Source organism: Nuphar pumila, chromosome 4 (assembly GCF_984573655.1).
Source record: "Nuphar pumila chromosome 4, dmNupPumi1.hap1.1, whole genome shotgun sequence".
NCBI classification, from domain to species: Eukaryota; Viridiplantae; Streptophyta; class Magnoliopsida; order Nymphaeales; family Nymphaeaceae; genus Nuphar; species Nuphar pumila.
The window spans coordinates 21605057-21677145 of record NC_143252.1 but is presented as its reverse complement, the minus strand read 5'-3'; the positions used below and the strand labels follow the sequence as shown (position 1 = coordinate 21677145).

General features: G+C 37.1%; 3 protein-coding genes across 3 annotated transcripts; 1 reads left to right on the top strand and 2 right to left on the bottom strand.

The window, feature by feature from the left end:
• Nucleotides 1-9006: 9006 nt before the first annotated feature.
• On the bottom strand, nucleotides 9007-10652 carry LOC149839614 (WRKY transcription factor 71-like). The gene is made up of 3 exons (XM_090004183.1): nucleotides 10163-10652; nucleotides 9610-9753; nucleotides 9007-9452 (listed from the first exon to the last, which is right to left on the bottom strand). Exons 1-3 carry the CDS (start codon nucleotides 10528-10530, stop codon nucleotides 9101-9103), a joined length of 864 nt encoding a protein of 287 aa, XP_089860309.1. The 5' UTR covers nucleotides 10531-10652; the 3' UTR covers nucleotides 9007-9100.
• A 14881-nt stretch (nucleotides 10653-25533) lies between these two features.
• On the top strand, nucleotides 25534-26469 carry LOC149839613 (uncharacterized). The gene has a single exon (XM_090004903.1). The coding sequence runs from the start codon at nucleotides 25534-25536 to the stop codon at nucleotides 26467-26469; it is 936 nt and encodes a 311-aa protein (XP_089861029.1).
• Nucleotides 26470-38821: 12352 nt separating this feature from the next.
• On the bottom strand, nucleotides 38822-69910 carry LOC149839612 (auxin response factor 3-like). The gene is made up of 11 exons (XM_090002676.1): nucleotides 69426-69910; nucleotides 69266-69322; nucleotides 68617-68787; nucleotides 68360-68444; nucleotides 68173-68263; nucleotides 67929-68093; nucleotides 46007-46126; nucleotides 45843-45918; nucleotides 40780-40927; nucleotides 39911-40683; nucleotides 38822-39135 (listed from the first exon to the last, which is right to left on the bottom strand). Exons 1-11 carry the CDS (start codon nucleotides 69771-69773, stop codon nucleotides 39082-39084), a joined length of 2088 nt encoding a protein of 695 aa, XP_089858802.1. The 5' UTR covers nucleotides 69774-69910; the 3' UTR covers nucleotides 38822-39081.
• Between the last annotated feature and the right edge of the window lie 2179 nt (nucleotides 69911-72089).

Genomic DNA, 72089 nt, shown 5'->3' with positions numbered 1-72089 from the left:
AATCTAAAACGTGTGTCTTCTTAGGTTATGAAACCAACTACAAAGGATATATGTGTTATGACCTAGTGTCTCAGAAAACTTTTGTTTCTAGACATATGTTTTTTGATGAGGGAGATTTTATGTATGCTAGGAGCAAAGAACCCCTCACATCAAAAGAGGTTACTAATTGGATCTAGACTCAAAATTCTAAATCATCTAGCAAGTCAGTTGAAACCATTAACCATAGCAAACCAATTAATCTCATTCAATTACCTAATCCATCAGAATATGGTCAACTGTGTAACTCTTTAGATGAAGTGGTCTTTCCTGAGGTGTCATTAGATGAACCGTCCATGCCAGACATGCCCCCCTTATAGCCTAATTCAGAGTTAGAAACCTCTTTGCTTTCAGAACATCCCATAGAAGAGAGATCTAGTGAAAACGTTTTGTCTTCCTCTTCTTGTGGATTGAATCTCAAAGTAGATCTCTCTAACCACACTTTATCTAGATCTCATCGTATGGTTACCAGGTCCCAAGATGGAACCCTGCAACCTAGACTTTTCTTTGGACCCAAACATCCTATTGCTCTCATAAGTGCAATCACCCAGGATGAAAATAAGCCCTACGACTTTGACCATGTTAATTATGATTCTATCTAGCATCAAGATATGAAAGAAGAGCTTAGAGCCTCACATCAAAATCAAACCTGGTTGGTTGCAAGTGGATCTACAAAATAAAAAACATGCTGATGGAACAATTGCTAGGTTCAAAGCCTAGATTATTGCAAAAGGATATAGTTAATAGAAAGGTGTTGATTTCTTTGAAACCTTTAGTCCGGTTATTAAACCCACATATGTGAGAATAGTTCCGTCAATTGCGGTTAGTTCAGGATGGCCAATTCATTGTTAACAATGTGTTTCTTCATATCATCATGCAAGAAGAAGTTTATATTGAACTTATAGATTAATTTCAATGATAACAAAGCTCTTTAATGAACTAATGGTTATATCTTAAGTGTGCAAAGATTTTAACTGACTTTATGTGCAGAAAACATTCACGTTCTAGTGCCAAAAATTCCTCCAAGAAGTGCAAAAAAGATCACACTTTGAAATGAGGTGTTTAAGAAAAATATAAAGAATTTATTGATTAAGTGTCAACCCCTGGAAAGCATATGTCGACCCGTGAATTGCCCAAAAATAAAGTTCAAAAGAATATCATGTTGAAAGGAAAAATATGTCGACCTGCATGAATGACATGTTGATTCTCGACAAACCGAATGCATGTCTGCTTGAGCTAAGCTCAAAGTGTCAACCTTTAAAGTGTTCACTCATGAAGAAATAAAAAGGTATCAACTCTCAGGATTAAAGCGTCAACCCTATAAATGTCGACATCCTTGAATAACTTGTTGACCTCCAGCAACGAATACTTGAATATCTACTAAGCACAGAAGTGTTGACATCCATGAAGCAAGTGTTGACCCCTCCAGCAATTAAAAAGTGAAATGTCGACCCCTGGATCTGAATGTTGACATCTGCTAAAGAAAAGAGCTTTGAACGAAATTGAAAATATGAATGAAGTGTCAACTCGGATGATGACATGTTGACACTTGGAGAATATATGTTGACACATGAAGTTAAATATCGACATATAAGAGCAGCATGTGATTTTAACGATCATAAATCCATTTAAAATTCTTGGTTTGTATACTCAATCACTCTCCCAACAGATTAATATCAAGTATTTATTGAAGAGGAAAAACTACTCCAATATTGTTAATCTATGTAAACAAATCAAATCATCAAGCTCTTCAAAATCAAAGTTCTTAAAAGTTCTAAAGCATTCCAACAAGCTGTCTTCATCGATTTTTTTGCTTAGCATTGAGATTATTTAGGGCTTTTCTGTATTAAGTTTCACTCATCCTTGCACATAACTATGTTCACATTTATATGGTGTAAAAGAATGATAGTATTCAACCATTTGTATTCATAACTCTTGTGTTGAGTTACAGTGAGTCAATAGAGCTCACAGTTGAGTTTTACAAGCAGTGTGAAACCGTTGTTATTTGTTTTTAGCACTGTGAAGCTAGAGGATTTTGTTTTCAGCACTATGAAGTTAGGGGTATAGTGGATTGAACAAGAGTGCCAAGATGACGTAGTCCGAGTTTGGCCGAACCTCTATAAATCTTGTGTTGTAGTTTGCTTATTTCTTTTATTTTCACATCACTTTTCTTAATTTACTTATATCCGTTTGTGTGAAAAGTGAAATAGTTTTAAAACCCAATTTACACCCCCTTTTATGTGTTTTTCCATATTGAGACTCAACAATTGGTATCAAAGCCTCACTTTTTCATTTAAGAACTTTATTGTTCGAAGAAGTAGATCCATATGGCAACTTCGTAGGAACTCCTCTTGGAGAAGGGGCTTCCTCTATCCGATTTCCTAGATTCGATAAAACAAATTATAACTATTGAAAAATTAGAATAAGTATTTTTATTCAATCCATCAAATATAAGGTATGGAAAGTGGTTTTGAAGGTCCATTCAAACTTGAAGAAGTTGATGAAAATAAGTGGACAAAATCTGACCATAAAAAGTTGACCTTAAATGCAAAATCTATTGATTTGCTATTTTATACGCTTGATGCTAATGAATTCAACCGTGTTTCAATTTGTAAGAGCATTAAGAAGATTTGGGACAAACTCAAGGTTACCCATGAGTGAACAACTCAAATAAAGCAAATGCAAAGCAAATATGGTGGTACACGACTATGAGCTCTTTAAGAAGAAGACGAAGAGTCCATCTTCGATATGTTTACAAGATTTACCAACATTATCAATGGGTTGAAAGCTCTTGGCAAAGAAAACCTAAGCCCGAAGATAGTGAGCAAGAGACTTCAGTCTCTTCCTAAGTCTTGAAGTCCGAAAGTAACCGCCATCGAGGAAGCTAAAGATCTCAACAAGCTATCTGATAATGCATAAATTCTGCATTTTATACATATATTTCTATGCATGATCCATCAAAAGAATGCATTAAAAGCTCATTCTTATCAATGTTTTTGAGAAACTGCTTTGAAATTCAAAATAAAGATAAAATCACATATTTAAATCATTCCCTGCATTTTTTTAGTGTTTTGATTAGTCTAGACTTTTTAGTTTATAGTTTAATTAGTTTAAGAATTCCAACTGATATTTTATTTTAATTAGAAGTGTCTTTTCTCTCTCTCTCTCTCTCTCTCTCTCTCTATATATATATATATATATATATATATATATATATATATATATATATATATATATATATAGAAGTGTGCTTATTTGAAATTTTTAAAAAATAACTACAGTTTTTCAGAAAATTGTGTGACCTAACTAAATTAGTATAAAAATCCTCTTTTCAGAAGAGTGGGGCGTCTCCCTCTTGAGAAAAATGTAGCCTCCGTCTCCTTCTTCCTCCTCTCTTCCTCTCCTTTTTCGTTCCCAACCGGTTCTCCCTATTTTCTTTCGCTTTCTCTCCCGTTCTCTTCTTGCTTCTAATCCCTTCTAGCATCGGTTTTTCTAGTTCCCATCATCAGAGGAATGTGCAACTTAGAGAAAAGATCACTTCTTTTTTTTTAACCACTCCGTTGAAAATGGATCACGAGTTCTTTGTTGATTTTGTTTTATTTTTATATTTTTGTTTTGCAAAAAAGCAGTTGTGCGTGCAGTAGGCCCTCAAAAGTACCCCTAAAGAGCCCTCAAAGGTCCCCTAAAGATCCCTAAAAGGCACCTCAAGAAAGCCCTTATCAAGTGAGCAAGAGATACAAGGGTTCAAGTAAAGCAGTGGAGATCAAGGGACTAGAGCTCAATCAAGAAGAATCTTTTTCTTTTCTTGTAGCTTTAGGATTATTTATTTATTTTTAATTTGGGTTTGTAATAAGGATATTTATTATTTTTGAGCCCTCTGCAAGAGGGTAACTCATTGTAATAGTTAATTACTTTTATTTATTTATTTTTAAGGCAATAAAGCTTGCAAATTGTGTGGAATACAAAGTTTATTCTCTCATTCTTCGAGTTCGACCTGGATCTCACCCTAGTGTGAGACAATTTTTATTATTTGGTGTTTGGCTTTAACAAAATATTTTTATAAAAAATATCTCTTTAAAAATCTATTTCATAAAACTTACACCATTATCCTTAGATGAATTGATGGGTTCATTTATTGCCTATGAAATATCTTCAAAAAGAAAATATAACGATATAGAAGTAAAGGAGAAAAAAACTTTTTCTTTAAAAGCAAAGTCATCAAATATGGATTCAAGTTTCGATAAAGAAAAAGCAAGTGAGAAAGAAGTGCTTTCCATGATGACAAAGAATTTTAGAAAATTCCTTAGATATCAACAGAGAGGTCAATCAAGTGGTAAGAGGTTCTCAAAGAAATCATCCCCTCTGAAGGATCAACCAAAAGATGAAATCATTTATTTTGAATGCAAGAAACCAGGACACATTAGAATTGATTGTCCCTTATTGAAGAAGAATATCCATAACAAAGAGAAAAAGAAAAACAAGAAGATTATGATAGCAACTTGGAGTGTTGAAAATGCCTCTTTATCCAATGAAAGCGAACATGAAGTTGCAAATGTTTGTTACATGGCTAATCAAGATGACCATGATGAGGTAATTAATGATGAATATTCTTCTTATTCTTATGATAAAATTTTAGAGGCATTTAAAAAATTGTTATTTTTTTTATAAAGTTTGAATTGAAAACAAAGGACGTAAGAAAAATGTTAAGTATTTAACCAAACACATTGCATGTTTGCAAAGTGAAAAAAGTTGTTTTACTAAATGAGAAAAAATTTATTTGTATTAAAAATGAATGTTTGCGATTGAAATAAATGCTTTGATAAATGAGAAAAATGATGTTTATAGTAAGAATGATTTGCTTGAGAAAAAAAATATTGATTTAAATAATTCTCTTTCTAAATTTGTTGGTGGTACCAAAATGCTAAATGCTATGTTTGGCTTATAAATGAAAGTTTTTAGAAAAGAAAGAATATGATATGTTTCAAAGATTACTTCTCCCAAGAGGCCTTTTGTCAAAGCTAAATTGTCAAGTACTCTATTTGCCACTTGCAATTTATGTGGCAAGAAGGGTCATGTATACAATGTTTGTTGGTTTAAAAAGAATAGACACAAGGTGTAGGCCAAGTAGATTCTCAAAGATCAACTAAGATTATAAACTAACTCAAAAAGATCCAAACAAATTTGGGTACCAAAAGCCTCTATATGAACTTATTCTTTTTGCAGGTATGTCTTGAAGCCAAGACTGATGATGATGCATGGATATTGGATAGTGGATGCTTAAGACATATGACAGGAGACAAATCATACTTTTTCTCTCTCATAATGCAAGATTGTGGATCCATTGTCTATGAAAATAATGTGAGAGAAAAAATCATTGGTATATGTACCATTGGTAATAAAACTTCTAAACTCATTGAAAATGTATTTTATGTAAAAGGGCTAAAACACAATCATCTTAGCATTAACCAACTATGTGATAAAAATCATAAAGTTAGTTTTGATGAATCTCATTGTCAAGTAATCAATATTAAAACTAATGTTGTTAAAGTTTTTAAAAATCTTGTTGACAATGTTTATTTTGTTAAATTAGATAAGTTGTGTGATTTTAACGTGTGTTTCATATCTAATGGCAAAGATGATTGTTGACTTTGGCATATAAAACTTAGTCATGCAAGCTCTAATGTTATTTTTAAAATTGTTAATCATGATCTTGTCAAAAGTTTGCCAAAATTATGTTTTGCTTTGGATAAGGTATGTAATGCTTATGCAAGAGGGCAGCATATAAGATCATCATTTAAATAAAAAAAGATGTTTTCACTTCAAGACCTTTGAAACTTTTACATTTAGATCTTTTCGGTCCTTGTAAGATAAACAGTCTTGGTGGAAAAAGGTTTGGTTTTGTTATTATAGATGATTTTTCATGTTTTATATTGTAAAAAGACTCTAAACCATGTATTCTCTTATAGTAAGAAAGAAAACCTCTCCTCTAATCATCTAAAGAGAGAGAAGCTCGTGAATGTAGGTCGCGCCGAACCACATAAAAATCAGTGTTCTTTGTGTGTGCAGACCTCTTCTATCATGAGAGTCTACCGTTTTTAGCTATTCTAGTTTTAACCGATGCAACCTATGGTGGTTTTGTGACACAGTCTCATCTTGAACTTTTTTAGAGAAGTCCGAGCTTGAACTTTGCTCAAGCATGCAAATCAACCATGTTCTTTCCTTTTTTCTTCCCACTACCCTGTCTGTTAAAGTTCAGTAGGAGATTCTGTCAGCCTACATCTAACGAGACGGGATCAGGTCAGAGAGCACTTCTGGATGCCATTGATTTCAAGATGCAGAAGTGCAAAGTCTGACCAAATCTCGTCTTAGCTACTTCATTTGGAGATTCATGACTTTTTGTGGTACACTTCGATTTATCTCATTAAAAAAAGAAGTATAAACTAGCAACCTCTATTGAAGGGCCATTGACTACTTCATTTTGGAATTCGTTGATTCATGCAGTAAGATATTGTGGTTGCCCACTTGCGGTGTCAAAGTTTTATTTACAAGTTCTGGGTTCCAATCAATTCCTGCACTTATGAATGATTAAGCACAGGTTCAACAACTTCCAACTCTTCAAAAAAAAAAAAAAACTTCCAACTTAATTAATGACTTAGTCAGTATATTGTGTTTAATATTCATTTCAAAAAAAAAAAGTAGTGTTTTAATATTGGACAGCCAATGAGTTGAATGAATCTGGTCCACTCATGTTCAATATATGTGTCTGTGAAGATCCATGCGCAATCAACTAACTTTTTTTTAATGTTCTTCGTGCCTGAAGACAAACAGCAGTCTCTCGACTAAAGGGACTCTTAAAGTTTGCGTCTGGCAAAGTTTGGCTTAGTCTCTCTCTCTCTCTCTCACACACACACACAGACACACACACACAGATTTAACAAAATCGGTAGTTAGTTTATTTTGTTTGAAGTTCAATGAGTTTTTGAGATTTGGTTCAGAAGTACGAGTCCACGTGTGAGTGAAACCTGGTTCAATTCCTAAGCCCAATAACCTTCATATATCAGAAAGGGTGATCATTCACACATGTATGGGTCCCACACATGTGGCTAGCTGCTACAACTGCAATTGGGCATGTCCTGAAAGAGCCAAGATTGTCAAATACTTGACCCATATCAATCGGTTTCGTTCACATATGCTGGCCTAATTTATTTGCATGTGGGCCAATTGAACCACATGCGTCTATCCATGCATGTAGAGAGCTAAAGAGTACTGACGAGTGCATGTTTCTACAATATAGAATTATATTCTTTAAAAAAAAATGCAATATAGATTTTATAAACTAGACGAAGCACTTCGCGCGCGCAGCTGATGACTGTATACTAAAATCTCATGTACACATGGCCCTGAACTGAAACGTAGCAGCATGAAAAATAACACACACACACACACAGATGTTATCGTTCTACTTATACACTATACAGGGATCGACTTTACAATGCCAATGCCAATGCCAATGCCAATGTTGGATAAATCCATTGAACTGCCCACCTAGCATGTTTGCCAACTGGGCCATACCTTCAATGTTTAGATTGCAATAACAAATTTTCATATATGAGGATGATGAGTTCCAAGTAGGGGTGCCAACGGGTCGGCTTCGGACCCAGGTAGAACCAGACTTGGACCAGATTTTCGGGTATGGTATCGGGTTCAAATCCAGGTCTAATCGGGTCTACTATAAGAGAAACCATACCTGGACCCTGTAAGAACTACATGAACCAGACCCGGTAAAATAATATTTTTTTATCATTTTTTACATTGAAAAATTACTGATCTTAATCAGAACTTGGGTTGGGCCCAGGTCTAGTATAAAATTTCACAAATTATACTCGAGTACATGTATTGATCAGACCTTCGGGTTCGGACCTGGGTCTTAATCGGGTCTTATTATTTGCCACCATACCAGGGTTTGGTCTGGGACGGTCCGGTAAACCCGACCCATTGACACCCTAATTGCAAGTCTTTTGGTCAAATCTAGCTCTAGATTGGGCTTTTGTATTAGATAAGGTGAGTCAAAGTTTTGCCTTTTTTAAGTTCATCCAAATGCCCGTACGCACTCAACGACTAGAACTTACTGTAGTTCACTTGGTATGATCAGTTTCAGGTCGTGTTTTCCTTTTTTATTTATGTGACTAATTTGTTTATAGCTAGCTTTATGGTGGCGATGTTACTTAGCAGATAATTAAATTGCTACAAATGCATCAAGTACCACAGAAATTAACTGTGGCCATTCATTAACAAATTGAATATTATTGTTACTACATTTACTTATATCAAACAAGAATAATAAGTAATTGTGTATATGACTTCATTAGTATTCAATAACTCTTTTTCCTCACCGACAAGTTTAATTGCTTGTTTGAAAAAGATACACTTCACTAGATCTTGAAAGCACGTAAACGTCTGCCCTTGTTTTCTGAAAAGGTGACCTTTTCATTAGGCCCTCTTATCTTCTAAAGAGAGTCCATTAGGAATTAATCTTATCTCACGTAAGCCGGTTAATCACCGGCATCGACCTTCCGAAGTCCAAATTAGAAGAATATATGATATGCATAACAGAAGGTCCTTCCCCAACAAGTGTGTTATTCACCTGGTGCAATCAGATTCAGCTCAGTGGAGCTTCTTCTTCTTCCTCCTCCTCTCTCTCTCTCTCTCTCCCTCTCACTCTCAAGTACAATTTTACATACTTTTTTTTTTCGTAAAGTTGGTACAGATACTTGAAAGCATGACGTATATAACATGAAGAACCCTATTTACGGGACCACAATGAAGCCAAACTGCTTTAGTCATGAATGCGATGCACTTCCCCAGAATATCAAAATTCAACTCTTTGCTTTCTCTTCGATGGTGAAATCGACATTGCCATTCCACGGATAGTAGTGATCAAGCAAACTCACGCTTTAGAAAGAAGAGAACTTTAAATTGAATAGATCATATTATAATTAATGCCATGAAGTCATACAGATTATGCGATAATTAATTGTGTATATACACAACAAATAAAGAGTGATTATTGGAGATGGAGGGAAGAGGGGACCATGTCTTGAAGAAGACCATGGTCATGCATCTGCATGTTCTGGCTAAACGCATGAGAGCTAGGGTTCCTCGTGAACAGGGAACTGAAATCATAGCAGGGGCCATTTTTCTCAAGGAGTTGCAGCCTTCCCCCTAGAGAGAAGTCATGATTAGCCGGTGCAAGAAGAGGGGGGCATGCTGCTCCGGCTCCATTCCTTCTTAGTACAGTTGGAATCTGATGGGTGTGCTGCCCTTCATATGTGGTGATAACAATGGTTGGATCCTTGAACGACCTCTCGACTCGCTTCTTCACTGGACACTTCTGGCTGGTGCACCTATAATAGTTCCTGAGAGAACAACTCAATCATGGTGACCATTATCATTGTGAAACTTGTCCTAGAATTCTAACAAAAAATATGGGAACCACATGAAAAGACATGCTAAGAAATGACAAAATGGATGTAGTACTGAAAGAAATTAAGGTTATGGTATGATGAAACAAACCTTGGATAAGGGCTATGCTTCACAGCTTTTTGGCCATACTTTCTCCATCTGTAGCCATCATCCAAGTGATCCATTTCGCTTTTGGTCATGAAAGCAAAGCGTGGCCCCCTTTCCTTTTTCTCTCCCTTCCTCTTTGGCTTCTTTCTGGCAAAACAAAAGTAAACCCGCTTCTGAGATAGGCTCATCACAAGGGCAGAAAATACAGTATGGGTGCATATTCTCACTACAATTTCAAAACATTAATCTCCAAGTCTTGTCAGGATAGTTGGGTGGAAACAGCAGCCTGACAGATTTCTGACTTCTAGGCTGCGTTTGCTTTTAAGGAGAGGTACTGTCTTCCTAGATTATCCCAGAATAATGCTAGATAAAGAGGAGGTACATGGGCTATCCTGGTTTATCCCGATAGAGACTAGTAAAGCTCATGAGAAAGCAAAATGCATTATTGTTGCATGTCTAGCCACCAGGACAATAACCAACCCAAAGTGAACTTTGAGTTCTGTAAATTAAGAACAAGAAACGATATATATGTATGCTTAACAGTTGAGAAACTTACATGATCTTCTTTGGCTCGCCTTCCTTAATCTTCTTTGCGCCTTGGCCTTTATTCACATCGGCTCCGGCGGCCTCCGTGGACGATGATGAATCCAAAGAATTGGTTGATGATGGAGCTACAATGGTCGATCCCATCACCGTCTTCTCATTGCCGGAGTTATTATTATTGAAAGGTTCCGGCCAGGAGTAAGGAAAGTCAAGAACGTCAGAGCTCAAGATCGAGCCGTCGTTGGCAGGGATCTCAGTCTGAAGGCACTCGGTGAAGCTCATGAATGGAGGAGGAGCTTCAAAACTGGCCGCAAGATCATGAATCTCCGCCGAGTCTCCGGCAAAGAAATCGTCGAAACCATCGGAAAACGGGAAACCCATCTCGGAATATTCTTCTTCTCTAGCGTGTTCTTCTGCAAGTTGGCGTTTCAGGTTATTGTGTGTGCACCTCCTTCTTCCACCATGAAAGCTGCAGAGAGAGAGAGAGAGAGAGAGAGAGAGAGAGAGAGAGAGAGGGTTTGGGGAGGGTGTTAAGAGAGGGGAGGACGTTATGGGGTGGGTGTTAGCGTCTTTGTATGTACGCAGACGAGCACTGCCGCGACCACCTGCTCCTGCTGACGCTGCAACCGTAGGAGGCTCCGTGGGTCAAAGTTCAACCCGAGCGTTACCGCCCGATACCTAACACGTGTCTCTCTGACAGACCAAGCGGTCGGTCTGCGGCAAGTGAGAACCAGACACGTCTGTAGGAGGAGGTGACACTTGATGACGTCAATACTCTCGCTCTGATTGGGTCAAATCCGGGTTTGGTTCGTGGAGGCATCCATCCCTAGAAGACACGGAATTCGGGTCTGGCTAATTGCGCTTTACGAAAATGATGAAATGTCCATCGAGTGTAACAGGTAATTTGCTATCATATGCCAGATCGGTTTAAAATTAAATTGTCTATGTGGATCTGATCCGGTGTCCAGTTGGCAAGGGTCTAACTTGGAACCGACTCTCACTCTCTCTCTCACTCTGACCTATATAGGCTAAGTACATCATTTGCAATGGATGTTTATCATCAGGAGATTCTAGATCATTACACTTGTAGCATAAACCACCATATACAACGATCCACAACTGTGCCCGTATCCTCCCTATTACATTGGGGACCAATCTGACTAGAACCAAACACTAGAACAGCCATGTTGGGCCTATTCAAATAGATTCTCATTTTGCCTTCTAAAAATGTACATGTAAAATTTCATGGGTCTTCATCAATCAGCAAGTCAAAAATGTGGAACTTAATTTGTTCTGTTGAGTGCGTATGTGGTTCAATCCAACTCACCTTAGACCCCATTGGGCTCTTAGGAGATTGCTTGAATCATTGACAGCCAAGTGATAAGGAATGATAACTTGCAAAAGCCTAAAACAGATCGTTCGATATATATATATATATAGGAGCGCAATGCTGCTGAGAGTCCATCGCAGGAATGATAAACGCTCAGTGAAATCTGATCAAAAAATGCTGTTTCAGTGTGAAATCGCACCTTTAGCACGGTTCTTGACCGCCGCCAAAGGTCACAGCAGAAAAAAGGGACCTTTAGTGGCGGTAAAAAACCTTAAAATGTTGATCGCACGCATATTTGATGATACGGGCTTATCATATATATAGTAGCATGTATTGTCAAACTCATTAGTTGTCTGTACACTACAGCGGTCCAGGACTGCCTCTAAAGGTCGGGTTTCAGACCAGATCTTTAGCGATGGTCCAGGACCATCAGTAAAAGTAAAAAAAAAAAAAACATACATGGATGGCTGGGGGCGTTCGACGTCGTTCAACGCCCAATGCATCTGATGATACATGTATATGTATAAACTTGGGCTATGAGAACTTAACCTGCTCTTGAATCTATGAAGAGAGATTTTTGAGACTTGCTTTTGTGATCACGCCCTTTTGAACAGGGTGAGGAAGCATGGGGCCCAAGGGTGGAGCCACATTGTGGGTAGGGTGGGCACATGCCCACTCTAACCTAGATAAACACCCCCCCCTCTCCCCGAAGGGTTAATTGGCCAGGGAGTGCAGGTTGGCAGTGCCCCGGGTCATGGTGGGCACCACTTGTGCCTGATCCAAATGGGTCAGGGTGACCCCAAGCTGAGCGTGGAGTACAAAGCCACCCTCTCTCTCTCTCTCTCTCTCTCTCTATATATATATATATATATATATATATATATATATATATATATATATATATATTCCTTTAACTCTCCCGACCCCCTCTTTTTTTCCTCTCTGTCTATCTCTATTCCTTTAGCATAATGTATGATGCTTATTAGGGTTTTATTTTTTTATTTAGGTTATTTTTTAAATAACATAACTGTTTAATTAGGGCTTTCAAGTTTTTGTATGTTTTTTAATTAGCATTAGGCATGTAATTAATGCTTGATTTAGTTAGAATATTATGATTTTTTTAATGAACATGAATCCATGAATTTTTTTTAGAGATTAGGGTATTGGTTTGCATTTTTCCAAATGATGCAAATGTTTAATTATAATTTTTGAGTTTTTTATTTTATTTTTTCTTTTTATATATCATTAAGCAAGATTCCATTAATGCATGCTTGATTTTGATGCCATAAATATTTAATTAAGTATTTTTGTCTCTCTTCTTTTCAATCAACATTAAATATGATTTTGTGAATGCATGCTTGATTTTGGTTAGAATTTTAAGGGTTTTATGTTTATTTTTCAATTAACATATCTATGAATCATGTTGTTAGGGTTTTGATTTGTTTTCTTACTGTGCATTTGTGCCCACCCTAGTTTAGATTCTTTACTCTGCCCCTAATGGGGCCTTGCTCTTAAAGGAGGGTTGACAACCACCATCAAGGGGTGAAGCAGAACATGAAACTATAAGTGTAATATTTGATATTTTTTGGTATTTTTTTGAATTTTTGTAAGTTCTAAATAATATTTTTTTTAAGGCATTATTTATGAATTTTGAGTTATGGTTGTGTTCGTATCAAAATTTTGAAGGGAACAATCTTTGTTTTGTCGAAAACGGAGTTGATTTGAGTTCAGAGCAAGCTGACAAGTTTTGGGGGTATTTTGGTCATTCTATGAGAATTTTGAGGGTATTTTGGACTTGAGGGATATTGTCATCCATTTTTGTGTTGACTAAATTAGTCAACTATGTGAGGGTCATAGTTGACCCATTTTTTGGCTGACCGATGGTATGGTTGTTACTTTGGAGGTTGACCAAGGTTAAGATAGGGTTCTTTTGGCCATGATTGCCTTTTGGGGGCATTTTTGTATTTTTGGGGACTGAGCATTTGCTCAGCCCTGCCAACTCTAGCAAGTTAGACCTGCCAGGGTTAACAAGACTTAGCCACCTAGTTGAGCCCCTTGAGGACTGGGTTAGAGCAACTAGGCTTGTGACCTAGTTAGCTTAATGGAAGGCTAACTAGGGCCCAAGAAGACCATTCTAGTTAGGATTCAAATTAGATCTCAACGGTTCCAATTCAGAACCTGACCCAAACCTAGTTTCTTTTCTTTTTAAGAGACCCAACGCCTCTCTCTCAACTCTTTCCACGAGTTGGTCTTCTACTTCTCTCTTTTTTCTCTCTGTCCCATTCAAAATCTCCCATACCATTATTATTCATTTCTCTTCCATTGGAGTTGTGCTTAAGTGAATCTTCTTCTCTTACCCATATTCTTCATGGAGCTGCGAAGATCGTGCAGTTGTGAAGGAACTGCTATTTGGGTGGAGTGTTGCCATGTGTTGAAGCTCAAGGAAGGATTGACCAAGGTAGGTTGGCCCTCCCCTTACATCTTCCATTTCCTTCTCCTCCTTCTCTTACTGCTTTCCCTCTTCTCATTCTTGTTTTACCCGATTTTGGGTGTCCTCAAGGTGGAGGACGTGTTGCAGCACCCTAGTGGCTGTAAGGGATAAGTGTCGTTAGTTTTTTATGAGGATTCTTTACATGTCAAATTTTATCGAGTAAAGGTAGGAGCTTGATCCCCCTGTCACGATAGTGGCATGCATAGGCACAAACTGTATATTCTATGTGCATGTTTGAATGCATGTGAGATCTGAAAGGTGCATCGTGTTAGTTGATTTTTGTAAATGCTTGAAATATATGTTATCTTCATAGAAATATGTTTTGGGAAATGAAGTCCCTAAGGGAGTGTTTCCGCTGAACATACAATTTAGTAATGTAGAATCGATGATGGTTCATGTTCATGCTGTTAAACTATGTATATTTTCATGATAGAATGTTGGCTTCATGATTTTTCAATGTTGTTATAGGGTTCTAGAGGAGATCTGTAAAAAAATCACATGTTTACTAGCAGGTTTTAGACTTCTAGTAAACACAGGAGTCAACCCTTGCTATACAGGAGTCGACCACTGCTTGTTACAATAGGTTTGATGTAGGCCCAAAGGTCGACCCTTAGTTTTGGAGGGTCGACACTCGAGGTGGAAATTTGCCCTAGTTCAAAGAAAGAGTCTACCCCTAATTTTGAAGGGTCGACACTCGGGGTGGCAGTTTGCCCCAGTTCAAAGAATTTGTTGACCCCTGATTTTGAAGGGTCAACCCTTTCTGGACCGAATAAGGCCTTGTATCAAAGGAGTCGACCCGTGTTCCGGAGGGTCGACCCCTGCTGCTATATTTGGTTTAAAGAAGTGCCGAGGGTTGACAAATGTTGTCTGAGGGTCGACCCAGACCCATGAGGGTCGACCCCTAGTTCCAGGAGTCGACTCTTGCTGAGTCTTGGGTTGATCCTAAAGTATTTGGGTGAATGAATTTTCATTATTTCAAACAATATTTCTCCCATGTTTTGACCAAGTTTTGATGAAATAAATCTTGGGTTTTCAATTGTAAATCTATGAACATATGTTTTTTAGAAAATCCCCAAAACCCACATTGTTGAAAATGAGTTTGGTGTTCTTGGAAGCAAGGATTTCTGAATACTTTGGAAATGCTTTTCTATACTATTGAAGGCTTTAAATCCACTTATATTTTGGAAATATTGTTTAAAATATAATATACTTTCAGATTTGTATGCTCTTTGAGACAACCTTTAAAGTTTTGGAAAGTTTGCATACTTATAAAGATTTTTTTTGAATCTAGGAAACTCACATATTTATGTATGCTTTTACTTTTGCATATTCTTTATGGTATAAATATGGATGTATCCTGAAAATGCATATGTATTTCATGTTAGAAGTAGGTTTCGATAAATTTTTGAGTGATTGCATTATAAAAAAAATTTGTTGAGAATATCGCCTGTTGTGGTGTTGTTTCGGAAGCTACTCATTGCTGTGAAGTACATGAGCGGACCTCTGTGATGCATGAGTCGACCCCTGTTAATTCACTGGGTGTTGAATAGACCTAAGGATCGACTCCGTTACTGTGAGTCAACTCTTGGTAGTCTTGAGGGTCTACCCCTGTTTGTAATAGAGTCGATCTTAAAATGATGTGAGTCGACTCTTTTTGGAACAAAATAGTTTCTTTTAAGGAAGAGTTGACCCCTGAGTTGATAGAGTCACTTGGCCTCTTCCCTAGAATCTCAAAGCCTTGAGGGGATTTCTTAGACTGATAGGGTATTATAGAAAGTTTGTCAGAAATTACGCCTATATCAATCAACCCTTGACTAGGCTCCTCAAGAAGGACATCTTCAACTGGGATGAGCCTGCTACCATGACCTTTGATGCCCTAAAAAAGGCTATGAGTACGACACCAGTGCTAGCCCTCCCCAATTTTCACGAAATCTTCATTATGGACACAAATGCTTTAGGAGGAGGTGTTAGGGCAATCCTATCCCAAGGTGGCCACCCATTGGCCTACTTCAACAAGGTCCTATCTGATCATAAGAAGGGTCTTTCAACATATGAGAATGGAGCTTTTGGCCATCATGATGGCCATTAGTAAGTGAAGGCCTTATCTCTTGGGCTGACATTTTGGGGTTCAGACTGGCCACAAGAGTTTAAATTTCATGCTAGAGTAGATGATCTCTACACCCATACATGATGGCCAAAAACTCAAATAGATTTCTAAATTATTGGGTTATGATTTTGAGATACAGTACCAGAAAGGCATGGAAAATCGAGTCGCATATGCTTGTCTCGTAGAGATGAATCTGGACTAGAAATATATATGGTCACTCTGGTCAAATTTTTCTTTTTTGGAGGACTTGATCCACGAGTACTCTAAGGACAAAGAATTGTCGGCACTCAGAGACCAGCTCAGAGTCCAGTCACAGGCCAATTATAAGGTCAACGAAGGTATTATACTAGATAAAGGCCAGATACTTCTATGTAATTTGTCCATACTGATTCTCTGACTTCTGGAGCATTTTAACAACCCCTTAACTGCTGGAGATGAAGGGTTCAAAAAGACTTATTTTTGGATTAGTAGACACTGATCCAACATTAAGAGGCGAATGAGGGAGTTTGTCTACTAATGTGACACTTGTCAACAGGTCAAATATGAAACAATCTCACCAATAGGATTATTACAACCCCTTCTGATTCCCATGTAGGTATGGAAAGAAATATCCATGAATTTCATTGATGGACTCCGTCCAACCAATAAACACTATGATTATGATGATAGTGGATCGACTCACAGAGTACAATCATTTTATAGTCTTGACTCAACCCTACAAGGCACAAACCGTGGCAAATGCCTTCGTACAACAAATATTCAAACTCCATGGAATGCCTCGGGTTACTGTTAGCGACCAAGACTTAGTGTTCTTGAGTACCTGCTAGACAAAGTTTTTTAAACTCTACGGCATCAAACTAGCTATGAGCACCTCCTACCATCCACAAACGGATGAAAAAGCAGAGGTCTTGAATAGATGTTTGGAGACATACATGCAGGCCTTTATAGGTGATAGACCCAGATAGTGGGTCTAAATTCTATGCTGAGAAAAGTGGTCATACAACATAGTTCTACACTCATCAATCAAAATTACCCCATTTGAATCCCTGTATGGACGGCATCCCCCATCCATAGTTTGGTATGCAGATGAAACTTTTAGAGTAGAGTTGGTTAAATTCGTTCTCCTAGAACGAGATTAGCTCATCAAGAGATTGTATCTGCAACTATAAACTGTTGAACATCGAATGAAACAACAACAAGACAAGAAAAGGCAAGACAAGGACTTTCAAGTAGAAGACTGGGTTCTACATAAATCCCCTCCTCACAGACAACTATCCCTGAGAAAGTCCAGGGTTCACAAACCTGCCCCAAGATTCTATGGACCATATCCAATTCTATAACGGATCGAGGAGGTTGCATACAAACTATAGCTCCCACCTGAGGCACAAATGCATCCAGTGTTCCATATTTCCCACCTCAAACCATAAATGGGAAACCCTGTAGAGGAGACAACTATCTTGCTAGATATGGAGAAGTTGGTCTATCCCATCCCTACATGAGTTCTAGAGAAAAGATGGTGTTGTATCAACGAAAGGATCACTACTGAGGTCCTGGTTTAGTGGAGTGACTTTGAGCTTGTAAAGGCCACCTGAGCGACTGAGGATCAACTGCTGGAGCGTTATCCATAGTTTTAGCCTTGAGGACAAGGCTGATTTGAAGAGGGTGGGATTGATAGCATCCCGACTCAGTTAGCTTAAGTAGGTTGTATCTTGACATCCCTATTAGATGAATGGGTCTGCAAATCCATATGGGTAAGTGAGAATTGGGTTAGGATAAGTAGTAGTACAATCATATGCAAATAAAAGAACGAAGACATGCTATTCAAAGAATGTGTAGGGACAGACAGTCTTAGATGCAATATCAGGTTTCTCAAGGGACATATCTATCTATTTATGGGATTAGCACCACCTAAGGGGCAAAATGAGAAGAATATGAAGGAAAATCCCCCTTTGATAGGGACGTCAAACTTGATTTTCTCCTTCTTGGGTTGTTTTCCTTTTTACTTTATTTTCTACTTTCATGTTGTTTTTCCCATTTAAGTATGGTGTTAAGTTGTTATTTAAGAGATAATCAGTAAATTATCTTTTGGCTTACCTTTTGTTGAGTTTGATCTCCTTCCGTAGAAGAAAACTTGGCTTCTTAGGACTCTTCCTAAGGATAACCCCCAACCCTCTCTCTCTAGTACACAAACCCTCTCCCCTCCATTATTGTCCCTTCAATTAGGCCTCAGATTCTCATGTGCAGTCCCAACCAACATAACCATTTTTCAATTCTGCCAAGGCTCAAAATCCAAATATAGTCGTCAGCAGTTTAGTTGGTTTTTTTTATATGAAAAAAAAAACAAAAAAAAAACTGCTTTTTCCTAATTCCTACTAATAATTGTCTTAAGGACATGTTTAACTGTGAGAATAAAGTTATCACTAAGAACAACTTAATCTGGTGGAAAAAGTCGCTGGGTCCTTGAAATATGGGAAGAAAAACCTCCCACCAATTAAAAAAGCAAATAGGTTTTCCTTCCTTATTTGATAGCGTGTGTGAGCCCACAAAAACTGAAAGCTTCCCCTTTGAGAAGAAACTTTCAGTGGCATCAAACACCCTCTAAAAGTTGACCGAGAAATTAAAAGTCCCAGACTCACTACCAATGGAATTACCAAGTCTATTTTTCGGGTGGATTTCAATTCCACAAACCCATGGACAAAAACACAATATTATTGGAATGGAAGGCCCCACTACTTAGATTGGTCAAACATTAAGAGGGCAGTGAGGGAGTTTGTCCACTAATGTGACACTTGTCAGTGGGTCAAATATGAGACAGTCTCACCAATAGGATTATTACAACCCCTTCCGATTCCCATGTAGGTATGAGAAGAAATATCAATGAATTTCATGGATGAACTCCCTCCAGCCAATGGACACTATGATTTTGATGATAGTGGACTGACTCACAAAGTACAATCATTTTATAGTCTTGGCTCAACCCTACATGGCCCAAATCGTGGCAAATGCCTTCACACAACAAATATTCAAACTCCATGGAATAGCTCGAGTCACTATTAGCGACCAAGACTCAGTGTTCTTGAGTACCTACTGGACAAAGTTTTTTAAACTCCAGGGTATCCAATTAGCCATGAGCACCTCCTACCATCCACAGACAGATGGACAAACAGAGGTCTTGAATAGATGTTTGAAGACATACATGTAGACATTTATAGGTGATAGACCCATATAGTGTGTCTGAATTCTACCCTAGGCAGAGTGGTCATACAACATAGGTCTACACTCATCAATCAAAATTACCCCATTTGAAGCCCTGAATGGACGACATCTCCCATCCATAGTCTAGTATTCAGACAAAACTGCTAGGACATTGGTTAAATTCGTTCTACTAGAACAAGATCAGCTCTTCAAGAGATTGCGCCTGCAACTATAAACTGTTGAACATCGAATAAAACAAAAACAAGACAAGAAAAGGCGAGACATGGAGTTCCAATTAAGAGACTGGGTTCTACTTAAATCCCCAGGGATCACAAACCTGCCCCAAGATTCTGTGGACCATATCCAATTCTATAACGAATCGAGGAAGTTGCATACAAACTATAGCTCCCACCTGAGGCACAGATACATCCAGTGTTTCATATTTCTCACCTCAAACCATATGTAGGAAACCCTCTAGAGGAGACAACTACCTTGACAAATATGAAGAACTTGGTCTAGCCCAGCCCTACATGAGTTCTAGAGAAAAGATAGTGTCGTATCAACAGAAGGATCACTACTGAAGTCTTGGTTCAATGGAGTGAGTTCGAGTTCGTAAAGGTCACCTGGGAGATTGAGGATCAACTTCTGAAATGTTATCCAAAGTTTTAGCCTTGAGGACAAAGCTGATTTGAAGAGGGTAGGATTGATAGCATCCCGACCCCGTTAGCTTAAGTAGGTTGTATCTTGACATCCCTATTAGATGAATGGGTTTGCAGATCCATATGGGTGTAAGTGAGAATATTGGGTTAGGATAAGGGGTAGTACATATGGAGGAAAAAAACCCTTTGATAGGGACATCCAAATGATTTTCTCCTCCTTGGGTTGTTTTCCTTTTTACTTTATTTTCTACTTTCATATTGTTTTTTCTATTTAGGTATGGTGTTAAGTTGTTATTTAAGAGCTAATTAGTAAATTATCTTTTGACTTACCTTTTGGTGAGGTTGATCTCCTTCCTTGGAAGAAAACTTGGTTTCTTAGGACTCTTCCTAAGGATAACCCGCAACCCTCTCTCTCTCTGGTACACAAACCCTCTCCCCTCCATTGTTGTCCCTTCAATCAGGCCTCCGATTCCCATGTGCAGTCCCAACCAACATAACAGTTTTTCATTTCTGCCAAGGCTCAAAATCCAAACATAGCCGTCAGCAGTTTAGTTGGTTTTTTTGTATGTGAAAAAAAACAAAAAAAAAACTGCCTTTTCCTAATTCTTACTAATAATTGTCTTAAGGACATGTTTAACTGTGAGGATAAAGTAATCACTAAGGACAACTTAATCTGGTGGAAAAAGTCACTGGGTCCTTGAAAAATGGGAAGAAAAACCTCCCACCAATTCAAAAAAGCAAACAGGTTTTCCTTCCCTATTTGATAGCGTGTGTGAGCCCACAAAAACTGAAAGCTTCCCCTTTGAGAAGAAACTTTCAGCAGCATCAAACACCCTCTAAAAGTTAACCGGGAAATTAAAAGTCCCAGGCTCACTACCAATGGAATTACCAAGTCTATCTTTCGGGTGGCTTTCAATTCCACGAACCCATGGACAAAAATGCAATATTATTGGAACGGAAGGCCCCACTACTTAGACTGTTTTTTTTTTTGTATGAACCAAGCATGCCTTTAATCCTGTTCCAAAGGTTAGAAGTACAAACTTGTACTGTATGCTCCAGGGATAGTAAAGTTTTAGGTATGGTTGTCAAGCTAATATGTGGGTGCGAGAACCCAAGAAGGAGGTACTCAACAAACGTCCTTATGTGTGAAGCAATGGAAATTAAAGCGAGTCTAGAGTACATTAAAAAGTAATCAATTTTTTATGTGTTCTGAGTCTGCTGGTGAGACCAGAATAGGAAGAAAAGAACTAGTAAGTATACACCTGAACACAACCAAGCTTGGTATATAGAAGAGACTTTATGGATATTGGGCTGAGAGACAGAGAGACGTGCATGAAATTATACATCAAATCAGTGGTGGTCGCTTCTTCACCCTTTACAGGAAATCTACGTTTTTTTATTGATGATGATGATGATGGAATCCTCATCTAGAACCGAGTCATTTAGTGGGCCTACATCCTTGGTTGAGGACACGATTTTAAAGGTAAAACGTCCTGAAAATCGAGTTTATAAGATTTTAAAAGGTTTTTCTACCTGTTTTAAGCTTATCAACTCGCCTTGGTGAAGAAGCTGGTTATACTCTTGGGTGGGCAGGGGGGAACCTCAAGGGTTTGACCAACCGGAGGCCAGTTACTGTGCAGTAGGTGATGGAGGGGGGTTTCCCATGAACTATCCAAGAAAATAAAATAAAAAACTCACCTTGGTGAAGCTTGAGATTTCAACATGTTCTGCCTGTGGTAGACGTTTCCACTGTCAAAGGTATAGGTTTGGCACTTCGGGTTGGCCTGGAGATGGTCCAGGATATTGGACAAAAAAAAAGAAAGAAAGAGGGGACAATTAATTAGGACCCACCAATGTCAGTCCAATCCAGGCCTTGATTGCCTTAGCTAATGGATAGGGATGGCTTAACTGATCATCCTCCCATCCACATCAACTAAAGGATTGATGATTACTTCAGTAGATGGACTTGACCTCGGTTCTTATACCTCAGTGTGACTGAATCTAGATCTGATCCAAATGTCATTGAATCTGACTCAATTGCCATTTGGATCAGACTAGCCCCGATCCCAAAAGCTAAAATAGACTTCCGATGTTAAGAGTTCAGATTCAAATCGGATGTGGCCAATACCATATTCGTCTAATCAGGCTAATTAAACAGATTCAAATTCGGACTCATAACTGGATGGTGAATCTCATGCCACATCCTCTTTTTTACATGTAAGCTGATTCCGATATTCGTCGAATTAAAAAAAAAAAAACTCTCGAATACTTTGGTTTACCGGATAAAATCTGATTCATTGACATATAAATGGACCCTACTAACTGTATTATTATTGTCCATGGTTAGGGGAAGCTTCTTGCTATATAGGGTTTGTTTCGAAAGTAGAAAATTCCTCGCTTTCTCGAAAGAAGAGAAAACTTTAGGAAACCGGCTTTCAAATTATGGAAAACTCAATTTCCTTAAGTGAAAAGTCTGTTTGGTTTTTTGAAATTTATTTTCTTTAGCTTCCTTGACGTTTCACTCTTCCTTCTTGTCACTTTCCACTTGCTTTCCTCTAACTTTCTATGTTTGTCATATTAAAAAACAATATAGTTTTATAACAAATTTACAAGTTGGTTTTGCATGATTTTTATATTTCTATTCATGTCATTTTTATTTGCTTTTGCTTGCTTTCTATGTGTTTTCCTTCTAATTTTCATGCACTTGAATAATCGCTTCACAACTGTAACCTGTTTCCCGTTTCATACAAATTTTTTGGCATATCACTTCTTGTATCCATTGCGTTTCCTGGTAACTATGGCATTGTCAGCACAAGATTGGAAAGGGCTACAAACGATAAGGATGGGCCCTTGTTCATCTTGGCCTAATTTGGTCCGAATCCGTTTGAGGACTCATGGGCTTCCATCAACCAAGAAAATGACATGCTCATGAAAGTCTAAACCCAAACAGTGTAAAGATAAAATGTTGGTCAAAATAAGAAGCTTTCCCATAATTCTTTGAGCCAAAAAATAAAATAGAAAAATAGAGGGGAGGGTTTGGCAATTTGGGGTATCGGGTCTTAATCTCATTCCAGCCAAGCAATTGCAACCACTCTGGAGGGGCCATTTAGATGACAGGGACCAAAATCTGGGTTTTAACCAACTCAGGTTTTGCTTTAATCCAGGTTTTTGGTAAAGCTAGTTTGTCAAAAACCAATTCTGTTGGACTGTTTGAGTGGCCAAAAACCTGGTTTTTAAGCTTTTGGTCACAGAAAACCCAAAAAAACAAAGAAAAAATAGCTTGCCATTTCACGGCCAACCACCGGTCGGAAAATGGCTGGCTGGTGTCTCCCTTGCTGGGCAAGACTGGCCAGACCATTTTCCTGCAGGTGGCTGGCCGAAAAATGGTAGGCCATCAATTAACTATATGGAAAAACCCCAAAAAAGAGGGAATGGATGGCCAGCCATTTTCTGGCCAATGGCTGGTTGGAAAAATGGTTCGCCATGTCAAAAACATTTAAAAAATAAAAAAATTATGGTTGGCCAAAAATTGGCCGGCCAGCGACCACCAATGGAGAAAACGAATCCAAAGAAACATATTTTTCGGGGGTGGTACTAGTCCGACTACTTTCTTGTTGGTGGCCGGCCAGAAAATGGCCGGACTCATATGAGGTGTATAGGGAGGTGAGGGAAGGGGAGAGAGAAAGAGAGAGAGTTGAAAGTTGAGAGGAGGGGGAGCCCCATAAACCACGTTGCAAACAGAGCTGCAAACAGATCGGATATATTAAGATATCGGATCCGAGTTCGACATGTTTTTTTTTTTCGGACATGGACCCTTTAAGTAAAATCTGAATGTAGATTTGGATCGGATTTGGATCTAATCAATAATATCACTTTCGGATTCGGGTTAGTTTTGGATCAACATTTTAATTCAGATTTGTAGGTGATCCGAACAAAAATCTGTCCCGAAAGCAGTTTTTACATGTAAGTAGCATGTTTTATTCTATTTTTTCAGATTCAGTACTACCACATGCATTTCATATATTCGATTCAATCTAACCTCTTTGGATCTTATTCAGATATACTGTTTGCATTTCGGATTCGGAATCCGCCTGAATCCTATCAACACCCCAAGTAGCAAACTTAGGGGGGTGCTTTTTTCAGGTACCCAAGTTTTAACCAGGTTTTGGTGTGTCACCAACACACCATCATCATCAAACAACGGACACGAACATAATGGGTGTTCTATTCGTTTTGTTTGTTAATTTCGTCCAATCCTGAACAAGCCATCAAACAAGCCCATAGTACTTTTAAGAGTTATTGAATAGGGTGGTTCTGATCCGGGTCTCTCTCCAACCAAAGATTCACATGTTTTGTCTGTAAGTTTTCTGAGATTAGACATGACTTTAAGCTGCACAATCCCTTCATTTTGAAACATATAGGGATCATAAGTTAGTGGATCCTACTCAATTCGGATAGGATCCCTGTGTGGGTGTGGATCCGGATCAACCTGGATCCAACCAAAGGCTGCGTCCTCCACTTGCATGGTTGTGAAAACCGAACAGGATCCAATTATAGAGGGCATGCTGGTCATTATGATGCACCTTGGGAGAGAATATCAGGGTTAATTACGTTTGACAGTTTGCCATAAACAAATACAGTAAGAATCCGTTGCAGAAATTCAAAGAGGCAAGGAAGGACTTGTAAACATTAAAACCGACCAGCGTTTTTTACTAGTTTTTCCTTTTCCTTTTCAGTCTTTAACCTTTTGGGAAATTTTCAAAATGGGGACTAACGTTTTGGTATAATTAAAAAATGCACATAGCTTTTAGAAATTTGCAAAAAGGGTCAACAACTTTGTTATATGAATCAAAAACAAAATTTTTTGAAATTAAACACAGTTGCTGCTACCCTATCTTGGGTTGGCAGAAAAATCTTACCGTTTTATCTTCAGGAATAAAAATATACAAAAATAAGGTGATCTTTTATTTGCCCCTCTATATTTTATTTTATTGCCTTCCATAAATGAGTTCATCTTTAAAAGAGAGACTTGAAGTAGAGAGAGAGAGAGAGAGAGAGAGAGAGAGCAATGAATATCAATTTTTAATTTTGCTGAAAACTAAGCGCCAATCAGGAAAAACAAATTACGCCCTATTGCACTTCTCTTATGTGAGTAGGCGACCACCCGCGACCACCTACCACATGCTTGCGTCATCATCATCGACAACATCATCTCTTCCACGGTTCCACCCATTATTTTTTTTGTATCACTACTTTATTCGTATCGTCTCTCTCTCTCTCTCTCTCTCTCTCTCTCTCTCTCTCTCTCTACAGTATTTCATCCTCGTCGCACCATGAGAGAGAAAACATTAAAAAAAACACCACCCACCAAAAAAAATCAGATGAGACTCTCAGGATTACTTGACCGACCTTCTCCCATTTGAACCATCCAAATTCTGAAACTTTCAAACCCCACAAAAGAAAACACTGAGAAAAAAAAAAAAAAAAAAACACTGAGCATTTGCAGTTACTGTCTTTTCCACTGAACTCCTTCCTCCACAATCAATCCCCACTTGAGAGAGAGAGAGAGAGATCTTTGTGTTTCCCATAGAAACCATCATCGATGAAGCTGTCGTCGAAGCCGATCCAGAGCCCCAGTCGGACGGAGAATAAGTACCCGCCGACGCCGTTGCTGATCAGGAGGCTGAGGCTGCATGGTGGCAGCCGAAGGGCTCGGTCCAGGCCCACCTTCTCCCTCCTCAGGAGGAGGGCCCCCAATTACGAGGCCACCACCACGCAGGAGCCCTCCTCCCCCAAGGTCACCTGCATCGGCCAGGTTCGCGTCAGGAAGAAGAAACCCTCCTCCTGCTCCTCCTCCGCCGCAGCCACCGCCACCACCACCCGCGGGAAGTTCCCGGTCTTCTGCCGCTGTTTCGCCGGAAGACCCACCGGAAAGTCAAATCCCGGGGTCCACGGGACCGTATGGCGCAGGTTCATGACGGCCATCCACGACGCCTCGCATAAACAGGCGAGAGAGGAGGACGACGACGAGAGGGAGAGGGTCGGCGCGGTCGTCCCCACAGAGAATGATGAATTAAAGACGAGAGAAGCGAAGGAGGATGGAGAAAGAAGTGGTGGAGGAGGAGAGGCGAGGGAGGTGGAGCCACCGAAGAACGCGCTGCTGCTGATGAGGTGCCGATCGGCGCCGTTGAGAGACTCGTCTCCGGCAAACCGCTTGTGGGAGTCTCCCGTCGTTAACCCGAAAGGCGAACAAGTGCAGAACGAGAAGGCGGGAATGAAGGGTGGTGGTGAGAGTGAGGAGAGGGAGAAAGAAAAAGGTGGGCTCGGCCGACGACCACCGCCGCCGATATTGGATGTGGGGAGGGCATCGACGGACGGCAGAAGGAAGCAAAGGGAGGGAGAGACGAACGAGGGCATTTCGGGGATGGGGAAAGATGGGGAGCGTGCGGTGTTGACGCGGTGTAAGTCGGAGCCCAGACTGCCCAGCGTGGGGCTCTCCCCCGAGGCCTACTTTTGGAAGAGCAGGATGGGCTTTTGACGTCAGAGACCTCTCAAGTAGTCAATTGTTCTTCACGTATATTAATTGCGGAGTTATAGCCATTAATAATGAGATTTTTTTTTTGGTTAATCTTGGTTTTCGTTTTGTTGACTGTTTCTTTTTGTTTTACTTGAATGCCTGTGTGTGCACTTCGAGAGACTCTCAAGGTAAAGAACAACAATCAAAAAGTGGCTCGGCAATCCTAGATACATGGGTGACAGTAAAAAAAAATGATACTTTTTGGGGTTGTTTTAACATAGACTTCGGTCCGGGTCCGGGGTCAATGCTTGAAGTGGATTACGGATTGGGACGACCTAAAGAGGGCTTGTCTGTGACCCGGACTATGGTGGTTTTCGTCGACTAAGTCGGGTTGTTGTTTTGGTGGCAGTGCTGCTACTGATGCGCTTTCACCCAAATGGCATGGACGTGCCGTGTTTGTTAGGTACTTGTCCTCGTCGAATGAACTTGGATGCATGTATTAGTAGTGGGTTGAATTGAAACACCGGCGCGTTAACGAACTTGATTAGATTCTACATGATCTGGAGCCACGGTCTCAAAGGTTTTTACATCAATCCTAGCCCCACGCCTTTGAAAGCACTTGACCTGGAGTTGAAGCATGGATCGGTTCCATTGACACTGATATACCACCAGCCCAAATCTTCCACCGTGATCGGCCAAAGCCCAGCTAACTGACCAGTCTGCTGTTTCAGTTTGATTTGTAGAGCTTCGGATTCTGTGCCATTAACGACGGTAATACTTCGGAGCAGCACGAATCAGATAGGTTGGACGAATCATGGATTTGGCTTGCGTTTATGCATAGCAAGCATTCCGTCAAAATCAACTTTTGCTACCTGAACTCACGCTCTTTGACAGACCATCGCGAGCCTGATGGACGATCAGCACGCAAAAAACACAAAAATTGTGAAAAAAAAACATGAAAAAGTGCAAAAAACAACCCTTTAACGCCGCTTTCAAAGTGCTGCTAAAAGTGCTTTTTCCACGTTTATGCCCAAAAAGCGCTGAGCATCCATCACGCATGCACGATGAACGCTCAGCACGCGTGCATTTCGTTTAAGCAACTATGGATTAAACAACTACCACTTTTCTTTTATCTATCTATATATATATAGTAGTTTGTACATACAATACAATCTGTTAGAAAACATCATTTATTTCAACTTTTTTGCAAATTTTTTTTGTGGACCTGACCTTACATATATGATCTACATAGTTTAATTAGTAGGAAATAGATTTTCAAGCATGTATTTGTAAAATGTAAGCATGTTTTTCAAGGGCTTAAAAAATTAACAGCCCACTTGAAAATTTCAAGAATAAAAAACTTATTATTTTTACATTGTTTTTCCTAGAAAACAAAACATGTTAAACACATCTAACAGGTCGGATTGAGTGGATATGATTTTTCAACTAGATCATACATACTATCGACAGTAACAAATATTTATCACACACTAATGAAGTTGTGATGTAGTTGGTTTGTTTAGTAGAAAACGACTTTTGAATAATGTATTGTGTCACATAAGTAGGTTTTCTAAGACTTAAAAAACAATGGCCTACATATTCGTGTGCCAGAAAACCACGATCAAAGGTCTGATCCTTAAACACTATGTTGAGCACATCTATATGGTCAGATTGAGTCAATACTATAGAATTTTCATCTTAATAATTTTGTACATTAACTAGCATTATATATATATATATATATATATATATATATATATATATATATATATATATATAGAGAGAGAGAGAGAGAGAGAGAGAGAGAGAGAGAGAGAGAGAGAGAGATGGGGTTACTCAAACATGTGCACCAAAAATGCGTGAACTTTCATGTGTGCCTAGATTTCGGTGATTTTTTTTTTAATATGATTATACTGATGTGATCTATATTCTTGGTCTTATAGGGACCAAATCTTGCTTCGTTTGATTACATTTTAAGTTTTTTTTTTTGGACTAAAAAATCAATGGTTACAATTTTTCTTAAGTATTCAAGCTTCAAACAATCATCTTTTTTCATTAAAAAAAGCACAATCCAAGTATTGATTCTTAGCAAATGGACCATGCCAAACACATCTCTAGAGCTGCATTTGTGAAAAAAATCTGCAAATGCTCTATTCACATGAAAGTTCACATATTTTTGGATCCCATATCCCAATAACCCTATATGTGGAGGAAATATGTTTTCTACAGTCAATTGTAAGGTGATATCAATCACTCATCTTTTCTCTTAAGTCCTTTTTCCTCTTTGTTGGAGGGTATTTTGGTTATTTGAGGTATATTCACAATAAGAAGAAAATGTGAGACGTCCTTATGCTTAATGGTAGCCTTTTCTCATTGCAGAAGTTGAGAAGGGGATTTGCTTTCGAAAGCTTTTCACATCCATACCCTAGGGCTCTAAGGTGTTTTCCATTACAAATCTCACCAGATTACATATATGGAGGTGAGAATACATTGTGGCTGTCTCTTTTGGTAGGGTTGTTGCTTGTAGAGTGTTGGGTGTTCATCAGATTGGGGAGGTAAGGTTGTTCATCTCTAATCTTGTACTCCTCTTATGACCTCTTTATTGATAGTGGAATCTTGCTTGCTCTTAGTGAGTGAATCATGCAAATCTTGGTGTTAGTTTGTATCCTCTTGTTTATTTATTTTTTTATTGCTTTTGTATGCATGTATTTTCAGAAGCTTTTATGGGTTGTTGATCATGCATATATTTTGCATTTTATACATATATTTTTATGCATGATTCATAAAAAATTTGCATTAAAAACCCAGTCAGTATTTCCGAGAAACTGCATTTAAATTGAAAATAAAGAAAAAATCGCGTTTGTAAATCTTTTCCTGCATTTTTCAGAGTTTTAGTTAGTTTAGAATTTTCTAATTTGTAGCTTAGTTAGATGAGGAGTGTTATTTACTAATTTTAATTAGTTTAGAAGTTTTCCTTTTTGAAAAAAAAACATGTTTTTAGAAGAAGACCCTTTTTGGAATTTTTAAAAACTATTCAGACTTTCTCAAAAAATCATGTAACCTAGAATTTTAGTATAAATAATACTTTTTCAGTTGCAGCCCAAGTATTCTCTCTTGGAAAACGCAGACCTTTGTCTCCCTCCCCCTCTTCTCTTCTTCTCCCATTTCACTCTTGGTCGGTTCTTTCTTTTCTTCTTGTTTCGTCTTGCTTCTAATCCCTGCTATTGTTTGCTTCTCCTTGTCCTCATCACCAGAGGTACGTGCAGCCCAGAGAAAAGTTCATGTATTTTTCTTAACCCCTCCATCGAAAGCGGATCGTACGGTTTGCTTCCCCCCCCCCCCCCCCCATCGAAAGCGGATCGTACGATTTGCTTCTCCCTCCCCCCCACCACCACCACATCACTTTATTTGCTTCATAGGTAGTTTCAACTTATTGCATGCATCATAGTCGAGTTCTTTTTAGTTTAATATATTATTTAGCGTAAATCATTTTCAAATGAATACATGTTGATTGATCATGATCTGATATGGCCCTTTGCTCTGCCCTCCTACTGTATAGAAAAATCAGTAAAAGCTAGAGAGTGAAAATTGAACCATAGATGTCAGAAGAAGGAAGGATTCTCAAAGCCATAGAAATAAAAGAAAGAAGAAACGAAGAAAGGGGAATTCAGAAATGGACTCACCGACGAACCATCACAGACGGCGAAAACTCTAGCAGTGGTTGGTTTGCGACTCCCGATGGTTGGCGCTCGAACAGGATGAAGGAGAAAATGAAGGGGAGAAGAAGAAAGGAGGGAGAAAAGAGGGAAGAAGGGGAAGATGGCATCAGAGGGAAGAGGTCGGGGACGACCCATAATGGTGGTGCCCTTCGGCTGGTAGGGGTGTCGGTGACGACACTGCTCCAACAAGGCTGCATACGGAGAAGGGGAGAAGGCATCACGGTGGGTCACGATGGTGGCGACAGAGATGGAGTGAGGGAAGAGGGAGGATGGTGTCAGCCAATGGAGGTCGGCGACGGCGCAACTCCGACTTGTCTGTGGACAGGGAAGGGAAGAGGGAGGATGGTGTCAGCCAATGGAGGTCGGCGACGGCGCAACTCCGACTTGTCTGTGGACAGGGAAGGGAAGAGGGAAACCATAAACGCTCAAGCAGTTGCGTGGGAAAGGAAAAGATGAAACAAAAACGCGAATGGGGGTTTTTGTTAGGGCTTCTATTATGGGGGAGTCATCGGGTCTGGATCGGACCCGGTTTAGGTCTAGTTCAGGCTCAACTCGAGGGACCTAAATAACTAAATAATAAAAAAAGAAAAATGATTTATACAATACAAAGGGAAAAGAAAATCTACATAATGAAATAAATAAAGTACATAAAATAAAAATCACTAAAACCAAGACTACTTGGTGGTTCATAGTCTTAGACAAAATTTGGTTTTAAAACAATAATTTATTAAATTAAAATATTTTCGAAACTAATTTTTTATCTTGTTACAAAATTATTCTAGTACCATAAAATGTATCTTGTTAAGTTTGAAATGCCTCAAAGACACCTAAATGGGTTTGTGACTCATTAAAATGATTAAATTAAATATTTTAATAATATTTTATTTACCATCATTATTGAAATGACCATTTTACCCTTCTTTGTCAGAAAGATAAAATTAAACATATAAAACACATAAAATTGACAACAATAGATGAAAACATATCTTTAACTCGAAATAAAGCAATTCCTTTATTTATTTTCTCTTAAAAATTTACAGGTTTTACATTTCGGTTCCAACTTAAAACAGAAAAATTATAGGCATGTGTCTAAGCTTTCCAACGACGGTAAAAACACAAGTTTTTGATGTCAGATCGAAGAGATACAAATATGAGTATAGAGACTGTTTTGTAGAAAACAGTCACATATTTGACAGAAAATTCACATATATTTAAGAAGTTCGCACATGCAAAGGGTAAAAAAGACTTTTGAAAACTGAATATTTATGATTTTGAACATATGGAGAACATTAAAAATTGTGAGGTGTTTCAAAAAACATGTCATTTTTGCCGTACAGTACGGTTATTTCCGTACTTAGATTGCACTTCTTAGAATTTGATCTGAAAATCCTTTTTCTTGTTCATTTTCCCTATATTTTATTGATACATGTACACTCTGGGTCCACTGATGGGCTATTGTGCTTGGTTTTGGCCATTCAATGTAATTCGGGTCAACGGCTTGTATTAGTTTGGATCTTTGTTTATAATGAGGTTAGGTTATACTTGTAATGAATTACTTTGGGTTTGACACTTGTGAATTGGATCCATTAAAAGACTTTAGATCAAAATCCCATTTACTTAGCCACATCACTCAATAAATAGGTGGTAGCTCTTGTATGGCTCATATATTTGGAATCATGAGTTGAGCTTTTTTTTCTCTTGATATTATTTTTGAGAGGATCCTCATCTTTAATTAGGGAAAAATTGGGCTCTTTATCCCTAGCCTTCCACCACTAGAGTGGAGAATAAACTTCATTAACTTCTACTCCATCTCAATTAAGCACTTCTAGCTAACCAACTTTCGTCTTCCCACTATTTCCACCAAATTCAATCATCTAAGCCTCTAGATCCAATCATTTTGGTATCAGAGTATGGTTCCTACATCAAAAACCGAAAAAATAGAGGAATATCATCTCTTATATCAAAATCCAAAAATATTAGTGTAGCCGATTGGAGGATCTAACTGATTTTCACGAGATTGAAAAAATTCATGTGAAGAATCATCAGATTTGGCCTTTAAACTTCGTGTTTAGATCGTAAGGATATACCATATCAAAGGTTGAGTGAACCACATTAGATGGGATTCAAGCGGATTCACCAAGATCCACCATTCTTTGGATGAAATTGGTGAGATATTTTATTTTCGTCATTGAATTCAAGGATTGTATTAAATTTCAGTACATCGGGTTTATTTTGATGAAAATGAAGTGTATGCAAGATCTGAAAGGGATTTGAGGTGAATTTGAGGATGTTTTGAAGGGTTGAAAGTAGTGAGATATACTTATTTGCTTCGGGTTATCATTCTGCTTTTTCCGACTATTTTCTAAATTCTTCAGTGAACTTGCATCATTGATTTGAGTGGGTTTTTATTGTCAAACGAAGCTCAAATTTGGTATAAAGATTCTTAACAGTGTGTAGATACTTCCAGGATAAAAAAGAAATTGATATTGGAGTACAGAAGTGGGAATAATCACCAAACTTTGTAGACTACTCAGTTTTTCGGCAGAACAGAACTGCAAAAATACATCGGAAATATAGTCTTACTAGGAAAAATCTGCATGTAAATTAAAGGCTGAGATTTGGAAGAGTTGGAATGCATTCGAGGTTCGCATCTAGAAGTTGAGAATAAAATTTTGTTATAAATCGGAGTTCTGGTGAGTGCCAGAAGTACAAGCAAAGTGGAGAAAAATTTAGATCCAGAATTCTGTTACTATTCTATTGGTAGAATAAATCTGAAACTGGAAAGTCTGTTCCGGATTAAAAAAATTTATGGATTTTTTACTCTCTAGTTACAAACAAATTTTTTTTTGGAGTGATTTTGATTAGTGTAGCCTCAGAAACACCATCTTTTTGTTATATGTCCTGATAGAGATTCTCTGTTCAGCTGAACACGGTCATGAAAAAGCCTAAAATTAAGACTTTGTGAACTGCCAAATCCTGCCACAGGCAAACCTAAAAATTTGCAAGCGTTTATCTTTATGTATCTAGTTTCCAACCTCATAAACCTCAACCCCATCTGATTTCCTAATTGTGAGAAATAGCTAAATTACTAGACATTATTTCGGGTGATTGAGAATTATGTACTCTGTTGCAGGAACAATACCCTTTTAGTATATCTATTTTTTCTTATCTAACCTTCACAAAAAAATTTAGAAAAATCACCAAGACTATCCAACATCCTATACATTGAGACCATAGCTACCCTCATCCTTAATCCTAACCTGAAACTCCATTTTTCATCAACCTAAATTCATGACAGAACCAGTTTACAGGATAACACTGCAGTTTTGTGAGTAGCGGGAACTATGACTACTTGGGGTGCACACGATTTGGCTGAAGGACTCCGGGCTGAGACCCATAATGGATGAGAAAATTAATCAGATGGAGGAACTTAAGGCAGAAATACAAAATTGGGCATGTATGTTGGAAACCCTCTCAAATATAGGAGGAACCAAAGCACCTCTACAAGCTAACACTCCATATTCTTCTAATGTTAAACCACTGTGAGAACTCAAATATCTCAGCTGGTATGACTCAAATGAGGCAAACATGCTTCAAAGTCCCTACATTTTTTCAGAAAAGATCCCAAAATTTGGATCTTTTTAAAGTTGAGAAATACTTTAAATTTGCTCAAACTCTCGAGCATGAGAAAGTGTGCAATACACTTGGAGGAAGAAGCTATTAGATGGTTCAATTGGTACGAATCATGTGGGACCTATATGTTGAGATTCATTTGCTAAAGCCCTTACACTAAGGTTTTGGACAACCACTCAAAGCACATCTCTTATTTTAAAGGCAAAGGTACAAGAGGAGCCTTGAAAGAAAAGTTCTTGCACTTAACCTCAAAATGTAAAAAATAGTTGAAAATGTACGTGTAGAAGGGGTGAATAGTGGGTGCAAACAAAATGCAAAATCACAAGGCAAACATGTGAATAAATCGGCTAAACATACGCACACATTTCTCCCATTGAGAGCTTTAAGAGGGACTCAAACAGCTCCATATCACCATGAAACAATTAAAGACAAATATGGCTATAAGCCAAATGTGAAGGATGTATTTTTTTCACACTTTTCGTAGATTTTTGCCTGCCATGCTTAAAGAGGGAGGGAATGTTACATTCCCAATTTTGAGGCAGATTGCGACTAGTATACTAGTATAGTATATACGGATCTTATATAAATAGTTGGATTCCAAGCTTTGCCTTGAAGACAAGGCAAACATTAAGGGGGTGGACTAATACATACACATCCTACCTACTCCGGGTCCATGGACAAGCTCTTGTACTTGGTTTTGGCATCCAATGTAATTTAGGTTAAAGTTTTGTAAATCAGCCCGTATTAGGTTGGATCCTTGCTTGTAATGGGGATGGGTCATACTTAATTGTAGTGAGTTACTTTGGGTTTGACAATTATGGATTGAATCCATTAGGAGACTTGAGAACCAAATCCCATGCACTTAGCCACATCACTCTAAAAATAGATGGTGGCTCTTGTATGACTCATCTTTTTGGAATCGGAAAATGATTCTACTGTATGACTAATTTGACACGTTTTTTCAAAATGCCCTACAATTTTTGCTATTCCCCCCATGTTCAAAATCACAAATATCTAGTTTTAGAAAAACTTTTTTACCCTTTGCACAAGCAAAATTTCTAAATATATGCAATTTTTTTCTCAAATATGCGATTATTTTTTGTATAAATATTCTATCTCTTATCCGACATCAAAAACTTGTGTTTTTACAGTCGTTGGAAAGCTAAGTCACAGTAACTTTTCTATTTTGAGTTAGAATCGAAAATCCCTCTAGGGTTTCCGTTTCTAAATTCCAAAACGAAATAAAATCATGCTCTTCAGACTGGAATAAGCTTATGTTCTATGCTATTTTTTGGTCATCTGCATTGAAAATCAAGAAAAACAAAAAAAATATAGACAAATAAAGACGTTATCTTTCCAATGCCACCAAGACCAAATTCAAATCAAGGCGATTAGATTTTGACTCATCTTTTTGGAATCGGAAAATGATTCTACTGTATGACTAATTTGACACATTTTTTTCAAAATGCCCTACAATTTTTGCTATTCTCTCCCATGTTCAAAATCACAAATATCTAGTTTTAGAAAACTTTTTTTACCCTTCGCACATGCAAAATTTCTAAATATATGCAATTTTTTTCTCAAATATGCGATTATTTTTTGCATAAATATTCTATCTCTTATCCGACATCAAAAACTTGTGTTTTTATAGTAGTTGGAAAGCTAAGTCACAGGACTGTAACTTTTTTATTTTGAGTTAGAATCGAAAATCCTTCTAGAGTTTCCGTTTCTAAATTCCAAAACTGAAATAAAAGCATGCTCTTCGGACTGGAATAAGCTTATGTTCTATGCTATTTTTTGGTCATCTGCATTGAAAATCAAGAAAAACAAAAAAAATATAGACAAATAAAGACGTTATCTTTCCAATGCCACCAAGACCAAATTCAAATCAAGGCGATTAGATTTTCACCAATGGAAACCATAAATTCCACACAATGGAAATATATGATAGATCTTTTTTTTTGAAATGTAGTTTTTCCATTATACCTTATTCATTTTCATTGGTATTGATACTAGAAAAGTGGCTCGTGGGATTGACATGAGAGGGTAGGGATGGAAAGGGAGAAAATTATTCTTTTTACCAAACATACGCTTTTCTACCGATGCATTTTTACATCCCACAGCTTCGGCAGATCGCTTAGCCCCGTTAATCTTCGACGTGTACTAGCTCCTAATAAAATTATTTGAGATTAGGTCTAGGCTAGGCGCTTTTCTCCATGTGTTCAAAGCTCTTTATTTGGGGGGCGTATATGATACAAATCTAGATTTTTTGAAAACTTGTGGGAATGTGTTCCTATTTGTTAATAGGTTTTTGGCTTACCTAACCAATTGCAGACGGCTTGGAGGGAGATCTTTTATATTTTTTGAGATCCACCCAACAATATGGGGTCAAAAAGCCAAAATAAGTTATTCGATTTTAGCCTTTATAAAACCAATTTTTGAATAAGGCTCATAACCCTGAGGTCATGAGTTCAAAACCTATCTCCGCAATATATTTTTTGTTTGTAAAAAAAATATTATATCTATTTCTTTTTAAGTGTGATTCTTTGAAAAACCCCTATTTGTCAATAGAAATGTTGGCCCACTTCCACACCGAATATCTTGTATAACCCCTTTAGTGTGTTTATGAAACATGGTAGAACATTCATATTACCTTTTGACAGAAATGAAACTTAAGATCACCTTGATCTAACGAATAGTTGGAGAGAAACATTCTCTAGAAGATAGATTGTTCAGTTGTTCTAGTTTGCATAGCATGCTTTTTTAAAGTTTTGGAACTTAAAAATGAGAACCATGTAGGGGTTTTCAGCGCTGACTCAAAATAGAGAAATTATAAACTTGTGTCTCAGCTTTTCAACGAATATAAAAATGCAGGTTTTCAACATCGGATTAGAGAGATACAGATCTAAGATTAAAAACTGTTCTGCAAAAAATATATATGCGATTTTTCTCCTAAATATATATGATTTTCTTCTTATATATGTGATTTTCTTTCTATATATGCGATTTTTATCCTATATATATGTGGAGTTCCTCTTATATAGGTGATTTTCCTCTTATATATGCGAAGTTCCTCCTAAACATGTAATTTTCTCCTAAATATATTATTTTCTCCAAAATATATGTGAAGTTCCTCCTATACATGTGATTTTCTCCTAAATATATGCGGAATTCTTCCTATATATGTGATTTTTCTCCTAAACATGCGATTTTCTCTTAAATACATATGATTTTCTAAGTTTAACATGATGTTTGTACCTATTTTTATGTGAACTTCTGAAGTATATGCGAACTTAGTCAGATATTTGTGAAGTTTCAAGGTTTGAGTTTAATAGGATGTTTGCACTTATTTTTATGTAGACTTTCTCATTTTATTTGGACTTCCTCATTTTATGCATATATTTTGTGTGGACTTTTTCATTATCGCGTATATTTTATGCAAATTTCCTCATCCTTGCGTGTATTTTATGCAGACTTCCTCATCCTCGCATATATTTTATGCAAACTTTCTCATTTTACGTGGACTTCCTCATCCTTGCCCATATTGAACAGTCTATCTTCCAGAGAACGTTTCTTCCTAACCGCTTATCAAATCAAAGAGATCTTGGTGGCATTGTAAAACTAACATCTCAGTCTGTCTTTTTTTTGTTATTTTTTAAATTTTTTGACATAGGTAGCCAAAAAATATCATATAATAGACAAAAAAAGGCATAGCAACGCTTGTTCCTTTTGTTTTAAGAACATTGTCGGGGTTGTATCTCAACACCCATTCATTGTTTTTCAGCGAATCAAGTGTCGTTGGAAAGATATTTCTATCTTTTTTTTATATATTTTTTCAGAATCTTTTATTTTATGGGTCAAACATTCTCTGAAGATAGATTATTCGGTTGTTCTAGTCTATAGAGTATGTTTCTATTCCGATTTTGAAACTCAGAAACAAAAACCCTAGAGAGGTTTTCAATTCTGACTCAAAACATGAAAGTTATAGTCTTGTGTCTCAGCTTTCCAACGACTCTAAAAACACAAGTTTTTGATGTCAGATCGGAGAGGTACAAAACTAAGAAGAAGGATTCTTCTGCAAAAAACAGTCACATGTTTAAGAGAAAGTTTACATATATAGGAAGTTCACGTGTGAAGGGTAAAAAGATTTTTTTAAATGCAGATATTTGTGATTTTAGACATGAAAAGAATATCGAAAATTATAGGGCATTTTAAAAAATGTGTCAAATTAACTGTAAAGTATGATCATTTTCCATTTTGGAATCATAATCAAATTGTGCGCTTTCTCTCTTGAGATTAGCTTTGGGAGGATCTTCATTCCTCACCTCTAATTGGAAAAAATTGGACTCTTGATCCCTAGTCTTTCACCACTAGAGATTAAGAAAATAAACTTCATTAGCCTTCACTCTATCTCAATTAACCACTTCTAGCTAGATAACTCCCATCTTCCCACCATTTCCACCAAATTCCTTCACAAATCCCTTATATAATAAGCCTCTAGATCCTATCATTTATCTCACTTACTAAAGGCAAAAATCTGGTTATTTGATTTGAACTGTGATCACAAAAAGTACACAGAAAAACACATAATAAAACTGTAAAAAAAATTTGGCGTCAAACGGCAAGGTATTTAGGATTCATTACTTTACAATCCCAATTTTCCAAGTTTCTTAATGGTCAATTATAGAATATATACCTTAATCTCAACATAGTTTGTTCATACAGAGCAAACCAATAAAAAAGTGTACAGATTTAATTTAATTGATACAAGCTTCAGCTGTAGCAATATTGAACAGATGACTCTGCAACAGAGTAAAATGCTTGTTAAACAAACCCATTTAAAATCCTTGCTTATCTAAGCTCAACCATGAGGACTGGAATCTTCACCTGAGTCTTGATTAACATCTTAAAATTTTGTATAAAAATCACAACAATTACTTAAGCAACTTCAACAACAATCAACCAAACAGCACATTTACGATATCAAACAGGTTTCTTAAAATACATGCAAAGGCTCAGTATAACAAAGACCAAACATACCAAAGTTATTAGTTTCAGGTTTAGAGGAACCACACCAGGTATGGCATAAATGTCATACCACAAATCTGTGTTTGACAAGCAAATCTCAATCCCTAGTTACTCATAGGCACAGATTTATGTTCACGAAGTAAAAACAATCTGATTTATGTTCACGAAGTAAAAACAATCTTGACATGTAGATATGCTCACTTTCACTAAACAACTCTCTCTGTTTTCACTCATCAAACCAGAAACAATTCTTTCAGCTTCCTCGGTTGTATACAACTGAATCTTGCACGCTTTGTTGCAAAATTCCCTGCATAGCAGCCAAAGTTACTGTCAAGTCAATAGGCATGCCATACAGTATACAAAATCAATACACAGAACTTGTAACTGGTATACATCATTGTTAATTGAGGTTTCATCCTCCCCAGTCCACTGCAGTCGAGGACTCTGACTCTAAGTGTTCTGGACTATGCAAATTTAAGCATCCTGGGTTCAGAGTATGATGCTCACTACCAAGGGTCATCACCCAAAAGCATCATGTCAAGCTTGTTATCGGTGCGTAGAACCTCTCACTTAATGGTGGGATTGTTAAGCAGACCCTCCATCCCAACTAGTCTATCTAATTCTCTCAGCAAATTACAGTAGCCAACTAATTTTGTAAGGTTGATTACTCTTCCAACAGAGCTCCCTCAGTTGTGAGCCTGCGCTTTCTTAGTTACATGAAATTACAAAACCTAATGGGGATTCAAACCAGTCAGACCTGATTCAGACAAAGGCATAACCAAAACTGACCTAATTCGTCTGCCCTAACGTAACTTGAATCTGGTCTTGAACTCGATTAGTAGATGCCCAACTGAAGGCCCCTCATAATATCTAAACTTTAAATCTAAGTTTGTCAGATATTTATTCCGCTTTTGGTTTGATATCTGAATAAAGGATCAGGGCAAAATGGATTGCTGGATCTGGTAGGAGGTTCCCAGAAGTGACTAATAGGGTTCAGGTGGGACTCATTTCCATATAAAAAAATTCTACATCTTCAAGGATTAAACACAACCTGCATAATTTTTTCAGTTAACAAGGCATACCTTAGAAGATCCTTTCAGAGAGCCCTGCTGTTCCAGACCATATTTTTCCCCAGTCAAGGGAAATCCAAAAAGCATGCAGCTGTTTCTAGCATTGCTGCTGATCTCACTTCGGTTTTTGTCTCTTGAAGTTGGTGTCATAACAGTAGCAACAGGTGCATTATCAAACAGATGCCACTCCTTTGATGTATCCTGAAACTTAAACCCGCTAGAAACAATAGACTGATTTGAATTTTGGCTGGTAAAAAGGTTGCACTCAATGTCTTCCCTTTGAGAACTTTCAACAACATATGACTGGCTCATTACAGGATGAGAATTACCTCCATAGATGCTGCATGCATTAGGAGTTCTGAAATATGCAGTACTAACATCCTCTGTTAAATAGTGAGGGAAAATTACAGAGGCTGGTCTCTGATTAATAGTGAGCTCTCCAAGACCATGCTTGTGATTTCCCCATACCCAGCGGCTGACATCTGCTGACAGCTGAGATGTCAAAGGAAATACTTCTTGACCTTGCAAGACCTTTTGGAATCTCGTGGATTCTCCCAAGTCCCTGCTAATCCCAGGAATAGTAGACTTTGCTAATGGACATCCAATAACATCAGTCTCTAGCACTGGTAACCTGAGATGTTTTTCGGATGAATTGCATGACTTAAATTCCATCCATTGATTTAACTGATCAGATCTGTTAAATGTTGAGGCAAAAGCAAAATTTTCTTGACCTTGCAAGACCTTATGGGATCTTACAGTTTCTCCAAAGTCCAGAGAACCCAAACCTGCTTCAAATTATGGCATCAAAGATCTCTCAAAGGAAAAAACAAAAGGAGAATCTAGTAATGAAAAATAATAGAAAGTAAAAAAACAATTCCTACCCTCTATGCCTGGATGTGGACATGTCTGAAGTCTCTTAATCCGGGGACCTACTGGACAGCTCAAAGATGGTAAAGAAAGAGATGGTTCAATCTCCCATGGAGAAACCCTTTCTTGAGGGTTGGTTATTGAAGAATCATCCCATTGTACCTGTAGGATGTGATTGTACAGATAATGCGACAAACCAGCAAAGATTGTCAAGCCCAGAGAATGCAAACAGATCATACCTGAGGTTTGCAGGAGGTATATGTGTGTGTGTGTGGGGGGGGGGGGGGGGGGGGGTGCATGTCTTCATGTGCATGTGCTGCATATCCACATAACTATAACAATGCCATGGCACTAATAGATATAGAACAAATAATATGATAAAAAGTTTCCTTAATCTACAAAATGACTGACTGGACGTCATATTTCAAACTGCCACAAAAAGGTTGAGAAAGACAAACCATGGATTAGTAGCCTCACTAATCACGGTTAAGAGATATGTGGTTAAGTGAGAACTGTTGTATTTTGGCTAAAAATTATGTGACAAACTTAGCCTATTTAGTCCTATATTTAATGGCAATGATATAATTTTATCATGTATAGGCTTGTTGCCTATGTCACAGGGACACTTCAAAGTGCCCTCGTGTCGTGTCCCATTGCATACTATTTTTAATAGAAAATTACACAAAAATAGTGTATTGTGTCCTTTTAGCCATGTCCTTGTGACATAGCTTTAGATTAAAAGAGGCAGGTGATCCCTCTTAGTGATGTCATCTTTAGAGTTTCTTATATATATGTGGCTGCATGTGATGTAATATTTAAAAGTTCTAGACTGCTTTAGTAAGTAAACCACAATTACTTCAACTTATGTAATGACAGGAAATGTATTGGCACAAAATACATCCCCTTCAGGATCACAATTGACTTTCCCAAAGGTCAATATTCAGTTGAAGAATGATAATTATTTCACCTGGAAGGGATTCTTATCGCCGTATATTAGACATTTAAAATTGATCGGACAGACTAATGGAACAGTCAATGCCACCATACTAATTGTGCCACATGAAGTGTCAAACGAGGATGGCCCAAAAGAAATAGTTAAAATATCAAAATCCATTGCATGGGGAATGACTGGTTTGTGACCAAGGATTAATCGGATGGATCAACTCTACTTTTTCTGAAGAGATATTACCACAAGTTGTTGAGCTTCCAAGTGCACATGATTATTGGAATTCTTTGAAGGATTCATACGCCCAATTTTCCCAATCCAACATCATGCATTTGTGGCAGTTGCTTTTGGATGCCAGAAAAGATATTAAATCATTTTTTTATTATTTGGGGTGACTTAAAAGTAAATATGTAAACATGACAGGGTTTTTTATGCTACTCAGGGGCTAGGTGAAAATTAAAAGAGCTTTGTTGTCAGCTTGTCAATAAGAATGGAATATCCAACATTTACTGTCTCGTTTTGCATAACCTGTCATCAACAAGCTGGGGGTGCAGAATGTGAGCGCTCGCTCCACACATCACTTCCTTCGCCGACACAGTGTTGAAGAGCAGCACCATCTGGCCAATGCTTCTAACTGCACTTGGTTTCCCAGCAGCAAACTCAGCCACCATGTTCACCTCCATAAAGTTGTGTGTCACCCTGTCCTTATCCCATTCAAGTACTGCTCTGAAGTTCTGAGGGTGCAGCCTGCTGACACATGGGGAATGCTGGATATTACTCTAGGCACAAGGTCTGGCCCACGACAGTTTAAGTTCCCAACTGAGCTGTGCCCCCCTTAGCCTGAATTTTCATTCGGTCTTGGCAAAGCCACAAGTTGATGAACCCAGCTTCATCTTTATTTGCTTGTTGAGGCTTGTTCAGTGCAGCCTCATACCGGGGAGAACAAGAGGCCAGTAGCCTGAGGCTTTAATTAAACTGTGAACCTATGTGAAATTGGAGTAGACAGAAACCAATGAATTTTCAACTGTCGCAACAGTAAGGGAACCAGATTTGATAGATTTTGAATGAAGTTGATTCCCTTATTTTAGGTTTAAGATAACCTTGTTCAACATAACAAACGTGAACATCCTTTGCACACCTTGTTATTTCGTGTCCTAACTTGTCCAAATTACTGAGTCAACTCGCTGACTCACGAGTCAAGGGTCAGGCGATCCGGATCTGAGTCACGAGTTTGTCAACTATGCTCTCAACGGCTATATTTCTAGCCGTTGGAAGCACACCCAATGGCTTTAGTTGCTTATTTTGTGTATAAATAGGGGATGAATCCCCTCTTGTATGTCAAGCTTGTTTTCAAGCTTTCTCAATAAATCCTATATATTTTTTTATGTTCTCTCTCTTGCCCATAAGTGGCATTGTGTGTGATTATATCTTGACCCATAAGTGGTCTTCATTTTTGTGTGCTGTACTTTCCTATAAGAGGCATTTGTCTGTGTTCTTTGTATTTCATTACAATGTACAAGGCCACAAACATATTGCACTCATCACCCAGGCCCCTTAGGGTTTGAGAACAAATGTCTTCGTCTAATATTTGGCTACCAATCACAGCAAGTTGATCCACCACATACTTGATTTTATTCAGGATCTCAACAGCATTGGAGGTGCTGCTCTTTAAAGCCCCAAATTCAGACTTAAGGTGATAAACTTTGGGCATGAAAATCTGCTCAAACTATTGGTGTAAAATCTACCATAGATCATGTGTGAAAACACCAGTAGGGATGTGAAGGAGAACCTCCCTCAAAAGAGTCGCTGTAACGCAACCACTGCTTGGTCATTCTTCCGCCACGAAACATATTCTGGATTCTTGACATAGGTGGCTGATCCTGTAGCATCACCTTTATCCTCACCCTTCTCTTTCTCTGCAGGAGCTGATGCAGATCCGTCGAGATGCCCCATCAAATTGTGGCTATTCATGAAAGGAATGATTTGTTTCTTTCAGGTAATGAAGTTGGTCTCATCTAATTTTTTTTTTAACCAACTTACTCAGAAAGGAGGAATTGATAGGATTGGATGAAGCCATGAAGAAAGGGAAGAGGATCAAGGTCAAATAAGCTAAGTAAATTAAACAGAAGGTAGAAAGAAAAGGACCAAAAGCGAGACTAAAAGTAAACAAATGAAGGCAAAGAAGATTCAAATCAGCGCTGAAACTGCAGAGACACTGATGTCAGCAAGGTCAACCTCTTTTTTTGGGTCAAAAATAACATTTAATAATAAAGGATGCAAATATCGTCTCCTCCCTTTTCTTTTTTTATTTTTTTGGCGGGTGGGGGGGGGGGGGGGGGATGACGCTATATCAAATCTGAATCTGTATCAGTTGGATCTGATCTGGATGATGAGAGCTGAATAAAAGCAGGTTTAGGATATCGAAAAAGAATCTGAACCAGTTAGATCTGATCTGAATAAAAACATATTTAGGGCACTAAATAAAGCTATTAATGAGCCAAAAGAAGAATATATGCTTGGAACATGTAAACCAAACAGAAACGAGATTATGGAATAAGGAATATAAAGACGAGAGGTAAGAAGAAGATAGAAAGAAGAAAAGAGGAACAGGTAGCAAAGAAGAAGAAAGAAGAAGAAGGGTGCTTAGAAGCCAAGATTCAACAAGGAATTGCCCGCGACCCGCTCTAATACCATGTGAAATTTCTCCTTGGAAGTTGTGCCTACGGTACAAGAGGAAGAAGAGGAAATGAGAAAGAGAAAAGAGAGTTCCTTGAATGAGTCAATACCCTAATGAAATGTGTCAGTCCTCCTTATATATGAAAATCTGTGTATAGGTACAAAAATACCCATTAATACATATACAAAGGAATTCGCTGATTTTATAACTCAAAAGATGAAAACACCCTTACAACATATATGTCTTCTAACAACAATCGTCATAGTGGTCAAGATTGAAAGAGGAAAAGGTTGTATTGTTGTTGCCTTCGATGCCTAATTTGTGGGATGGGTTGATTATGAGTATTGGAAACACTAAGGATCTCGACATGGAGACGGTTGTTTCCACCTTGTTTGCTAAAGAAAATAGAAAGAATGTTGAACAAAATGATCAGATCCTTTAGAAAGGATATAACAACAATAGTAGTGCTTTTCTTGCATCGAATATATTCACACTCTGAAGGTACAGGGGTGTTTTAGGGGTGAGGGATCTTAGGAGAATGATTATGACACTGATAGTCAACTGGTACCGGCAGCTTTGTCACAATGATGAGTGGTGGGCAGGGCTTCTTAAACACATGATTTGCAGGGATGGCCAGATAGTTAGAGATACATAGTATGCACATGCATTAAGTTTCTGAGGCATAATTACAAAGATATAAATCAGAATATGTAAAACTCATCCCACAGACAGCTAGACATTGTTTTGCTGAAAGATAAAAGAATACATAAGCATCTTCGAACATTAAAGGACACTCCACTCCAAAGAGAAAGGACAGTGAACTACCAGGATCACTTGGAAATATTGAAATTAACTGCGAGGCTCACCATTTAAAGGCAGATACATCATTGAAGCATCGCTTTGCAACACCAGTATGTTAGATAGCCACAAAATGATATTACTAAACAACTGTGCCTAAGCAATGTGGCTATCATTATATATTTAAAAAGTGATAATGGACTAGATGATCTGAGCAACAAGGATACCTTATGCCTCGTATCACAAACACTGGCATAAGGTGTACTGAGACACAATGGATATGCTCGGTATACGCACACACACATATGTGAACATGTTCTTACATGTGCATAATAATCCATTTACCTATAGCAATAAAGCATGAGTGTCATCTTAAAAGCACAAATTCTTGAATAATTTTAATTAAAGTTGAAAACTAAAACCCACATAGCCAATGACAAAATTTATGATAAACTAAGGATAAAGTGAAAAAACTGCACAATCAAAGTTAGGAACACAGTGCTAACCGAGTACAACAGAGGTTTGACTATGTACATGAAGTGCTCTGGTGTGTTGGTGTCTTGTCAGTGTTTACAGAGCACATGCATGCTAAGTAAACCATCATACCATATACTATGCCACTATAGTTTAATTTCAAATGCAATGTCAAAATATACCATCAAGCATCTCCATTTGGAATTGGGCCATTTGAGAGGATCAATATCTCCTATTCCAATAATCACACCATTAGACCTGCAGAAAACAATCCCAGTCCCTGAACTAACTTTATGTTGAAAGAATAATCTGAATCATAACAGAAGGTTATTGACGTTTAAACAACCTCTTTTCTGCTGAATCTTCCATCTCAAACCTCATTTTAAACCTCATCACAATGGATACTGGACATTTCAGACTTTTCACGTACTTCCAGTATGGTATTACAAACTCGGCAGGACTTGTCCTACAATTCAGCATGAATTGTGAATGATATTAGCTTAATATTACATGCTTCACAAAATTTAGAAAGAGAACAAGTGCATTTAGAGATAAAATGAATTGAGAATCTAACAAGAACTTAACCAATTGTGTTATTTATTTGTGTGCATGCAACTCAGAAGAATGTGGATGAACAGAAGAAAAAGATTCATGCACAAAGCATAAACATGAAGACCAAGCAGACTAAACTCTATACTAACATACTCAATTGACTGATATGCAATACTTACTAAACATGTAATCTCAACAAACTCAAATTCTAGCATGTCCATTGGCTAATGTAGCAACACTAGATGCAAACATGATCTGTCCAAAAATGGAAGGGTGACTTTCATCATCCCAGCAATTTTCCAAAGTCAGTTTATATGTCGAAGAAAACTACAATTTTCCAGAGTCTATGTTAAGGAACAATAAGGCGCATCTCTCATGTAAGCTTCTCATTCCATGGACAATACTAACAGAAACTTTTCAGAATAGGAGTCATATTGTAGTGGTCGTGATTTTTCATGAAATTTTCTTAAATTTTCGCAAATGCCTTTACATGTGATAATTTGGTAATGATAACATGCATTAGATAATATACATAGATTAGGTCTTGGAATAAGACTTAGAAAAAAAAAATACATCCAAAACACCAATGGGTCCCGTCGACCCTAGAGGAAATCATTTTTGAAATACATTTATGAGAAATTAGAATTTTTAGAAAAAATTATAGATAATTAGGCTAGACGAATTTTGGTTTAGAGAAATTCACATACATTTGAAAATAATTTGAGTTGCATTTAAAGTCATTCCATTTAAAACTTAAATTATAGTTTTGAAAGAATTGAAATCCAAAATACTAAATTAAATTAATTAGAAAAATAATTAAATGGAATAGAAAATGTAATTCAATTAAATTGAATTAGATGGTAGGAGTCCATAGGTGGGCGGTCCCATCCTATGTGGCACATCTTTGTTAACTTAAACAAAAAAAAAGTGAAGTTAAAACTTTAAATTCAAAGTTTTAAAAGTTGCCAAAAATCAAAACACTAACCAAAAAGTCAAAACTTGCCTATTTACTTAGGTAAGCCTCCCAAGAGGAGGAAGTGTCCCATCCTAGACCTTTCTAGAATGGGAAGGCTGAAAAAAAAAAAAGAAAGGAAGATGGAATTGTGAAAAGGAAAGAAAGAAGGAAAATATATATATATATATATATATATATATATATATATATATATATATATATATATATATATATATATATAAAAGAAAAAAAAAGTTAAAGCTTGACCCTAAGCAGTTGGGAAAGTTTGAAAACCCCCATGGGGGTGTCGACCAACCTAAGGAAAATATATATCATAATACATATACTACATATAATACATAACCTAAGTCATTTGATAGAAAAAAAAACAATAAATACAAGGTAAATAAAAAAATAGAAAGGGAAACTTAGGAAGTTAGAAGAAAGGAAGGTTAGGAGGGGTTAGATCAAGGGCTGAGATTAGCCCCAGCCTTGATCTAGTCCCCATAGCCTATAAAAATGGAAGAGGGGCTCACGCCCCCCCCCCTTTGATTCCCTTTTGAATTTTTTTCCCTAAGTCTCTCTATTCCCCTTCTTCCTTCTTCTTTCTTCATCTTCCTCTTCCATTTTCTTTGTGGTTTCCCCTCTTGCACAACCAAAGGGTTAACTTACACAGTGGAGGAGAGGGTTGAACATCTATCTGCAATTATCACACGAAGCAGATGGGCCAATTCGTTTGGAGAGATTCGGTTTTTCGTTTAAATGAGTATTTTTGTGAAAAAGGTAGGGGGTTCTATTCTCTACACGTAAACCAGAACTCGTAGGCATGAGTTTATTCCGATTTCTAATAAAACAAACCTTGTACCAAACCCCTCATGCATGGGATTGGTATTGGATTTGTCGAAATCAAAATAGAGAGGGTTTCAGAAGAAAATCCCTCTCAAAAATCATTTTGTCAAAATTGTTTTCTTGAATTCAAATTATCATATTGTTAAAACAAAAGGCTTTCATAAATATCTAATTGGGTTAATGAAGAGGGGTTGATTTTGATTCTCTCAAGGAGGAATGGGTTCCACCCCCAATGTGAACAGTTTACTTGAAAAAAAAACAAATAAGTCTATGTATGCCATGTATTATGAGCTTTTAGAAACAAAAATCATATTTTAATTAAAGTAGGGTAAAAATCTATGGATTCCTTGCGTAAATCTTAGTTAGAATTTATGATATCATGTTCATATGCATGTGGTATAATGTTTATCATGTTTTGTTACTTTTATCATGAAAAAATATGCATCTCTATGCTTGATTTTGTGAAAATACCGAAATTATTTTTGAGGAAATAGGGTTCGGGAAGACGGATCAATTTTTTAGCCTAACAGTTGCGAAAATGGAATTTGTCTATGGTAGAATAGATAAAAATCATATGATGATATTTTAGAGGGTTTATTCAATGTGTTCATGTGAAAAAAAACAAAAATATGAATTCGGGTGACCTATTTCTGCTCACCCAAATGCATATTGCCTGCTACTACATATTTTCAGTCTGACACCCGATTGTAAATCATTTGTATCTCCCTCGTCCGGAGGAGTTTTTACGAACAGTTTGTTGCGTTAGAAAGCTATCAAAATTTCATAGGTTCTGTGAAATTTTGAGCTTTGTTCTCGGACTGAGCACCGAACCGTAATAGTCGGAATATAAAAATATAGGCATGCACTAAACCGGTCGTATCTCCTTCCTCCGAAAGAATTTTTACAAACGGTTTGTGCATCGAAAAGCTGACAAAATTATCTGCAATAAGTAAAAATTTCAGCTCTATCCGACGACTGTACACCTTTCTGGGACAGTTGTAACAGTCAGACAAAATTGAGAATCGACAAGTTCTAAACCGGTTAAAGGCCCGGTTAGCCTATACGTGTCATTTCTATGTGGTTTTTTAGTATGCTTTTACGAATGAGTATCCTACTGCATATGCACTGCTAAAAAAAGTTTTATGCATGGACTGAGTGTCTAATATGAGGCACAAATTGAATAAGGTGCTCATGCACCAACTTGCCCTTGTGAACATTCGCTAATGAACGGGACAAATAGAGTCTTAATTGTAATCAAATATGAATGTACAATTGTTTATGAATGTTGACATTGAAATGAATGGCATGTGCATGTTAATGTGAATGGTTGGATGCATTTAGTTGTTAAAATCATTGCTTCATGTTGAATGTATGCTTAGCTCAAAACAAAATAAAAGCATTGTGCAATGATATTTGAAATATACGTGTTTAAGAATGTGCATCCATGGGCCTGGAAGAGGCCAAATCCCTGAGTTGTATTCATAAGTGAGTGTTGTATGAAAGTAATTAATTTAAAAAGTTTAACCATGTAACACTAAAAAACGATACTTGCAAGGAGAGGGAAAGCGGTACTTTCGGCTTCATGGGCATTGTTTTGAGCACAGAATGTTGCTCATCCCCAACCATGAAGATAGAGAAAACCTCTGAATTAGACTGCAATGTAGATGATAGAAACTCATGAGTGAAAAAATGATGCATCGATATGACGGTGTTGGGAGTGCTCCCTAGATACGCTCGTCCCTCACCTATAGACGGGTGAAAGGTGCCCGGCCAAGCCAAAGCCATAATTATATGAAAACACTGTCTACGCCATGGCCCTGATCTATGTTTAAGCCTATATTAGTACCCTTAGTACCCACAAGACTAAGAACTGAAACGTAAAGTGATTGCGCATTCAGATAGGCATGGCATGCATCATCTAAAAAGAAAACCTAATTAAAAATAAGAAGTCACTTATACATACAATTCAACTTCTGCAATGGTAAGTACATGCATTTGTAACTGTTAATGCATATTTAATTGTTTATACTTAAGTGAATGCTTTTGATTGAGAGAATTTTGTAAATGTATGTTTGAATGTCTTGTAAATAATTTCACGTATGTATTTTTTTTTTGTGCTTAATCATGTTTGGGCATGTGAATATTGGATTAATTTTTGTTTACTTGTTTTAATTTATGTGTATTGAATAGCTCTGCTCTACCGAGGACTTAATTGTCTGACTCTATTATAATTAAATGTTTTCAGATAGCGAATGAGAGGCCAAGAGATAGCAGGAGGTTGCAACGGGAATTGAGCCAAGCCTTTTTCAGTTTTTGAACTTGTTTTGGATTGCGAGCATTTACGAGTGCTCAAGACTTTGATATTGATTTAATTTGAAAGAGTATGTTATTATTTAAATTCAAAGTGTAATGGACATTTAATTAATTGTGAATGTTTAATTTTAAATTCGTAGTGTATTTGAAACGGATGAAACACAAAGGGTTTTAGTCAAAGATGAGGAGATTAAAGAGAGATGGAAAGATTATTTTGATAAGCTATTTAATGAAAGTCATGCTCAGGATCTTGGAGACTTGTCCATTCCTTTTCATGAGATGAATCGTGACTTCATGCGCAAGATTCAAAAGAAAGAAATTGCAGAGGCTTTGAAGAAAATGTAATCAAGAAGGGCAATTGGCCCAGATGGTATACCTATCGAGGCTTGGAAATGCTTGGGAAAGAAAGATTTAGAATGGTTGACAAATCTTTTTAACAAGATTTGGCAGACAAATAAGATGCCTAATGAGTGGAGGAAGAGTACTTTGGTGCCTCTATATAAGAATAAGGGTGATATACAAGATTGCACAAACTATCATGGTATAAAACTCATGAGTCATACTACGAAACTTTGGGAGAGGGTGATTGAGTCTAGGTTGAGGAAGGTTGTCATGATATCGGAGAATCAATTTGGTTTTATGCCTGAAAGATCAACTATGGAAGCTATACATCTTCTTAGACAACTTATTGAGAGATATAGAGAGAGGAACAAAGATTTGCATATGTTTTTTATTGATTTGGAGAAGGCATATGATAGAGTACCTAGGGACATTCTCTGGTGGACAATGATGAAGAAAGGTGTTTTTCTCAAGTACATTAGTATAATTAAGGATATATATGAAGGAGTAGTAACCAATGTCCGCACTTGTGGAGAGGTGACAACCAATTTTCCTATAACGGTTGGGTTACATCAAGGATCTGCTTTAAGCCCTTTCCTATTTGCTATAGTGATGGATGAGCTTACGAGATCAATTCAAGAAAATGTGCCATGGTGTATGTTGTTTGCTGATGATATTGTTTTGATTGATGAGTCCAGAGCTGGGGTTAATGCTAAGTTAGAATTATGGAGACAGACATTGGAAGCAAGAGGTTTTAAGTTGAGTAAGAGTAAGACAGAATATATGGAATGTCGGTTTAGTAAACAACGAAGTAGTGATGGGAGTGTAGTGAAGCTTGGTGAGCAAGAAATACCGGTGTATGATTGTTTCAAATATTTGGGACCTATTATTCAAAAGTAAGGAGAAATTGATGGAGATGTAAATCATAGGATAAAGGTTGGGTGGATGAAATGGAAAAGTGCAACTGGAGTGTTGTGCGATCGTAGAATGCCATTGCGGTTGAAGGAAAAGTTTTATAGGACGACTATTAGGCCCGCTTTACTATATGGTACAAAATGTTGGGTTGCCAAGAGACATCATATTCAAAAAATGAGTGTAGCTGAGATGCGTATGCTTAGATGGATGTGTGGAAATACAATAAAAGATAAGATTTAGAACGAGAAGATACGTAAGAAGGTAGGCGTTGCACCCATTAAAAATAAGATGAGAGAGAATCGTTTACGGTGGTTTGGACATATTCGGCGAAGGCCTATGAAGACTTGGATGGAGATGATAGGAAAGGATACGAATGCTTTGAACCTCACCGAGGACAAGGCATTGGATAGAAATGATTAGAGGAGAAGGATACATGTGGAAGACCCATAATGATTTTCTTTGTTGGTTCATATCGCCGACCCCAATTGTTTTGGGATGAAGGCGTAGTTGTTGTTGTTGTAGTGTATTTGAAACGGATATGTGAAAACTGTAATATGCCAAAGTTTCTATCCTGTTCGAATTTTTGATGCAATTTTATAAAACCATTTCAAAAAAAAATAATTATATGATTTTCGTGATAGAAAATTTGGGGTGTTACACATATCTAGGCATTCAGTACCCTTTAGTCTTGAAGATTTCAAGCTGTTAGTTTAACATCGGTGATTTTTCAAGACCTTTTCTTGAATTTTTGGAATTTTCGTATTATGTGATAAAATTTAAATTTTTAAAAATTTTAGCTAGAAATGTACTAAAGGTTTTTGTGAAGTAGTTGAGAAATTTTAAGAATGAAAAATAATAATTAAAAACGTATTTAACCTACACACCTAGACTTCTCGAAAATTTAAAGCATAATTCAGTAAAATTTGGATTCTAACTCTAGAGGAATTAATTAAAATAGATAATTAATATGCTCAAAATATACGAAATATATTAATAGAATTTATTTAGGCATGAATTTGCTTAAATTACATTCATTAGAATTTTATGTGAATTTTGAATGAATTTATAAAACATTTTAGTCTAATTTGGAATAAATTTAGCTTGAATTTCATGGAATGGATTTCAAAAATTAACTAAAAATTATAAAAAGGTAGGAGTCCATAGGTGGGCCCTCCCATCCTATGTGGCATCCCAATTTAAAGTTTAAATTGCTAAAAAGAAAAACAATTTTGAAAATAAGGTGAAAATAAAACTTACTAAAAACAAGTAGAAAAGGTTGAAAAAGTCAAAGTTGCTAAAAACTTAAAAAGAGCCTCATAGGGGAGGGCGTGGATTTTTGGAAGAACCTAGAAGGTCCAACAAGGGCTGGACCTCCCTTGGGAGATTAGGAAAGTAAGAAAAAAAATGAAAGTTAAAAGGAAAAAATTAAAAAAAGAAAAAAGGGAAAGAGTTAGAAATAGTCAACTTGCTTGCCAAGCAAGCAAGTTGCTATTTTTTTTTAAATAAGAAAGAGAGGCTCCATAGGGAGGGTCAACCAGCCCCATGGAGACCCTCTAATCATTAATTAGGTAGTTATAATACCTATTATATACTATGTTATAAAGTCTATACTTATAAAAAAAAAGGAAGAAAAGGCTTAAAAAAAAAGAGAAAAGGCAAGAAGACATGGATTTGGATTTTTTTTTAAGATTAGATCAAGGGCTAGGATTTATCCCAGCCCTTGACCTAATTCAAGAGCTTATAAAATAGAGGATGAGCTCATAACCCCTCTATTTTGCCCCCTTAGAGATTTTTCCCCCAAGCTCTCTCTCTCCCCTCTCAAAACCCTCTCTTCCTTCTCTCTTTTCTCAACACCATTGGTGTTTCTCCCTTGTTCCAACAAGAGGGAGGGCTTCACGTGGCTAAGAAAGGCCTAAGGAGAGTCTACCTCAGGTCGTGGTACGCGTAAAATGGTCAGATCTTGCAAAAATACCTATCAACAATTGTAGGAGCAAGTTTTCGATGAAAAAAGGTAGGTGATCTATACTCTAGTTGTAAAACGGAATTCGTGGTATGAATTTCATGAGTTTTTCACATCCATAGACCCTTAACAAACCCTCACACACGTGGGTTTAGCTTAGGGCTATCAAACCATGGAAAAAGAAGGCTTTTACGAAGGAAAACCCTCTTTGAAAACACAATTTACTCAAAAACGGGTTTCTTAGAAAAGAAATCTGTAAATTTTGAAATTTTGTGAAATATGTTATGATTTTTGTGCAAGTATCAATTTGGATTGGTAGTATATGGTGTTGTAGATATTCTGTGAAAATTTTACGAATTTCCATGGTCGTAATCTTGAGATATCTTAATTTTAGTCAAATCGGATTTTTCAGAAAAGATTTTGGTAAATTAGAGAATATCATGAATTTCGTGTATGAACCCATGTGATTTTATTTTTGTAGTTGGTAGAATAGGAGTATTCTGTGATTTTTGTAGATTTTTCTGAATTTTATTTGCATGTAAATTTTATGATTTACTTCATTAATTGTGTATTTTCTGAATTTATCTCTGAATAATTAATGCATATGAGGGACGAATCCATTTTTCTGGCCAACCGGCTGAGGAAAAATCTGATTTGTCTCAATAAGAATAAATCAGACTTTGATATGTAGTTCTACTGTTGTTTTGATTTAAAAAAACGTCAAATATCTTTAGGTGTACGGATTCGGGTGACCCGGTTTGGGCCCACCCGAATGCATAGACCCAGAATTTCTGCTTTTCGAACAGACCACTGACCGATAAAACGCTCATAACTCTCTCGTCCGGAAGAGTTTTGAGGAGTGGTTTATTGCGTTGGAAAGCTAACAAAATTTTCTACCCACTATGAAATTTTGAGCTCTGTCCATGGTCTGAATCCGGTTCAGCAACAGTTGAAACACAATTTGACATACCTTTAGTAAAACGATCGTATCTCGCTCGTACGAAGGAATTTTTACGAACATATTGTTCCTATGGAAAGCTGACAAAATTTCCTACGTTTTATGAAAATCTTAGATCTGTTCGTCGACTATAAAATTTTCCATGAACTCTGTAACAGTCGGACAAAGTTGAGGATTTCGCGAATTAAGACCTGTCTTTAGACTAAGAGTTAATCTTCACATGGTTGCGCGTATGTCACATAAATTCCTTAATTTTGAAGAGTATGCAGTGTATAAATGTGTATGCAGGTCGGTTTTCATGCAGAAGTTCACGTGTTTAGCATAAAACATGTGTTGCTAAATGAGATAGTTAGGCACGATGCCTAAGAAAGCATGTACCAAAAGAAAAAGGACCAATGTGGTCCCATGAATGCAAGTTTCTGATTTTATTTTGAATATGGTATTGACTGCAGATATGTTCATGATGATGATGAAGATGATGTGTGATGTTATGGATGCTCAAATTTGTGTTCTTTATTGCATTGACCATGTACATGCATATGTATTAATCTAAGCATGAAACGAATGAGATTTTCATATCCGCATATGCTCAAGTATGTTAAAAGCATGATTAAATAAAAATTTCAATACTTTATAAGAATGCATCCATTGCCCGTAAAGTGACCAAGAATTTAGATGTTGCATAAAAAATACAAATTAAATCAAGAAAATATGTGACATTTAAATTTCAAGATACTTGCTAGGTGAGTGACAAGTGATATAAATAAAACTTCGTGGGGCAAGCAAGTTTCGAGCACGAAGGGTTGCTCCTCCCCTCCCACGATTTTATGGAAAAAACTTTGCATTAGACTGCAGCGCAGAGGGCAAGGTACTCATGAAGAAAAACTGATGCATCGGGTTGAAAGGTGTTGGGAATCTCTCTCATATTATCGTCCCTCACCCCGTCTTAGTGAAAAGGCCCGGCCAAACTAAAGTCATCCATGTACATAAAACACTGTATGAGCCATGGTTCTGATCTGAGAGTCATGCATGTGTCGTATCAGAAGGGCTAAGTGATAACTTAAATATGTATGTGCATTTCTTAGGCACTCATTCCATGAACCATCTCACTATAATGAAGCCAAAAATATTTCCTAGTGGATCGAAGCCATGAACTTCGAACTGAGTGCTCTTGAAAAGGCAAAAACTTGGGAAATAACCTCATTGCCCACTAGAAAGAAATCGATTGGATATAGATGGGTCTATAAAGTCAAAACTAAGAGCGATGGGTCATTAGAACGCTACAAAGCTCGACTAATAGCAAAATGATACGCTTAAGAATACAGTATTTTCTATGAGAAAACTTTCGCTCCCGTGGCTAGGATGACCAGTGTTAGGACTCTTATTGTTGTTGCTTCTGTTAAAAAATGGCCTATTTATCAATTAGATGTTAAGAATGCATTCTTAAATGAAGAATTAATTGAAGAGGTTTACATGGACCCTCCGCCAGGAGTGTGTATTGGTAATGATAAAATTCTTAAACTTAACAAAGCCTTATATGGATTAAAACAAGCTTCAAAGGCTTGACATGATAAATTTAGTAACGTAATGACAAGTTTAAATATTTGCTCTTGCTATACTGACACTGCTTTGCTTGTGAAAAGTGCAGGGTCTTCAGTAGTTATTCTCTTGCTTTATGTTGATGATATGATCATCACTGGAAGTGATGAGCAGGGGATTAATGATATTAAGAAAGTTCTGAAAGAAAATTTTGACATGTCTGATCTTGGTTTCTTAAGATATTTTTTAGGTATTGAAGTAGTGTACTCTCCACGGGGGTACATTCTCTCTCAGATGAAACTTGCAACTGACATTTGTTTAAAGTTTGACATCACATATGACAAGAAGACGGAAACCCCTGAAGTTATCAATGCAAAGTTGAGGTTGGAAGATGAAACTCTTCTTGAAGATCCCACTCCTTACCACCAACTTGTAGGGCTTCTGACATACTTATCCATCACTCGACCAAACATAGCTCATGCAGTTCACTCAGTCAGTCAGTTTCAACATGCACCTACAACCGTGCACATGAGTGCGGTCTTAAGAATCATCAGATACATTAAAAATACTATAACTAAGGGAGTTTTTCTTTCCTCTTCTTCATCACTTGACTTAATTGCTTATACTGATGTTGATTGGGGAGGAAATCCCAATGATAGAGTCTCAACTACTGATTTTTGTGTATTCTTAGGTGACTATGATTTTCTCGAGATGCAAGAAGCAGCACAAAGTTTCATTGTCCTCAATGGAAGCTGAATATCGTGCAATGGACACTACAACCATGAAACTTGTGTGGCTTGGAAGTCTCCTCAATGATACGAGCATAATCATCTCTACACCTTCGAAGATGTGTTGTGACAATAAAAGTGCAATTTATATCGCAAACAACCACACCTTCCATGAGCATACACACATTGAGATGAACTGCCACTATGTTCGTGATGAATATCTAAGAGGGACCATAGCATTGTCGTACGTTACATCCGAGTACCAGTTGGCGGATTTCTTCACCAAAGCTCTTGCTGCTCCTCGTTTTATGTTTCTTCTCAATAAGCTTTCAGTCATGTCCCCGTAAAGCTTAAGGGAGGGTGTTAAAATATATGTATTCATGTATATATATATATATATATATTTATATATATATTTATATTTATATATACTAATTGATATCCCATCATACCCGATTAAGGATATTTTTGTAATTCTGCCCAATAGGGGCATTTTAGTCTTTTTATTTTTATTTTTATTTTGTTCTTTTTCTTTATTTTTATTTTTCTTTTTTTATTGTAAATGCATTAAATGCATAATGCATTGGGGGTCCCAACTAAGAGTCCTTGAACCCCCAACGGTCACAAATGTGACCGTTGGGAGCCCAACGACTCCTTGTTGGGCCTCCCAATGCCCACTCTCTCTCACTCTTTTCCCACTCTCTCTCTCACTCTTTTGCTTATAAATAGAGGGGTAAACCCCCTTGTAATGTTTGGCTTTTACAAGCCCATTTCTTACTTTATAAGATCTCTTTTTAGCAAGCAATTGTTGGCATTGTGTTTGTCCATTGTGGACTTGTTCTTTGCATTTTGCTTGTGAATGTCCATTATAGGACATTGTGTTTATTTCTGCTTATTTCATTTCACCACTCCCTAGGTGAAGAGTTAGGAAAGATACTATTAGCTTGAGTCGAGTGAGAGGCAATAGCGTTTGGTGATAAGAGAGCTGACCATTTTCCAACCTTCATCTTCAATTCTTTTATTTCTTTTCTTAAGGTGGTCAATACATTTTTCTCTTCAACCTTAGTCTTCTCTAATGAAGTAGCTACACTTGTGGAATGAAAAGCCTTGTTCTTAAAGAAGTTGGATTTTCCAATAATGACCAAACACTAACCCTTATTATGCCTCATTTTTGCAAAATGTCTATATTTTAACTTGGCCATCTCATCAGCCATCCATTGACCTCTACCCCGATCTCGAGTAGAAGCTCTATTTCTACCTCTACCTCTCTTAAAGGGATAGGTACATTTGATTCTCCTATGAGAGTTGATTCTACTTTGATGCTATGTTCTTCAATCCTCTTCTCTCAAGAGTAGGCATACACATCCAAAGAGACAAAAGTATCTCCCCCTAAAAGATTAACTGTAATAGCATCATATTCTGTAGCCACACCTTGTAAGAGATCAAATACCTTCCTTTTCTCATTAAATGTAATTAAAATTTTTCAGAGTGAGAATCTTGATAAAAGTAGCAAGAATTTAAAGAGACACTGGATATTTCAATGAGGATATCGACAAGGAAGTCAAACATCAGAAACTCAATGGAGATATTAGTTTGATCTTTTAGAAGACTGGATAATCATCTCATAGTTATATTTGTCTTGTATTGGTAATTTTAACGAAAGATGAGTTACTAGATAGAGTTGTTTGTAAGCACTATAAAAGTTCATTTTCTTCTTGCTTTTACCATCAAAATTAACACCCTTCAACACTTTGGATTCCTCGAGGTTTCACCATAGAACTCAGCTCATTAGGATTCACCATGAAACCTTCATGTTTAGTTTCTCCTTTATTTCAGCTTGAACTCATCTCTAGAATCTTGGTAAATTCCAACACTTCACTTCATGTTCTTTATCATTCCATTGCTCTCATGATGCCTAATTACAAAATATTAGAGGCAATAGCCCGCTACTCTCCTAATACACTGCCTCCCGCATTGGGAACAAGGTCAACATAAAAGTCCCTCAAATAACTGTCAGATATAGCAAACATGATAACCACCCCCCAAATAATGCACATAACTTCATCACACCATCAAAACTAGGTCTGCCGCACTCTCAAATATGCACAAAAGTTCTACAAACATCATTACTTTGAATTTTCTAGCTTCCATGACCTTTCTTAACCTTATTCCTCTAATTTCCAGTCAAACTAGTGGAAAACCCTTAATATTGACCCAGATCAGGATTTATGCCACAAAATCCTCATAAAGTGCCACAATAGAAAAACAAGGTGAAAATCTATATCTCCTTGATGCTTCACTTAAAAACCCTAAAACAAACTTCTAAAATCTTCTAAAAGCATGTACTTTCACCTAAAAAGCCAAGCTGAAATACCATCTGCTTATGCCAATTGGTTCCCCTTGAGGTGACACCATATAGAGGGGTATCTTCCATTTATTGCGATGAGCTCTAGGCATTGGTTGGGCTTTGATACCATGTTCACTTAGATGACCATGATTACAAACTCTTTATGGAAAAGATTGAGAGAAAGAGTAGAGAAAAAAGAGAAGATAAGAGGGGGAGAAGTTAGGTCCATAAAGATTCAGTTTCTCATTTCCTTTATTTAATCATGTGCACATGCACTTTACAAAAGAAATAGGGACTCGGACAAAATTGCCCTTACAGAAAATATAAAAAGGCTAATTAATGCACAAGACTATCTCAAAGACCAAAAGGTTTTCAAGTTTCTGCATGATCCCCAAACAACTGCTAGCCCACTAATCAGTGTATTTCACCATCCTTGTTATTTCATTTTAATAAGTAGTTTTCTTTCATTAAAAAAAAAATCAAATGTATCGTCTTTGAGTTGATCTGAAACTGTGTTATTTAGAAAACTGGATTTGGCATTGAAAAGCAAATGAAAGTTTCATTTCAAATAGTTTCAAAGTCCTTTATTCTGAAAGCATATTGTTCTTATTTATTTTAAGTGTTTGGATTTAAATATTGGTTCACACAAGTGCAAGTCCCCAACTACCTTATCAGGGTTTATGTGCCCCCTTTTGAAAAGCGTAATCAACCCATTTGGCTTGCCATTGGGATTTATCCACCTAGTTGACTTAGTTCTGGGAAATCAAGTGGCCCCTTGGCGTAGTATATGAGAAAGGTGGAGTCCCCCACCAGTGAGTGATTCATTGAAGTTTCCGAAAAGCATACAGGATCCTTGTCCCAATTGGATATCCAATGGGTGGTGGAGCCCACCACCGCTAGTGTTATCGGCTCATTTGAAGTATGGAGGGATTTTATGGGCCCAACTAAAATCGGGATTCAGTGGCCCTTCAATGGGACTGTGAATCAGATCTTTTAAAAAAAAGTGTTTTCCAAAAGTTTTATGAAATAAGAGATGTTAGCTTTTGAAAAAAAAGTTTCATGAGTTTGGAAAGTGGTTTACAAAGTGTTTTAAAATCAGCTTTATTATCTTTTATGTGTACTGCATTTTGAAAAGATGGTTTTATTGTTCAAATGAAGTTTTGTAAAAGTGATTTAATGATATATTATGTTGCCTTTTCGAAACTGTCCTTTTCAAATGTCTCTTTTTGAAAACCTGAAAAACCTAATTATTAAGATTATAATTAGTTGCTTGATGAGCATGTAGCCCATTAAATATTATTATTGTTTTCCAGAGTGAGAATTTCGATAGAAGTAACAAGAATTTAAAGAGACACTCATAGGATATTTCAACGAGGATAGAGACAAGGAAGTCGAGCATCTGAACCTCAGTGGAATTATTGGTTTGATCTTTTAGAAGACATAGTAATAATCTCATAGTTGTATTTTGTCTCATATTAGAGATTTTAATGAAAGATTAATTATTAGATAGAGTTGTTTAAATGCCCTGTAAATATTCATGTTCTTGCCTTTGAAAGTTTTGTCGAGTTTAATTAAAACCCAATGACATAAATGAATAGCCTAAAGTCACATTTCAAGACGGGACCAATTATGGTTTTGGTTTTGATTTTGGGGCATGACCATAGTGACAAAAGTTAAAAAAGGCAAAATCTCAATTGGCAAAAAACTTGGGAGATTTTGAAAATTTTCATAAATCTTGCATTTTTTCAGCAAAAATATCAGGAATAAAAAATAAATCAAAAAATAAAAAAATTAATTTTTATAAGAAAATATAAATAAAACACATTTAAAATAAAAATCTCGGGGGTTTTCATGATAAATATCTTTTAAAAATATAAATATCGCGATATTGTTTTAAACTTCCAGGCAATTTCTCGCGATATATCGGCAAGATTTTTATAAATCTCGTGATATTTGTCACAGAGGGTGTGACATCATTTGACCTCCCCATATATAGATGCCACACCCCCTCGTCATCAACTTGGCAACAAACAAGTTCTTCTAAAATTATTTGTGCTCCATGCCAAAATGTTTGCAAGAGTAACATGTAACATCAAACCAACCAAACCCTTTGTAGCATTATCCTCCTTTAAGAAAATGAATGAGGCTGAAGATTAGACAAGAGCATATTAAAGAAGGAAAAGCAGCTATAGCTTCTGTTATGGAGTGTCCCTTTTTTGTTGTGCATTATACATTTTAGGTCTTGTACATATTGTTAAAATACATTGTGTATATTTGATATACATATATTTATAGTTTTATACAATATATGTATATCAGGGGCATTTTGATCTTTTTTCTGTCCTATAATAAATATAGGCCAATAGGGACTGTATTATCTTTTTATTTTATTTATTTTTCTGCTTTTTTGTATTTTAGTCATAGATGACTGTTGGAAGGCAGTCCAACTAGTCGTTGGACTGCTCTCAACAGTTACAAATATGACCGAGCCTGGCTAGGTCCTCTAATAGGGGGAAGAGGAGAGGGCCGACAGCCAGGCCACTACCGCAGATCGGGTGCAGGTCTGCCAAGTATAGGCATGTTTCTCTGATCAGATCTATTGTGTTTTTGCACATGCAGATCTGATTTAGATCGGCCAGGAATGTGCACATGCAGATCTGGTCTAGATTTGTAGTGTACTTACCCCTCTCTTTTTTTGCCCATGTTAGGGGCTGATGGCCGGCCGTCTACTATTAATCTGATTTCTAAATTATAAGTTTGTTTTAAGATCTACATGTGGACTGCCATGAAGTTTTATTTCACTGTTTGAAATTCAGGTTTGGTTAACCATATTATAGACTGTTATTAGATTTTTCTTTTTAGTCCGGCCGACTGTCATCAGTTGAGCTTCACCTTATGAAGCTCGGTCTAGGCAATATCATGTGTCTGACAAGGCTAAGTTATGACATGCCCTAAGCTGATTTGACTAGCATGATGGGATATATGTAAAGCTTTGTTGATTATGTCTATCAAAAACATTGTTGTTGTTATGTACCTCAATACTTTGACTTGTTGTTTTGTTTACAAAACAAAAGTGCTTTACTTTTGTGCAAACCAAGACCAGTTAATGTTGTTAATATGTAAGCCAAAATCGGTTTTGTTTATGCTGTTTTGAAACTGCCGACAACTTTGTTTTATGCAACCTGTCTTCGGCTGCATACTTAGCTCATACAATGGCGACCTGTCAGGGCAGCCGAGCTGCACCTATGTACAACCTTATGTGTTCACGGCACCCTGCTGTGTATGGTGAATAGCACAGTGCTGTGCACGGTGGGCAGCAACAACGTGCTGCTGGCAGCATGCTGTTGTTTGCCTTTGTGCATCAGTAACATGCTGATTTCCAGCATGTTATTATGCACAATGAATTGTACTTGTTATCAGTTCAGGCCGCTATTTGCGAGTGTTAAAGTTGTCCAAGCTTGTGCATTGCTTGAATGCCTGCAATCTGATCGGGTCTGGCAATTATTGCACTTGTGTGCTCCGATCAGATTTGTTGAATGGCATGCCTTGTGCAATCCGATCAGATTTGTCATGGTATGCGGCACATGGATTTTGTTCAGAGTAGCAATGTGGTATCTTTTGTTTTCCTGAACTATGTAGTGTTGTTCAGATCCGATTCGTATTAATTTCAGAGTACTTGTTGCATATGTTATTCATTGGATTACCATGTTACAATGCTTATGTCATATGCATGGAGAAATTTTATGGTATGTGTAAATATGATCATGTGCATATTTGAATGTTATGCATGAGATGAATTATGATAAAAAAATGCATGTTGCAAGCAAGTGTTCATATGCATATGCAATTTGTTTTTATATGTACATTCTTGATTGTATGTGATTAAATGTGCATTATAGACATGTTTTAGTAGTTGTGTATATACATATTCACTAAGAATTTTGCTTAAGATGCATCGGTAGTCAGATGTGAACCACTATAGGCCATGTGGACCAGAAGCATGTGTTGTTCTAAGAATTGTGTTTATGCATTGCAAAATTCACTCTTGAAATTTATTGGCTTTCTAAATTAATTGCACTGTTAAATTGTAACGGGCCAAGGTCCTGTGTTGTGTTTTGCATATTGATTTGCAAGACGATTCTTTTATAAAGAATTTGACTTTTGTTAAAAAGATAAAAGAGATAAACAATATAATTAATATTTTTTATTCCTGGGTGTCCCTTCCACAGTGTAGGAATTTTGGATGGCGGTTTTGGAGAAACCGTGAGGATACTAAAACTCCGTGTGGGATTGTCCCCCTGAACCCGATATAGTGGTTCGCCCCTCGGCCACGGTTTTAGGGAGTTTTCAGCTACTTTGACTGTGGATGGTGTTGTGACATAGCTGTTGTTATTGGTATACCAAAAAAGTGTCATCAGTGGATGTTGATTTCCCTAGTGTCCCGACAATAGATGTTGATTTCTAATGTTCTGATGGATGGTGTTGATTCCTGATATCGGTCGAGGAACAAGTGTAGAACCCGATAATAAAATACAAATTGTGTGTTAAGCTACAACTGAGAACCTATCTTGGACTTCAGGAACTTGTGGTGCCTGTTTTGAGTATCCACGGGTTTTAATGAAAAGTGAAATTAAACTTGTATGCATTTAATAAGGACATGCATGCAAAAAAGAACTCTGATAATAACTTAATAAGTTATCCATGCATGTGCATTGGAATCATGCATATTTATTGTTTTGCATTAATTCATGCATTTTTACTTGTTTCTGTTTCATTTGAAAGTTTGTTATTGCATGATAACTACTTTCAAATGCTTGAATAATAAAGGGTTTATGAGTTTGTAGTTGTTATATGTTCCTATGAAAACTTGCATGAATTTGATTTATGCTTTTTCTTGCCTATTTGGATTTTTAGAGGAATTCGTATAAAGAATCTTTGATTCTTACCCAGTACTCTCTATGTTTTTTACAGGATTTGAAGCTCAGTGATGAGGATGATTGCCACAAAGAGCCCATGAGACTGCGTGACTTACTTTTGTTATTCTTGGACAATGTGGCTCTATAATTTTAAACTTTAATTTACTTTTGTTCTTAGACTTTGATTATTGATTAATAAAGTTAGTTGTTTTGATTGGTTGGTTCAATGAAAAGATCTCTTGTGATTTGAAATTTGGTTAAATATGTGAGGCTCCGGATCCTTGGTTTTTTAGTTTCCATAATAGTTTAAAAAAAAATCCACTTTTCAATGGGGAGGAGTTGGGGTCGTTACATTTGGGGTTGGATCCACTTCATGGATCCAGACTTAGGTCTTAATGGTTTTATGTGCTTCAGATCTCCCCAGAGTTCCGTTCTTTCTAAAATATGTTGATCCTAGATCGGGTCCACTAAATGGGTCTAAGTCCTTGTTTATAAGCTCTATAAGCTTGAATCCATACAGGATCCGAACATAATAAACTCAGAGATTCAGGGAATCTCTCGAGTGTCAAAAGTACCTACAAAACTAAATTTCATGGATGTCAATCTGTGTAGATCTTCTATCAAGATCCAGATCCATAATGTATTTGATTAAGCTCTATATTGTTTTAACATCCAACAGTTCATTGATTTATTTATGGTCGTTGAATTTCTCATAAAAATATTGAGAATAATCCCTTATTATTTCTAAAAAAATCCAAAAAATTCGAGGACTTTACACCGACGACTGTTGGACTGCCTCCCTCTAGTGTATATGTGACTATAAATAGAGACACACTCTCTTGTAAAGATATGCTTTTCCAAGCATATTTGTTGAAGTTATAAATTTATTATTTTTACATTGTGGTGTTGTAAAGTTTGTGTTTTGTACATCTTCTTTGTGAGATTGTAATCGGTCCATTAGAGACCATATTGTGATTTGTGCACTTGTGTAGCCCTTTGTTGGCATTGTGATTGTGCATATCTTGTTTCATTTCACATACAATGACCAAAATACCCTTACACATTATTACAACATATATACATAATTATATAAAAATACTTGTAAGAGCATTACTTAACAACCTCCATTAACTTTTGCGGAATCTCTTATGAACTTGTTGAGAAATCAACATGGAGCGATGGTGACCATTAGTGAATATATCAGCAACCGATTTTTCAGTTACAATAAACCATACTTCAATCTCTTTGTCTTCTATCTTCTCTTCTATTAAGTGATGATATATTGGAATATGTTTCTTCTCACTATGATGAATGAGGTTAAATGCAATCTTGACAGCACTGTAGTTTAGAACTCCCAATGCTTTCAATTCGGAGACTGACAAATCCATGATATCTTAGTAGTAAGAGAGGTCATGAATGATATTCTGCTTTTGTACTAGGTCCTGCTATGGTTTTTTGCTTTCTACTACTCTATGATATGATATTTTTTCCTATAAACATTAGATTGTCTCATATATAGGTCACTAACACAATCAACATCTGAAAACCTCACTACAACTAATGGATCCTTTGCTTTATAAATCTCGGGTCATCATTTATTGTTCTTTTATGTGCCCCAATATATGTTTCAAAACTTTCAAATGCCATCTCAAGGATCACGCATAAGCTGAAATGCACATATGGAAGTATCTGACCTAGTGAAAGTTAAATATTGCAAGGCATCTAAATACTTATATAGGCCCTAGAATCTATACATTGTCTATCTCATCAGCTCTTAACCTTTTGTTTACAAGAGGAGTATTTATTCCATTAAGATCCTTGATCCCACTCCTCTTTAGCAAATCCATAGCATATTTCAGTTGAAGAAAGGGCATGTATCCTTGTCCAATATTAACTCCCACTCCTAGAAAATGCATAAGCTGGCCCAAATCCTTATTTGAAATTTAGTTATAAAACATTGTTTTATATGTGATCCGAGGATGAAATTGTGATAACTGTCACAAACATAAATGAATTTGTTCTCATGTTTTCCAATGCCGATCAATAAAAGAGAGTGAGTAGGGCTTGCAGTGAAACCATAAGATTATAGCGCATCTAAGAACTTCTGAAATCAGACCTTGAATGCTTGCTTAAAACCATAAAAAGGATTTTTAGTATGGTTCTCTTTCCAAATAACCTTACAGAAGCTATATACAAACTTCTTTTTTAAATAGTCATGTAAGGGGTCAAATAAGATAGCTGGCTTTGTTAGGTCATAGCATCATAACCGAGGGGGCTCGGGTTCGAATCTCATGGGGATTGTCCCTAGCTTGTCTATCAAAAAAAATAAAAAATCAGTTAAGAATTAATAATATCCATTTAAAATCATTTGCAAATCCTACAAAGCAACATGTTTGAGTCCTTGAGTAAAATTCATCCCTTAGGGCCTAATCACATAGCAAACAAACCCCTAGACTCTAAAGTATTCATAAGACGTTTCTCATCCAAAATACAACAGGGAGCTCTGTACTGATGCTCTAACACAATCATTGTGATCTTGAAATGTGAAAACAAATCCCATTAATATCTATGCTGTCAGAGCAAAGTTGTACATGGCAGAGTTACAGGAAGCTTCTTAGGTAGGTGGAAAACGCGCTTCCCAGAAACTCTCTTCGAAAGCGCGATACTCCTCTCTTCCAAAACTTCATGGGAATCTTGATTCCCCCACACTTCTTCTATGCTTCCCACAGGCATGGTCTATGTTTCTTATATGCTTTTCTCACATTTTCTTTCATGTTTTCATGTATTTCCTCTTACGCTTCCACTCACTTCCCATGTACTTTCTCTAAATTGGTAACCCTCATTGTTAGATTTTAACAAACATTTAACTCTTTTACTGAAAAATCATGAAATATAAGAATAATCAATTTGATTTTAGTTTTTATTTGTTTCTTGTTTGATTCCTATTCAGTTACCATATTGCTTCATTTTTTATTCCTACTTCTCATTGAAATTGATATTTCACTTCCCGTTCCTATAAATTTTAAAATGCCTCGCTTCTCACTTCTGCTTCCCGTATCGTTTCCCGCTTTCGCTTCATAGTTTGGCAACCTTGGTACATGGCACATATCTAATGCACAGTAACTTCATTTCAAGCACTAAGTGCCAAGTTATATCCGCAGGAAGGTAGAGCTACTGCAATTCATGATTCCATAAACTTTGCATCCTTGAATCAACCATGCTATGGTACACTTGGCATGAGACCTAAATAAATGCTCGTCACTAAGGTAAACTCCATGTACAGATGCTAATAATCTTCTTCTGCTACTGCTAAGTTTCCTGACTAAGAGCAAATTCCACCCAATTTAATCATTATTTTTCAGGCAAAAGGGCAATCATCTTCAGTGAGAATAGGGAAAAATAACTTTCATGTAATCCATATTCAGAATAAAACTTGAATTTCTCAACCCAATTTATGTGAACTACAAAACCAATGGAAGATAATTTAAACCCCAAAAGTAACTTAGAAAAAAAGGCCAGTCCAAAAACATTACTCATGCACGTGTGCAATCATAAGTAATACATACCATGTATCTAACATACAAAAGAAAAAAACCGCAAAAAATGTCCAGAATCACTCAAAACAATGAAGAAATTGCTTTCATGGAAGAAAATGTCTAGCAAGGTCATTTCCAGTCAAGCAAAAGGCAATCCATTTTCCTGTCACCTTGAAGCCAAGTTAGAGAACCATATGTAATTAATCTACCTGTTAAAAAGCTAAGGAATGAATGACCATCCCAACCAAGGAGTACATCAAACTAAGAAATATAACTCGATCATCAAATCTATAAAAACTTTATCAACTGTTTTGCAAGCTCATTTTTTTGTCTTTTCAGATTCTCCTACTTCTAGCATTACCTTGGGCTGTAAAAGATGTGAAACATGCTTCTTGTGGACAAGGCATTAGCTGCTGGAGAAAGAATACTGAGTTGCAAACCCTGGGAACAAAGAGCCGAATATGGAATGGAATTTCGAGGCCTACTCGCTCTCCTAATCCCAAGTCTCAGTTCTCCATCTTCACCCCTACAGAAAACAAACAAGCATGTGAAATATTTTTTCATCTATCACCACCATAGTAAGATACTGATAAGCTCAGATATACCTCAGAAACAAAACTGCATCCCCTGAAACAAGACCTTTCTGGTTGACAAAAATACTCCATCCAGTTGTCAGTAGATGTCTACGCGGCTGGCCTACCATGATCAGCAAGTCATTCATGAGAAGAACTGTTAGTATGAGCCCATGTGTGGGTATGAACAGGCAAAATAAGGTAGATAGATCATATAAACCTCTATAAATATGGCGAAACCTCCATTCAGTGCCATGCAAATCCTTGGCAACGAGCTCCTGAGAAGGCCTTTGTTGACTGTAGTCCTGCAGCAGTTTTAAGAATTAGTATGAATCTTGTAGAAATCAATCCTCTATAGACTCTGTTTTAATGTTTCTAAGAGTTCAAAACAATAAAGAAAGAAAGGAAATCCGCATTGCCCATGACAATTTAGGTCAGTTTTTGAAGCATGAACTACGCTTTCAGAAAAAAACTCACAAGAGGTGGGAAACAGTCTTCAGCAGCTCTTCGGGGTACTGAAAATCCCCCATGTGTGCTCGTATCTGATGCAGTCAAGGTCTTGCAGAACATATGAGGGATCGATTTGCACAGTGTCTCCGAACCACCCTCTTCTTCCTCCTCTAAGTTCTTATCAAACACCTCGATTCGCTTAAAAGCACAAGAGACACAAAAATATTCCCTTTTAGCATAGATATAGAAACTGGGAAGGAACTTATATTACACTGGCTTTTCTAAGATATTTCGTTCACACACACACACACACACACACACACACACACACACACACACACACACACGAGCAAAATAAATAAAAGGAAAAAGGGAAAAGAACCTAGAGAAACAAAAATGCAGTAACACAAGGCCAACAAAAATAAGAACAAATTCATAGCCGTGGAACTGAACTTCATCACAGTGGCAGTTCTCCTGGCAAAATGCAGGAAAATGACCAGAAAACAAAGAAAAAAAAACAGAAAAGAAAAGAAGGGAAAGAATAAGGAATTCTAATGGCATGTTTGAGACAAACAGGGTTCAGTTAACACTAAGCAAACTCAAAGCTTCATTTCAAAAGCCAAGCAACAATACCACTGGACTGTCAATTGCAACAAACTGGAATGTTGAAATTTACCTCTGGTTCAGGAAGCAGGGTGACCTGTGCATAGACCTCATCATTTTCTTGATCAGCCTATGACAAAAGAAACCATAAAATTAAATAAAATGATAATAACAGAGAAGGAGGAGGAGAAAGAGAGTCACACAAAGGGTTTATTGGTGATTTTGAAACTAACATGAAGGTTAACATCGAGAACTCTGCAGAAAATCTGAGGAGGGAGGTCATATGTGTGCATCCGAATTTGGTGGTGCTCCAAACTCTTGAAGCAGGAAGAAGCAGCCGCCGCCTGCTCCAGGTGGCCCTGTGGGAAGTAGACAACCATGTGGCCCTTCTTTGGGAGAGAGATGAGCGGGCCAGCACAAGCATGCCATAGCTCCAAGCAGATAGAAGAACCACCACCACTCCCACTGCCGTTGCTAATACCACTGTTTGAGGTCGTTGTGTTTGTGCAACAAGAGGCGGCAGACTCAGAGGAGCAGCAATTCTTGTCAACAATTAGTGCACTGTTGAGATCAATTTCCATATTACCCTTGTCACTGAATCAACGGATTCCTAATACAAGCAACACTAGCTCACACCCACACTAGCTCACACCCACAAACAGAACTGGAAAGTCTGATTCTTCCTTGCTCATATTTGGGGTCTTCTCCATCATGTGAAAGCTTGACAAACACGGAGAGAGAGAGAGAGAGAGGTCCTTCATATGCAGGTTTGCTAGCTATTTAACCGCATGGTTATGGAGGAGCAGACAAGTCGTACAGGCTGCTTTTTCTTTGTATTGTATACTAAAAGGACAATTGCACGTAACCCCTTCTTTTATTGGCATTTTGGCTAACTGAATTTTTCACAAAGCCTCCTGTCAGTTGATATCCCCCCCCCTCCAAAAAAAAAAACAGAACAGTAAAAACCAACAAAAAGAAGTAAAACTTGGAAACAACTTGATGAAAAGGAAGCAAAGTGATGCAAGCTGCGCCTAACCATGACAAGTCAAGTCCTATTAGTTTCTTAGTATCATTACTAAATTTGGCAATAGACATCATAAGACTAATTGGTTTACTGCATAATTTTCAAGTTTCTTTTCACTTAAATTTGATTTCGCCACACATCTTCACAGTCAAACCTCATATTGGGTGGAACTCGGACTTGTTAGGCATGATTTAGCCATGTCTAAGCTAAAGTTGACAAAGCACAGTAAGGTGAGCCACGGGAGACTGCATCAAGTCAACGAGGAGATCATTTTAAATTGAGAATGCTAGAAATTCAAAGGGCTGCAGCAAAAACGCATTTCATATGCCCATCTGGGATAAAACTGTGAATTGTAGGGGTTGCAGAAAATATAAACTGGTAGGAATTGTTTTTCAAACTGTTTTCGTCGTGTTCTTTCACGTTTGTGTTTAAAATCAGGACAGAATGGATGGAGGATTGTCGTTCATTGCATGAAGAAAGCAAGACAAAGTTACACATTATTATACAATTCGACGAGATTACAGAGTAACCGTAGTTTTCTCAAGGGGAATCCAACATATCATACACGGCACCTAACGACCAACTAACAACCACTCTGTTGAGCGTGCCTCAATACCCAGTAGAGGATGAAGGGAACGATCTGAACCATTGCTCCTTCTGGCTAGCGCGAACCAACAAGGCCTACATGGACTCGGTATGAGGAAGGCTTGAGCAACTTTATTAATTAGTCTTCGTGTAGCACTTTACTTGACCAGGGTCAGGTGACAAGCAGCCTGATCCTTATATCCGAGTCCACCACAATCTGTGACGAATTATCGATAAGACCCACGTGATCCGATATAGCTTCACGCAATTCGACCGTAGGCGGCCATCTCCTTTTACAATCAACCAGACTTGTGGCCTGATTAAGCTAATCTTTCATTGGGCTCAATCAATGTTGTCAGTATCAGTGCGAATTGTCCTGAATCGGCCGATTCATATCGTATGGGCCTGAATCGATATAGTATAAGACTGATTCGGCGTATTTTCTAACAGTTTCAAAAAATGGTTAAAAAATAATTTAATATATTTTAAATATTATTTTAATTTTTTTGAGAAGTATCATTCTGTGCTTAGAAGTTGGTCGATTCAGCTCGATTCAGTCCCAAATCCCAATAGGCAATTCACCTGGCAAGGCATGATACAATATTGACCACATGGAGCTCAAGAAATTGGTTATTAATCAGTGCATTCGTGTGATTGGAACTAATGGATCCAACGAGAGGGGATCCATAGTTGCATTTTAGATTTATATTCTTTTAGTTTGTTTGGATATTCAGATCTCATTCAAGATCCAACATAGAGTAGGTTTCTGTTTTTGCTATAAATAATTGTTATGGGATTCCTTTGAAGGGGATGAGAGTTGGATGATAAATTATTATTATTATTATTATTATTATTGTTGTTCAATTTATGTAAATTTTTTGGTATTTCTTGTTTTTTCTCAGTTTTTATGCATAGAAATAACGTAATATAATTTTTTTTCATAAATCATGCACTCGATTTGCATTCAAGTGGTATCAGAGCAAGATCGCAATCTTGTGATGATGAGAGGAGAATGTGGCAAAAATCATGGTCGAAGCGAAGGACACGATGATGGATCTTTCAATGACCAATCTGAAGATTGATATGCAAAGTCTGAAAAAAAAACATGATGGAGACAAATCAGAGGCATGTGATGTTTAATTAACAGTTCTCCAAGATGAAACATATGCTCGAGGCGTTTCTGTGATGATCGTATGAAGAAAAAGGGAAAGGTGTGTGACACCCTAGAGTCCCATGAAAAGATGCTCATCCACGAGGGTGAGAAGATGGTGTTGGCATTCGAGAACAC

What these genes read in the sequence shown, in the direction of transcription:
- LOC149839614 (XM_090004183.1), bottom strand. Translation starts at nt 10,530, where the DNA reads ATGGGTTTCCCGTTTTCCGATGGTTTCGACGATTTCTTTGCCGGAGAC. An exon ending in GGCGAGCCAAAGAAGATCAT is followed by an intron (nt 9,754 to 10,162) that starts GTAAGTTTCTCA and finishes TTGTTTTGCCAG; the next exon opens with AAAGAAGCCAAAGAGGAAGG. An exon ending in AAGCATAGCCCTTATCCAAG is followed by an intron (nt 9,453 to 9,609) that starts GTTTGTTTCATC and finishes TTGTTCTCTCAG; the next exon opens with GAACTATTATAGGTGCACCA.
- LOC149839613 (XM_090004903.1), top strand. Translation starts at nt 25,534, where the DNA reads ATGAAGCTGTCGTCGAAGCCGATCCAGAGCCCCAGTCGGACGGAGAAT.
- LOC149839612 (XM_090002676.1), bottom strand. Translation starts at nt 69,773, where the DNA reads ATGGAAATTGATCTCAACAGTGCACTAATTGTTGACAAGAATTGCTGC. An exon ending in TCCACATCCAGGCATAGAGG is followed by an intron (nt 40,684 to 40,779) that starts GTAGGAATTGTT and finishes AATTTGAAGCAG; the next exon opens with GTTTGGGTTCTCTGGACTTT. An exon ending in CTCTGAAAGGATCTTCTAAG is followed by an intron (nt 39,136 to 39,910) that starts GTATGCCTTGTT and finishes GCTGCTATGCAG; the next exon opens with GGAATTTTGCAACAAAGCGT.